Source organism: Myotis daubentonii, chromosome 5 (assembly GCF_963259705.1).
Source record: "Myotis daubentonii chromosome 5, mMyoDau2.1, whole genome shotgun sequence".
Lineage (NCBI taxonomy): Eukaryota > Metazoa > Chordata > Mammalia > Chiroptera > Vespertilionidae > Myotis > Myotis daubentonii.
The window spans coordinates 41,546,866-41,618,954 of record NC_081844.1 but is presented as its reverse complement, the minus strand read 5'-3'; the positions used below and the strand labels follow the sequence as shown (position 1 = coordinate 41,618,954).

General features: G+C 40.8%; 3 protein-coding genes across 6 annotated transcripts; all 3 read left to right on the top strand.

Annotated features, from left to right (window-relative positions):
* Positions 1-36,916: 36,916 nt before the first annotated feature.
* On the top strand, positions 36,917-39,056 carry LOC132235383 (phosphoserine aminotransferase-like). Of its 2 annotated transcripts, XR_009453009.1 has the most exons (2): positions 36,917-38,110; positions 38,780-39,056. XR_009453009.1 is itself a non-coding variant. In XM_059697641.1 (1 exon), the coding sequence occupies exon 1, from the start codon at positions 36,946-36,948 to the stop codon at positions 38,056-38,058; it is 1,113 nt and encodes a 370-aa protein (XP_059553624.1). In that variant the 5' UTR covers positions 36,917-36,945; the 3' UTR covers positions 38,059-38,201. The 2 variants fall into 2 exon arrangements, 1 of the variants encoding a protein (XP_059553624.1); XM_059697641.1 differs by lacking the exon at positions 38,780-39,056 and having other exon boundaries at positions 36,917-38,201.
* A 1,876-nt stretch (positions 39,057-40,932) lies between these two features.
* Positions 40,933-43,073, top strand: LOC132235382 (phosphoserine aminotransferase-like). 2 transcript variants are annotated; one of them, XR_009453008.1, is made up of 2 exons: positions 40,933-42,126; positions 42,796-43,073. XR_009453008.1 is itself a non-coding variant. In XM_059697640.1 (1 exon), the coding sequence occupies exon 1, from the start codon at positions 40,962-40,964 to the stop codon at positions 42,072-42,074; it is 1,113 nt and encodes a 370-aa protein (XP_059553623.1). In that variant the 5' UTR covers positions 40,933-40,961; the 3' UTR covers positions 42,075-42,217. The 2 variants fall into 2 exon arrangements, 1 of the variants encoding a protein (XP_059553623.1); XM_059697640.1 differs by lacking the exon at positions 42,796-43,073 and having other exon boundaries at positions 40,933-42,217.
* Positions 43,074-44,949: 1,876 nt separating this feature from the next.
* LOC132235381 (phosphoserine aminotransferase-like) lies at positions 44,950-47,089 on the top strand. Of its 2 annotated transcripts, XR_009453007.1 has the most exons (2): positions 44,950-46,143; positions 46,813-47,089. XR_009453007.1 is itself a non-coding variant. In XM_059697638.1 (1 exon), the coding sequence occupies exon 1, from the start codon at positions 44,979-44,981 to the stop codon at positions 46,089-46,091; it is 1,113 nt and encodes a 370-aa protein (XP_059553621.1). In that variant the 5' UTR covers positions 44,950-44,978; the 3' UTR covers positions 46,092-46,234. The 2 variants fall into 2 exon arrangements, 1 of the variants encoding a protein (XP_059553621.1); XM_059697638.1 differs by lacking the exon at positions 46,813-47,089 and having other exon boundaries at positions 44,950-46,234.
* The last annotated feature ends 25,000 nt before the right edge of the window (positions 47,090-72,089 follow it).

Below are 72,089 nucleotides of genomic sequence, written 5' to 3'. Positions count from 1 at the left end.
AGTGAAAACTAACAATATATAATATGTCAACTGTAATTTAAAAATAAAAATGTGCCAAAACCGGTTTGGCTCAGTGGATAGAGCGTCGGCCTGAGGACTGAAAGGTCCCAGGTTCCATTCCGGTCAAGGGCATGTACCTGGGTTGCGGGCACATCTCCAGTGGGGGATGTGCAGGAGGCAGCTGATCGATGTTTCTCTCTCATCGATGTTTCTGACTCTCTATCTCTCTCCCTTTCTCTCTGTAAAAAAATCAATAAAATATATTTTAAAAAAATAAAATAAAAAATAAAAATAAAAATGTTATTTACATTTTTAAAATAATCTATTCTCTTTCTACTCTGATCTACCTGATATTTACTGGCCTTGAATAAGGATGAAAGAGTGGTTGAACAATAAGGAGAATGAGGTAAACAATCTGGAAATGCCCCAGACATGCATAAATAAAACTACAGTGAACAGGAACACTGCTCTACCCATCTAAGCATTTAGCTCCATATGGGGAGAATGCATTCTTCAAATATTCATATATCTCAGCTTGCAGTGGTTCTCAACCTTCTGGCCCTTTAAATACAGTTCCTCATGTTGTGACCCCAACCATAAAATTATTTTCATTGCTACTTCATAACTGTAATGATGTTACTGTTATGAATCTTAATGTAAATATCTGATATGCAGGATGGTCTTAGGCGACCCCTGTGTAAGGGTCGTTTGACCCCCAAAAGGGTTGCGACCCACAGGTTGAGAACCGCTGGCTTAGAAGATTTGGAAGGGAGAAAGGGAAGAAGAGTAGAGTGTGAAACATCAAGGGTACTCCATTCTCACACCTAAATCTCTACCCTGATGTCATTTATACTTATAAAATCCTAGCTAATAAAAGAATAATATGCAAATTAACTGTCACTCCTCACTCTGTCAGTCCATCACAAAGATGGCTGCGGCCACGGAGCTGGAGCCAGCAGGACGCTTGCATTGCCCCCAGCGATGGAGGAAGCCAAGCTTCCCGCCTGCACTGCCAGCACTGAGCTCCGCTCAAGGCTACAAAATTTCAATTATAGAAGTTAAATAAATCCCAGATACCTGCTTCCATCCCGTGGGCGTGGCCAGCCTGAAAACGGCCATCAGCCCCTCACCCAGGCTGGCCAGGCACCCCAGTGGGACCCCTCCACCCTGAAGGGGCTGTGACGAGCCTGCAAACAGCCATCAGCCCCTCACCCAGGCTGGCCAGGCATGCCAGTGGGAACCCCTTCCCCCTCCAAAGGGGTTGTGGCCAGCCTGCAAACAGCCATCAGCCCCTCACCAAGGCTGGACAGGCATCCCAGCAGGAAACCCCCACCCTACCCTCAAGAGGGTGTGACCAGCTTACAAACAGCCATTAGCCCCTCACCCAGGCTGGCCAGGCACCCCTGGGGGGACCCCTCACCTGAAGGGGCTGTGGTCAGCCTGCAAACAGCCTTCAGCCCCTCACCCAGGCTGGCCAGGCACCCAAGCGGGACCCCCACCCTGACCCGGGACACCCTTCAGAGCAAACCAGCCGGCCCCCACCCGTGCACCAGGCCTCTATCCTATATAAGAAAAGGGTAATATGCAAATTGACCCTAACAGCAGAACGACTGGGAATGACTGGTCACTATGACACACACTGACCACCAGGGGCACACACAGGGGGAGCTCTGCTCAGCCACAAGCCAGGCTGCCAGCTGCCAGCACTGCGGTGGTGCCAGGAGACTCTCCCGCCTCCTCAGCAGCACTAAGGATGTCTGAATGCAGCTTAGGCCTGCTCCCCACTGGCAAGTGGACATCTCTGAGGGCTCCTGGGCTGCCAGAGGGATGTCTGACTGCCAGCTGAGGCCCGATCCCCCGGGGAGTGGGTGTAAGCCAGCAGGTGGACATCCCCCGAGGGGTCCCAGACTGGGAGAGGGCACAGGCCGGGCTGAGGTACTCCCCTGAGTGCACAAATTTTTGTGCACTGGGCCTCTAGTGAGAGAATAAAATTGGATTAAACTGTGACTTCAAGTTTTCAGTAATCTGATATTTGTAAATATATGAAAATTTTGCTTTAATAAAAAGTATTAACAGCTTAAATATTGAATTTTAAAAATAAAATATCTAATGTAATTGAATTCTTATATTGCCGACATGTCTTTGATGATTCCTTTATATCTACTATTTTTATACCAAGCATATTGAGGTTGTTGACATATAAAAAATTGTGTACTATGAACCAGACTGCATATTAATCTTAGATTTGATTCAAACATCAGAATTTATTGTACAAAATCACTAACAATTTCATAGCAGTTAGGCATTTGCCATTGTCACTGAGGTATAAATTACTAGTCTATCACTACGTTGGGCTGCTTTTTGGCATATTCGAAACAGTTTTTTTTTTAATCTAGCTATATCCTTGGGAAAATTCTGAAGTCCTTAGATTACTCTATTTCTAAGTACAAATCAAAAGTTAGGTTAATTTAGCACATTATAAGGCTGCCATATAACTCATGGTAATATTTTTATCTCTTGGAAACTGCCAAGCTAATCTTAATAAGAAAAATATTTACTTATGGGGCCCTGCTCTGTATGGTGCAGTGGTAGAGGATCAGCCTGCATTACAAAGGGTCCTGGGTTCGAATCCAGTCAAGAGCACCTATCTTGGTTGCATGCATGTTTGTTCTCTGGCCTGTACAGTGGCAACCAATCTATGTGTCTCTCACTTCTCTCTTTCTCTTTCTCTCTCTCTGTTTCTGTCTCTTTCTCTCTTTCTGTCACTCTCTCTCCCCAACTTCCTCACTTTCACTTTCTCAAAAACCAACAACAATCAATGGAAAAAAATATCCTTGGGTAAGGATTAACCAACAAATAAATTAAGGGGAAATTTTTTCAAAGCAATATGATTAGTTTACATGTATTTTATTAGATAACTAGGGGCTCAGTGCATGAATTCATGAACCTTGAAAGAAACTGTGGGCCTCAAGGCTGTGGTGGGCACAGGGGTGGGTCTCAGCCCATCCTCCGTTCTCCTGCCTGGCCCTCCCACCGTGGCCTTTGTCCCCTGTATGCCAGCAGCCCATGCATTGACAGTGCCGGCCCTGCTCGCACCCACTGATGGCACAGAGTGATTGGGGCTGGTGACAGCAGTGGGTGTGAGTGATGGCTGCCAGCCCAGTTCGCCCCTCAGGAGCAGGGAGAGGTGGAGAAGCCCTCAGTGGTGATCTGGGCTGGCAGCTGCCTCTGGCACCCACTGATGGCACTGAGCGATCAGGACTGGCACTGGGTGACAGCAGTGAGAGCGAGTGGAAACTCCGGTGCCAGCTATGGGTACAAGCAGGGCTGGCACTGGCAGTGGGTGTGAGCAGCAGCTGCAGTCTCTGATCACTCCTCAGGAGCAGGGGAAGGTGGAGAAGCCCTGATGGGCCATTGGAGCTGGCAGCTGTCACTCACACCAGCTGACAGCACCAAGCAATCGGAGCTGGTGCTAGGCACTGTCAGCGGGTGCAAGTGGCAGCTCTGGTGCTGGCAGTGGGTGCAAGCAAGGACAGTGCCAGCAGCAGGTGCAAGTGCTGGGCGGGACTGCGACACAAAAGAGCAAAGAATTTTCAGTAACCACCAGAGGCTCACCCTGATGACAGTGACTGGCGCTCCACCTTGGTCTGGCACCCCCGCTCACCTGCTTCACCATACTGCCGTGGCTGAGGCCTGCCATGTTCCGCATGCACTCCCCGGTTGTTCGGTTGTTCAGTTGTTCCACTGTTCAGTCTATTTACATATTAGCCTTTAATTATATAGGATATTTGAAAATGTAATAAGAGTTGTTTTATAAATGTGCTACTATTTACAACTAAATAATGAATTCCTTATATTTAGGGTTTGCATAAGATGTCTATCTAAACTCCAGCATATAGGAAAAAATAATTTATTTAAAATGTAAGCTCTTTATTTTATTTTTTGAATATACTGTATACTAGTTACTGGAACATGTGAGGATATCTCCATGTGCTCTTATGCAATCCTTTAGTTTATTCCAAGGAGAGGAGTAAGAAACTCATGATGTACTATGAAAAGGTGAAGATTTTAGGTGTGTAGACAGAAGCGTCTTAAGAAAACAGAAAGAGAATTCAGTAGGATTATATATATTTGCATATACCTTATATAAAGTAGATAATAAAATTAAAATTAAAACTTCTTTAAAAGATAAGAATTTTTAAGCTGGGTTGAAAATTAAAATGTGATTATAATGTGAAGAAAACATAAATCTAAGAAAGTATTCAGAATATTCTCAGATGGTTATTATAAATAATACTACAAATGTTGATATCTCACCATACTTTTTGGAGGAAATGTGGGAGCACCAAAGGAGTACTATAAAACAGATGTTATAGGAATTTCCAGGAGCACTAAATAGTTTTATTTTATTTTGTATTTAGTTGCAAGCATTTTCCTTAAAGCTTAAAGGTATATAATTAGTATACGATATGAAAAGAACTATAACACAAGAGAATATCTTTATAGCATATGATTGTTGAGAAATTTCACTGTAACAAATATGATAAGGCTATACAAGAGAAATACTGGGCAAAAGTCATCAAAATCTGTCTTTATTTTTAAATTTGGAAGTTTGTACTCCTTCTGCATTAATCTTAAATGTGTCTAATATTATAATATTACATTCTAAATTATAATATTACTAGAGGCCCAGTGCACAGATTCATGCACCAGTGGGGTCCCTTGGCCTGGCCTGTGGAGATTGGGCCCGAACTGGCTCTCCAACACCCCCCAAGGGGTCCCGAATTGTGAGAGGGTGGTTCTTGGGTGATGCATCCCGGAATTGGGCTCCATCCTCTCTGGTTCTGGGTGTGTCACCAGAGAACCGCAGCTGCCAAGTCACTGCAGCTCAACAGCTCCTACATTGAGCGTCTGCCCCCTGGCGGTCAGTGTACATCATAGCTACTGATTAGACATTCAAATAGTCTCTTAGGCTTTTATATACATAGATATTCTAAATTATAAATTTCTTTTGGGGGACTAAAAACTTTTATGTCATGTAATATACTAAATAATACTTCCTTTCACATTTTTTTAATATATATATATTTTATTGATTTTTTTACAGAGAGGAAGGGAGAGAGGGATAGAGAGTTAGAAACATCGATGAGAGAGAAACATCGATCAGCTGCCTCCTGCACCACTACTGGGGATGTGCCTGCAACCAAGGTACATGCTCTTGACTGGAATAGAACCTAGGACCCTTGAGTCCACAGGCTGATGCTCTATCCACTGAGCCAAAGTGGTTAGGGCCTTCCTTTTACATTTAATAATTTTTATTACCTAATTGATAAATAACTAGGCTTGGTATTCAAACTGTGCAATAATATATTTCTTCTGTAGTCAAATTTAAAAAAATTTATTGACTTTATTGGAGTGACATTCTTTAATAAAAACATATAGGTTTCAGATGTTCATTTCTATAATATGTCATCTAAATATTGTATCATGTGTTCTCCACCCCAAGTAAGTCTTCTGGAAGAACTTGACTTGGGGTAGAAAACACACACCTTTACCCTCTTCTATCTCTCCCCACCCCATTTCCTTCTGGTAATTACTATACTTTCATCAGTAATTTGAGTTTTTAAGTATGACTACATAATATAACTATCTTCAAAACATTTAAGCTATTTTTAAATAACAGAGTAAGAAATTATCTTGTAGGGAAATTGTATATAAATCACATAATGTTAATTTCTCCAAAGTCCATCCTACCCTCTTATAGCAATTCTCTGAGTGACTTACCATGGGAATATAATAAATAGATAGATAGATAAATAAATAAATAAATAAATAAATAAATAAATAAATAAATAAATTTAGTATAAGATATTTATAAATTTTGGCTTCATGATTCATACAGTTTCATTAGCATATTTTTTTCATATTCCTTAAAAATCAACCTCATATGGATAGTCATGTCTTAGGAAACAAATTTCATAATATTTATTAGGTACTGAAGTGGATCAGAATATGCCACCCCCAAACATTTCACTTTTGTATAAGGATTGTTTTGAGCTGAAAGCAATTAGTTCTCTCCCCTTCCCCTTTCTGTATAAAAGTAAGACATAAATTTCCCTCTGTAAAGATAATATAAATTTTCATTTTTAAAGTTGTCTTTCTCTCCATTACCAAGAAGTAGAGAATGTTTCAATCACTGGAGACCTATACTCAATGAAGAAAGTCATCAAGATAAGTCTGTGTAAGGAACCTCCTGAAATAAGCCTATATTCCACTAGTTTCTCCCACATATTTACCTTTCCGAACTTACTGCCTCTATAAGCACAACTTCCCCTTCCTTTGTCTAGTTACTTCTCCACAATGTATTGCTCTGTTAAAATGACATATAAGGCCTCAGGTCTAACCACATCTTTGGATTTTTCACTTCTCTTTTGTGAGGATTTCTTTTACTATACTTTCATCAGTAATTACATGCAAAACAAATCTTCATCCTGTCAACCTTTTTTTATCAGTTTAATTCACACACCCCAATTACAAAATTCAAGAGTGTGGAGGAAATGTTATCTTTGTTGTTTACTTCCTCTACAATATTAAGACAGGGTGAACATGCTATCATCAGAGTAGGAAAAAAGTTTGAAAACCTAAGACAAACCTGATTTATGCCTCTCTCTCTTTTCATATCTTGATATGGATATTGAATCTCTCATTTCAAAAGAACAAATTCTCATTTTCTATTTCATCAACATATTAATGGGTCAGAAGAGAGTCATCTGGAATATAGGAATAAGCAGAAGACACACACGAGTTCAAGCAGAAGGCCATGCAAGGAGGCACCAAAATGCATACATGACATACTGAGAGAGAGAGAGAACATGTATATTAACATCATATTGAATAGGTAAAATTGCTAACTAAGCCAATGGAAATATATATGACCTCATTTCTTTTTCTTGACAAATATTACAATTATCAGACATTTATGTGGATGTTATGCATATATTTGTAAACACTTAATTTTCTGTATATTTTGGTCAAGTAAGTGAACTTCTACAAGCTTCAGATAACTCATCAGTAAACATTTTAATAATAGAAAGTAGCACTTAATGTTGCTATAAGGATTAAAATATCATGAATGCAAATATAAAATCTGTATATAAGAACCACAATTCATAATAGATATTAATATTATTATCATTAAGAATATTATTCTCATTATCATTTGGATAGCCCTAACCAGTTTGGCTTAGTGGGTAGAGCGTCAGCCTGTGGACTGAAGGGTCCCAGGTTCAATTCTGGTCAAGGGCATGTACCTTGGTTGAGGGCAGATCCCCACTAGGGAGTATGCAGGAGGCAGCTAATGATGTTTCTCTCTCATTGATGTTTCTAACGCTCTATCCCTCACCCTTACTCTCTGTAAAAAAGATCAATAAATTATAGTAACAAAAAAAAAGAATTTGAGTAAAGATCTAATGTTTTCATAGCACTGGATTGTTCAATTTGAAAGGAGCTGGCGTACTGTGAGCAGTACTGAGATAGTGACCTTGTTGCTAAAACTGATATCTGGAGATTTAAACATGAAGAATAAAGCTGTCATTAATGTATTAATTACTCAGACTAGACTCTTGAACTTCTAATTTATACTTCAGTGCAATTATTAAAAACAAAAGTTTGGAACCAAACTCTTGAATTTAAATCCCAGCTCTCTCATTCTTATTAACATTTTAAGGTTTTTGGAAAACTTTTAATGATGTGAGCCTCATATTTCTTATCCATAAAATGGTAATCATAATAGTAATCTTATGAGTTAAGACATACAAAGGATTGAAAATAGTTCCTTGCACTTAGTATCAACAAATGTTATCATCTTTAGTATTGGCAGTGGTCCATCACTTTTAAAGACTATAGGCCACAATTTCCATTTTTTTAGGGATGCCAAAAATCCATAAAATCTATAAAAATGATATATAGTGAACATTAGCTGACTTCTCCCTTCAATGTAGAATAGGTATTGGTAATAGCTCTGAAGTTCAAGTTCAGATGACCTCAGGTCCCCACCTTAATCATAAATCGACAAACTAAGTTTTTAAAACAATCCCTGACTAGAACCAGGATTGCTCTAAAACTATGAAATGGTACTGAGATTAACCAAAATCTAAGTGACACCAATTGTAGCAATTCTTACAAATTCTGTGAAATAATGTATTGCTATCATTTTAAGAATGAAAAATTTCCATTGTATGCTAAGGATATAAGAAATCACAAATCTATTTTGTCTTATGTGGGCTTGTATTTGTGTGTGTGTGTGTGTGTGTGTGTGTGTGTGTGTGTGTGTGTGTGTGTGTGTTGATCCTCACCCGAGGATGTTTCCATTGCTTTTAGAGAGAGTGGAAGGAAGGGATGGAGGTAGGAGGGAAGAGAGAGAGAAAGAGAGAGAGAGAGAGACTTCAATGCCAGAGAGGCATATCCGCATGCTCCCATACCAAGGCCAGAGATAGAACATGCATCCCAGTTCCGTGCCCCTGACTGGGAATCTAATCAAAGACCTTTCAGTATCTAATCTCATGCTCTATCTACGGAACCACACCAGCCAGGGCTTATATGTGTTTGTCTTATAGTTATAAAGTGTGTGCTGTTATACAGACACATGAGCATTTTCTTTGCTGCCTGACCTTTTCATTTGTTAGTTTTCCCTTTTTAAATGAGAAAAGAAGGGGGACATTTGTAATACTTTAAACAATAAAGATACATTTAAAAAATCCTATCTAATAAAAGAGAAACATGGTAATTAGCGTACGTCCGCTACCCTTCCCTTTGGCTAATCAGCGAGATATGAAAAATTAACTGCCAACGAAGATGGCGGCCAGCAGCCAGGCAGCTTGAAGCTAACATGAGGCTTGCTCGCTTCAGTGACGGAGGAAACCAATGTTCCCCGCCTGCCTTGCCGGCCTCTGAGCTTGCAGTTTGAAACATTGTTACAAATATCAAAGCTAAACAAAACCCCAGAAACCTGCTTTCAGCGAGCCCAGGATCTCAGAGCTGGAGTTGATACAGTGTTTTGATTATAGAATCCAAACAAACCAGATACCTGCTTTCAGCAGCAGATGCCTAAGAGCTGGAGCCTCAGAGCTAAAGCTGGCCCAGAATTAAAAAAGAAAAAAGAAAAAAAAGGAGCAGTTGGGAGCTTCCGTCACCCGCCAACCTGAAAACAGCCCTCAGCCCCTCACCCAGACTGGCCAGGCACCCCAGTGGGGACCCCCACCCTGATCCAGGACACCCCTCAGGGCAAACTAGCCAGCCCCCACCCGTGCACCAGGCCTCTATCCTATATAGTAAAAGGGTAATATGCCTCCCAGCACCAGAATCAGTGGAGCTGAGAGGCCTCCCGGCACCGGGATCAGTGTGCCCGGGGGCAGCGCCCAAACCCCCTGATCTCCGTGCAGCTCTGTGTGTGACAGGGGGCGGGGCCACAACCTCCCTATCCGCCCTGCTCTGTTCGTGACAGGGGAAGGCGCCCCAACCCCCTGATCAGCCCTGCTCTGTGCCTGATAGGAGGGAGCTCCCTAACCCCCTGATCGCCCTATGGCTCTGTGTGTGACAGATGCGGCCCCCAAACCCCCTGATTGGCCCTGCGCTGTGGGTGATAGAGGGCGGCGCTCCAATCCCCTGATCAGCCCTGCTCTGTGTGTGACAGGGTAAGGAGCCCCAACCCCCCTGATGGGCCCTGCTCTGTGCGTGACAGGGGGCAGCGCCCCAATCCCCTGATTGGCCCTGCTTTGTGCGTGACAGGGGGTGGTGCCGAAACCTCCCCATTGACCCTGCCTTGAGTGTGACAGGGGGCGGTGCCCCAACCCCCTAATCGGCCCTACCCTGAGTGTGACTGAGGTGGCATCACAACCTCCCGATCCGCCCTGCTCTGTGCATAACAGGGGGCGGCACCCCAACTCCCCAATTGGCCCTGCTCTGAGCCTGACCAGGGGCTGCACCTATGGATTGGGCCTGCCCTCTGCCACCCGGGAGTGGGCCTAAGCCAGCAGGTTGTTATCTCCTAAGGAGTCCCAGACTGCGAGAGGGCACAGGCCGGGCTGAGGGATCCCCCCCTTCCCCCCAAGTGCACAAATTTTTGTGTACCGGGCCTCTAGTAAGAAATAAAATTACATACTTTTAATTTTCATAACAAAATAAACATTTTGCATTTTATTGTAATTTTATTATTTATAATGAATGGGACATCTAACAAAGGAACAGAGTTACTGACTAAATAAATTTAGACCTTTAAATTATCCAATGTGATCAATTGTAAAGGAAATTTGTCACTTTCACTTTTGGCCAAGTGCCTGCATCCAGCCATAAAGGCTGGGCAGCTGCAAGCAAAACATTTTTCATTATCTGAGTCATCCCACTTACTGTGTCACTTGTCCCACTCCGCCTCAAACTCTAGCTCCCACTCACAATTAGGAGGTAAAATTTTATCAGGTGGACTCTTGACTAAGGTTGCAGGAGCCAAGGGCAGAGGAGGAGGTGGCACAGAGGGGGGAGGTGGTGTTTTTAGAGATTCAAACTCCTCTACTGTATGTTGCAAAGCCCTGGCCACACCCTGCTAAGATATCTTTAATTTTCTTGTGCTGGATCAAGGCAATCATGAATTAAAGACCGTAGGGTGAATGTAGAAATAGGAATTTTCTCTGGACCTTCTGTTGTGTATTGATCACGCAACTGCTTTCCAATCTTTTCCCAGGTTTGGAAGTTGACGATTCCCTCTTCAGGAAACCAAGGGCAAGTTCCATAAAAACATTTAAGAAATCAAGAATTCACTCTAACCAGTTTGGCTCAGTGGATAGAGTGTCAGCCTGCAGACTCAAGGGTCCTAGGTTCGATTCTGGTCAAGGGCATGTACCTTGGTTGCAAGCACATCCCCAGTAGGGTGTGTGCAGGAGGCAGCTGATTGATGTTTCTAACTCTCTATCCCTCTCCCTTCCTCTCTGTAAACAAAATCAATAAAATATATTTAAAAAAATAAAAATCATCATTCTCCCCTTTTTTAAAAAAAAAAAAGAAATCAAGAATTTGACTACAAATAGCAGTGATGGAGAACCTATGACACACCTGTCAGAGGTGACACGCGAACTCATTTTTCGGTTGATTTTTCTTTGTTAAATGGCATCCTATCTAATAATATAGAAAAATGGTAATTAACCGTAACTTTGCTACCCTTCCCATTGGCTGATCGGGCGATATGCAAATTAACTGCCAACAAAGATGGCGGCTAATTTGCATACATAGGTGCAATGCTGGGAGGCAAAAGGGGAAAGACAGAAGAAGCTGCCTGCTGCTGACTGTGATCATAAACCCAGGTGGCAGGTAAAAACCAGGGGCCTTCACCCCACCCCCCAACTATGATTGGAGAACTGAGGGCCTTCGCCCTGCCCTACAGCTGTGATCAGAGAACCGGGGCCTTTGTCCCGGCCCCCAGCTGTGATCTGAGAACCAGGCCGCCTTTGTGCGACCCCCCAGTCGTGATTGAAGGACCAGGCAGCCTTTGCACGACCCCCAGCCGTGATTGGAGGACAGGCAGCCTTTGCGACCCCAGCCGGGATCAGAGAATGGGGCAGCCTTTGCACGACCCCCATCTGTGATCGGGGGACCGGGCAGCCTTTGCCCGACGCCCAGCCGTGATCAGAGGACCAGGCAGCCTTTGTCCTATGCCCAGCCATGATCAGAGGACCAGGCAGCCTTTGCCCGACCCCCAGCCGTTTTCGGTGAATCAGGACCGCTTTTGCCCGACTCCCAGCTGTGATCGGAGAAGCGTGTGGGGCAGGGAAGAAGCGGCGCCGGTGGCCGCCTCTTCCTTGCCCTCCATCCATACCGGTGATCAGTGATCAGAGAAGCCGGAGGGACAGAGAAGAGGCAGCACTAACCCCTAAGTAGATCTCCAGCACCTTTCAAACTGCGCGGGTTAAACCCCCTGAGACCGGGTCCTGGCTGCTACGTAGATCATGAGCCCCTTTCAAACAGCAAACCCCCTGAGACCGGGTCCTGGCTGCCATGTAGATCCCGAGCACCTTTCAAACTTTGAGGGTAAACCCCCCTGAGACCGGGTCCTGGCCACCACGTAGATCGCAGCACCTTCCAAACTGCAAACCCCATGAGACCTGGTCCAGCATATTGGGAGTAAACATGATGCATCCAGGTGGAAATATGATTACAGGGTTGGAAGACAGACAGGGAAAGAAGTCAGAAATAGACACTGAGCTAGTCACTGGCTGGCTGGCTGCAAATACTGACTCTCCAGTAGTGATAGAATAAAAAAGCGGGGGATACCTCTGGAAGATTCAAGAGATAGGGGGCAACTCTTCTATGGTTTTGACTTGTCCAGCAGATTTCCACATGCACACATGTACACACCTATGTTTGCATGCACACACATGTACACATAACTGACTGCCCTCCCTGGAAGCACAGAAGAAGAAGAAGAAGAAGCCGCCCACCTTTGGTCCAGGCGCCAGCGCCTGCGGCTGGCTGCAGCCCAGGAGATGGACAAGCCACCCGCCCGAGGTCCCAGGCTACAGCTACCCAGAGAAGCTGCCAGCCCTGTGGTCCAGGGCACCAGCGCCTGTGGCCAGGGAAATAGGTTCCCTCTTCTCCTACTGCAGTCATTACTTCAGTATTCCCCTTCTGAATTTCTCACCTGTGCTGCAACCCAACTCCACTTTTCATCGGAAGGATACTGAATAGAGGGAGCAGTGTTGAAAGCTTACATTTTTAAGCCAGTAAGGTTGGTACTTAAACATATAAATGGAAAACTAGAGTCCTTAAGGTAACAAAGGCTACAAAGGACAGGGACAGCGCATGACCTATTACATCCAGCAACCCATATGGGGACTGAAAACTTTGCAATGATGAGAATTAGTGAAGATATGAATCAACTAAAATAGTTGACAGGGACAATTCTTCTATCTTTGAAAATACATCAAATCTGTTTAAACAGATTTTCATCTGCATAATATAACACATTCTGACAAGACCACCACCAATGTGCTCAGTGTTGTGCCAATAAATGTTTAATAACTGAGAGACCTGCCCCGCCCCCCCCGAGTGCACAAATTTTTGTGCACCGGGCTACTAGTTTAAATATATAAAATAAATATCAAAAACATGTCTTTGTTTTACTATGGTTGCAAATATAAAAAAATTTCTCTATGTGACACGGCATCAGAGTTAAGTTAGGTTTTTCAAAATGCTGACACGCCGAGCTCAAAAGGTTCGCCATCATTGGAATAGAGCGTCCTCTGGCTTTGAGAATTGTTTTACGCATTTGAGAATTATCTCTTTCCTGAGACCCTGAATTCCCCATCTTTTACACCCAGCTGCTACTAAACTTTGCTCCTTACCTCAGTTTCCCTTTCTGCAATTGCTTCACTCAAGCGTCCTTTCACCTGATAATGGTAGTTGCCCCCCGCTACTCAAGTCCCACATGAACCGTGTCCAGCATGGCCAGTGGTGAACCTGAGGAGAGGGGGGCAGTGAAGGATTAAAGAAAACAGACAAGAGAATATAGTTGGGGCCAGGTGGATCACTGAGCCTAGATGAGGAAACAGTGACATAGCCCCTAAGCCGAATCTTTATTTTATAATCAGATCACACAAAGCAAAACAAGGGAGTAGTCAAGATGTTTACAATGTTCTTGCGAGTTTCAAATCTACTTTCCTGTTGTTGCAATTCTCTGAACTCTATCAAGCTTTGTTTTGGCAGCACTTGCTGTACTTCTTGCATCCCACATCCTTCAGCTACCTAGGACTACAGGGTTGGACTATAAGGTCAATCTTAAAGCCATAGCCTTTGGCTATAATTGTGCTGGGAGGGCTTTGCCCTCCAAGCTGGGACTTATATGTGGCTTTGCCACCAGAGGACCATGCCTTCTCATCAGTCTGAGGCTTGAACCTGTCCAAATGCTGTAGCTGCTGTCCACAGAAGCTGAGGGATTATATTCTAGTTCTGCCCTGTTAAAATTAACCATATGAACAACTCTGAATGACATAATAAAAGTCTCAGTATTCTCATTGATTAAGCAATCCGGCAAGTTAAAGACTTCGCTACTGCGTGCTCAGGAAGAAAGATAGTGAGAGCTATTCCCAGTCTATGAAGACAGTGGGTCTCAGGGCCTTTCCCCAGAAACTATCACTGTCTCTTCCTCTATCTGGGATCATCTGACATTCTGACCTAGACACCTTGTCATATCGCTTCCTATTTACTGAGGATGCCAGTCCCTGAAGATAAAAAGATTGCCTAAGTCCCAGTTACCACAGAACAAAAATGACTCATGTAATTATGCTTCTGATGATCATAGAGTTCTGATTGATTTTTTTTTTTAGAGACGTGACAATCAGAATCTTTTGTTGAGCAAATCACAGCTCAAACATCAACTCAAACAAAACAGTCAAAACAAGAAAGTGTTTTTAGAAAGATAGTCAAGTCATTTATAAAGTCTCAAAACACTAGCTACATTTACATTAGTAGCAGCTTTCAAAAAACAAATAAGAGACTGATCAGAGAATTACTGTAAAAAGATAATATCCATACTTTCGGGAGGATAATTAATCTTCCTTGGAATCTTTCCCCCCATTTTACTGTGAAAGTTTTCGAACACAGAAAAGTTGGGAACATTTTTACTATGAAGACTTCGTATACTCAGCAATCAGATTCTACCATCCCATTTTACCATGTTTGCTTATCACATACGTATCCATCCCTTTATCCACCCATCACTCCACCTTATTTTCTGTTGCGTTTGAGATCTCAGATGTCAGTATATTTTCACCAAATGCTTCAGCATGCATATCAGTACGTAGCTTAATATTTGTTTGACTCAACATTTACCATATTGGTTGTGTTGCTCGCCCATATTTACTGAAGCACCTGTCAGGCTGCCTGCTTCAGGTGGGTCCCAGGACAACAGAATGCTGTTCCTTTCGTACTATGGTGGAAGCTGAATGCCACTTGAACTTCAGTTTCACTTCTCAGCAAATGCAACGGAGGTCAGACCATCGGTGGGATGTTTGTAAGCACGTGAGTGCCTATAATATGCTTCAGCAGAAGAAACACCATGCCGTGTTTTATTGAAAAATAACGTATTTATTCAAGCCTTGAGAAACAGACCCTTGCTGAGTCCTATAAGCAAGGGAGGAAGACCTGACCATAGGACACCAGTGATGATTGAACTGACCAGCCCCAAACAACATAGATATTATCTTTCAACTCATACAGCTGTGTGCATGCAGCAGAATTCTTTCATTACGAGAAAGTGGTAGATTTAAGTGCAGGCTACAGCAGGTTCTGACAACAATATAGCAGCACAGGAAGGATACATTAGCTGCCCATATTTCCAATATACCTATTTCTGCTTATAGACTCAAATGGTGTTTCCTGTGATTGTTGTCCACAAAGAAAATGTTCATGTCTGGTTTATAGATAGTGATGCAAGATATCCTATTATTTGTCAGACATGAACTATTATAAAATTTATATCTAGAATAAGCCCTAAAGAAAAAGAAAAACATCGTGGCAGGTAGAACTTCAAATAACCCATCAAATTATTTACTTTGCTTGGAGATTATATATTATATATATATCACGTTCAAAGGCTGTTAAATCGCGTTGTTTACCCATATCTTCAGGGGGAAAAAAATCACTTCTACTGTTGTGGTGAACAACCTGCTTCCCTATTTATAATGGTCTGGCCCTCTAACAATTTCAGCATGAAATTATAGCTAATTTGCCTACAAACGGCAGGTGGTCATAATAATCTGGCCACTCAGTGTGTGTGTGTGTGTGTGTGTGTGTGTGTGTGTGTGTGTGTATATATTTATGCATATTTACAGGTTTTTCTTAATCAGTTATAAGGTAGGTTGCAAGATGGTGAAAAGCCTAAGAGAAACAAAATTGGAGGGTTGGTCCTTAAATAAAGGTAAGAAAAAGGCCCTCTCAGAATGCACTGAGGCTTTGACAATATTTCTAAGTCATGTGGGATGCTCACAAGATTTCCACTTTTCAAGAAAACTTTAAAAATTAAATAGAATGGGTAGCTTATGCTGTGGATTGACATCAGCCATTTTTTGACACCATCTCAGTGTCACCTCAAAATATTCACAAATGTAATGGCCATGGTTTCAGGGATGGTGCTTATGTATGAGCTCAACAACATGGGATCCTCTTCACCCAACCAGAACTGGCCTCTACTCCTTCTTGCTGCTTGATTTTCCAACAAAATATACACATGCTGAATCTCTGATATAACACTGTGCCCTGGGATGTATCAACTTAGCCTATCTAATTGAATAACTGGATCCTATAAATTACTAAAACAAATATTTATTCTTGATATAGATTCTCTAATCTTTGTGACCTGGCATCCTAGCTAGAGATTTCACTCTTTAATTCAATAGTGCTGGGGTATGCTCAATAATTCTTCCTTCTCCAGCTCTTCCAAATATTTGATAATTATCCAGTGTTCCACATCAAATACTTTTCTGTTTAAAATACCTACAGTGTATTGCTTCCTTCAGTGTCTGACATACTTTAATTTTGAAATGAAGAACTCCTATGCTATAATTATAAAATTTTCCCTTTAAGTCATTCTTCCAAATAAATGCTTCATTTTTACTAGTCTTGTTAATTTACTGTCCCCTAAACAGATCTTAAGTTTACTTCCCTCCATGTTAGTCTGTGAAAGTTGTTGCCATGGAAACCAAATAAAACTACCACCCCTTTGGGAAAGCTATTTCTAACCAATAATATTTATCTTATCAAAATTCCAATATTTTCAGCACATTAGTTGTCTCTGCATGTTATCAAATACATCTTTCATTTTTATACAATATTTAACAGATTTTTCACATTGTCCTAGGAAATTACAAATTCTCTCTTTCGTTTTTGTTTTTTCCTTGTTGACTGTTCAGTATCCTTTTCTTTAACCAATAATGGTACTGTTCATATATTTGTGTATATATGTATGCATATATAAGATAAATATGAGAAAAATACTCATTCTTGTAATATATATACTCATTTTGTAATATGTGTATATTATAAAATCAGTATTTTTCTCTTTTTTTCATATTTATCTTGCTCCAAAAGTAAAATTTTATAAATGAAATTCAAAATTATATTTGCTTCAATTCATATGTCTTATCCTGATGATTTTTCTTTGCCCTCAGAGATATAAATATAATATTTTGCAGGTATGTATATTTCATCTAGAAATGGTAAAAGAGAATTGGAAGTCTTTCTTGGATTTTTCTAACATAATCTTTGACATATTGTATACATATGATCCATATTTTGAAGAACTTCACAATTTAATAAAGAGTAACACAAAGATCATATCAAGCTTTTTGAAATTTAAAAATACCACAGTGGTAGTTCTTTTTGTTATAATCCCATGTGAGTTGCCATGGGAAGGGGGGAAATGGAAGAGGTTAACAGTAACTTGCTTTTACTTAGCAACAAAATTTTAATAAGCACAAATTTTGTTCTTCTTCTTCTTCCTTGAATAAACTGTAAATAATCAGAATCATTTCCATAATAGAGAAAGGAAATGAACATGAATTATATCTCACATCTGAAAAGATTTAGATGCCTTCCAACATTCTGTTAATTTTATAGTCAAGATGAAATCTTTCAATAATTCATGTCATCAGAGAAACAAGAGAGAATTTTCCTGAAAAAACATCAAAGTAATGCAAGTTTTATCAGTTAAAAATCTAATACTAGGGAAAATTACTAAAATTATTATAAAAGTACTTATAATTAAACTTAAAATATAGAAAAAGTAGCTAATGAGAGTTATAACACATATATTCTAATATAAAAATAACTTTCTGGTAACAGAAATTGAAGCTAAGCATGGATTTAATAACGGAAGCTCCCACTCACTGAGGCTGACCTAGTTGATACCATTGTTGAGAATTCAACCTGCCAGCAACCAAGACCAATGTTAATTCTCCAACACAGCCTTCCAGCTTACAGACCAACCAGCCACTTGGTACAAAACTGACTACTTTGCACTCCATGTGCCCTGGTGGGAGCAGTGATTAACAACGACTGGAATCTACATGTATTCTAAGCATGTGTTTGTCTTTCTGCCTCCAGGGCCATGGCCATTGCACCATGTACGAGCTTAAAAGTACCATTTTGTTTGTTTTTCTATCAGCATGGGATCCCATATAAATTACATTAAACTCTGAAACCTACTTTCCAGAAAAGGAAGTATGACTGTGGAACATGGTAAGTGTTTTGTCTCATAACCTAGCACATCATCCAAAAGCTGCTGGCCTACTACTACAGCGGAATGGCCCTTTTGCCAAAAGGGAGAAAGATAAAGCAGGAGTGGGTTACTCCCCATTAATTCCAGTGACCCTCTTAGAGAAGTTGTCCTCATCACCATAACTCGGAGCCCTAAGTTTCTTGAGGTGCTGTTTCCTAGAGCGAAGATGCTCCTAACGAGGGGCAGGGCAAGTGTCCCATTAAACCACTGGGTGAATCACCATCTGATCATTTCAGAGTCCTGTTGCCAAAGTCCAGCTGATATAAAGAGTCATAATCTCAGGCAAAGGTAGGCTTCTTTATACAATGCAGAGGGAAAATGCTTTTAATGATTAGTGGGTTGTGGGGTGGTGTGTGTGGAGTTATCCCCTGATATTTGTTTGCCTTATTTTGACCATAAATGGACAAGTCCAATGCCACAGCTTGAGAAGAGCATGGTGTGAAGGGACTCAGACTTCTTGGGGTTTGGATTTGTGTCACCCAAAGAGAGAAGCAATCTAGACAAGCAAAGCTGTTACCCAAGGGTGAGGGGAAGAAGTGAGTGATGAAGGGGCAGATGATAAGCATCAGCTAAGATCCTAAGAGCTGATTGCATCCTATGAATCACACATCCTATTCATTGTCGTCTTTCAACTTTCCTCCCTAAAAGGACTTTACTAAATGAAACAAATGGACCCTGACTTTCAGGATTAAATTACTTATTCCCCCAGTTTTATATGGCTGGCAGCTGACAGTTCTCAGGTGAGCTCATCTCCCAGGACTTAGGCTTGGTTGAAAAGAACTTATTCCTTTGAGTGCTAATTAGGTGTTAATTCCAAAGAGTACTCCCCAGCCACAATCCAATGTGCAAACCTCCTTTGAGTTAGCTTCCTGGGGAATCTAAACTGTAACAATGGGTGAGGTAAAGTTTCCTACCTCAATGACATACATTTCTACATAAACACGTTTAAATCAGTCAAAAATTTCTACATAATCCCAAGTGCACATACAGATACACAAGCATGAAGTACATGCACACACAACATGCCTCAAATGTACTATTCTTAATTGTCATTAAATACAAATAGGTAATTTTGGTTGCAAGTTTTTTCTAAAGGTAATCCAACTAGCACTGATTTGAAACTTAAATATCATTGAGTAATATCTTATTAATAAAATTTAAGCTTAGTTTTCATTTTTATAAATTAAATCTCAAGATAGTGAAGTGTGTATATTATTATTTTCAAGGATGATTTTATTGCATGGATAGCACTGCAGGGAGGAATATTAAACTATTTAAGATAATTAAAATAAACCAAGAAACAAGTTCAATAAAGTTGAATGAACATAAGTGCACAGAAAATGGGAGAATTCATATTTAGAAATGAGCAAAAATTGAACTAAGACTTACACAAAGATATCAAAGCTTATTTTTCTTTGTTTTATTTTGGCACAAAACATTAACTTTATGAAGTCCAAACAGCTCTAAATACAATCTTCTTTTTTTTGTAACATTTGTGATTCCAAATGTATGGCATTCTAGGTTCATCAATGCAAAATTTATCCTGTAAATATTTAGTTGCCGATCATGACCTAAAGATATGAGGTTATTTGTTATCTGAATGTATGTCACTTAGTTTGAACATTCACATATTTTCCTATGAAAATGGTACGGTGTTTGATTATGGATTGTTCCCCAACCCTCCTGGTCACAATATAAATTATACTGAATATGAGGTTTATTCTCTTTCTATATTCTGAAAATTTTTAAATTCCAAAAATATCTGAGATGTTATTCCTAAGCCAGTTATATTCAAAATGTAATAAAAAATCATAAACATCACATATAAGCAAATATTTCTTACTGAGCACCAATATTGATAGATTGGGTTTCATTAAAATTAATAAGTTTGTCCATCTGAGTTACCACTGAGAGGGATAAGGCAAAAGCAAAAAAATGAAGCAAATATTTGGAATCTAATATTAATCAAGGACTCTTCAAGCATATAAAATAATCTAGAAACATGAATATGCAAATCAAAGAAAATATTTAATGGCTAATAAATTTTAGAAGTAGCACTGAACTCATTGGTTATCAAAGATAAAAAAGTAAAACTATAATGTGACCTTATTATGTACATCATAACCAAAACTTCTCCAGAAAATAATCTGTGAAGCCAACATTCACTTAATACCCAAACTGTACCAAAATATTATCAGGCAAGAAAACTGAAGTTCCATAACACATGAAACTATATGCAAGAATAATTAATAAATCTTTAGCAAACTAAATCCAATAATATGTAACATGACAAATGTGGTTTAATCTATGAAAGTCAAGGCTGTTTTAACATTCAAAAATCTATCAGTGTGGAGAAGAACTATATAATGGAGAGAACTATGTAACAGTCATAGGAAAAAACACAATATTGTCAAGATGTCAGTTCTTCCCAATTTGGTCTATAGATTCAGTAAAATTCCAAACAAAATCCCAGCAAGATATTTTGTGGATATTGACAAACTGATGCTAAAGTTTATATGGAGAGGACAAAAAAAAGAAAGAATCTATAACAGCCACCATATAATTGAAAGAGAAGAACAGAGTTGGAAGACACATCATCGAACCTTAAGACTCACTATAAAGCCACAGTAATTGAGACGGTCATGTATTTATGAAAACATAGACCAGATCAATGTGACAGAATAGAGAACCCAGAAATAGATGCACATAGGACAGTAAACTAATATTTTACAAAGAAGTGAAGGCCATAAAATGGAGCAAAGATACTCCTTTCAGCAAATGATGTTGGGAAAACTGAATATGCAAATGCAAAAAAATGAATCTAGACACAGATCATACATTCTTCACAAAAATTAACTCAAAGTGGATTATAGACCTTAGTTAAAATGTTGGACCATAAAATTATAGAAGATAACACGTGAGAAAACCTAGATAATAAGGGATATGGTCATTTTTTTAAGATACAACACCAAGGGTATGATCCATGAAAGAGATAAATGATAAGTTGACTTCATTAAAATTAAGAATGTCTGCTCTGCAAATTACAATATGAAGAAAATGAGACCACAAGTCAAAAACTAGGAGAAAATATTTGCAAAGATACATTATCCAAAATACACAAGTTACTCTTAAAGCCCAACAATGAGAAAAAAATAACAAAATATAAACAAACAAAAATTCCAGATATAAAAGTGGATCAAGAATGGTATGAGACATCAACCATCTACACTAATAAAAGAGACAAATGGTAATTGGCGTATGGCGATACCCTTTTCATTGGCTAATCAGGGCTATATGCAAATTAACTGCCAACTAAGATTGGCAGTTAACTGCCAACAAGATGGCGGTTAATTTGCATATGTAGGCACAATGCAGGGAGGCGAAAGGGAAAGCAGGAAGAAGCCCCCTGCCACTGACAGTGATCGGAAACCCAGTGGGGAGCTAAGAGCTGGGGGGCAGGGCAAAGGTGGCCCTGGGGCCGCCTTTGCCCTGCCCCCAGCCATGACCTGAGAATCAGGCGCCTTTGCCGCCCTGGCCAGTGATAGCAGGAAGTAGGGGTGGAGCCAGTGATGGGAGCTGGGCACTGTTGAAGCTGGCAGTCCCAGGAGCTAGGGGTCCCTTGCCTGGGCCTAAAGCGGAGCCCACGATCGTGGGGCCGCTGCAGCTGCGGGTCCCCACTGCCCGGGCCGGACGCCTAGGCCAGAGGCGTTAGGCCTTGGCAGGGGCGGAGCCTGCAACCGCGGGGAGCTGGGGGTCCCCTGCCCAGGCCTGACGCCTCTGCCGGAGGCCTCAGGCCTGGTCAAGGGGCCGATCCGGTGATTGGTGATCGGAGGGTGATGAGGGTCAACTCCTCTGGCTGAGGCATCAGGCCTGGGCGGGGAACAGAGCCAGTGATCGGGGGGAGATGGGGGTCCCCTGTCCAAGCCTGACACCTCTGGCGGAGGCGTTAGGCCTGGACAAGGGGCAGAGCCAGCAATCAGAGGGGCCTGGGGGTCCCCTGCCCAGGCCTGACGCCTAGGCCAGAGGAATCAGGCCTGGGCTGGGGGCAGAATCAGTGATGGGGGGAAATGAGGGTCCCCTGCCCAGGCCTGACGCCTCTGGCAGAGGCGTCAGTCCTGGGCAAGGGGCCGATCCTGCGATTGGAGGGTGATGGGGGTCAACGCCTGAGGGATCCCAGTATGTGAGAGGGGGCAGGCTGGGCTGAGGGACACTGCCCCCCACGCACCCAGTGCACGAATTTCGTGCACCGGGCCCCTAGTAGAAAATAAACAAACTGCAAATAAGTATATTAAAATATGCTCCATATCATGTTATTATATTAAGAAAATGCAAATCAAAACAATGAAATACCACTACATTCCTATTACAATGGCTAAAATCTGAAACACTGAAAACACCAAATGCTGGTGAGGATGGAAGCAACAAGAACTCTCACTTATTTTTGATAGGAACACAAAGTGGTACAGCAAGTTTGGATTACAGTTTTAGAGTTATTTATAAAACTATACATACTATTACCATATGACCAAGCAAATATACTCTTTGGTATTTACCAATAAGGTTAAAAATTTCTGTCACAAAAAAACCTCCACTTGGATATTTATAGCAGCTTTAGTCATAATTGCCAAACTTTGAAATAACCAGGATGTCCTTTAGTAGGGGAATGGAGATTATATATACACTAGAGGCCTGGTGCACAAAAATTTGTGCACTCGGGGGTAGGAGGTCCCTCAGACTGGCCTGTGCCCTTTCGCAGTCTGGGATCCCTCAGGGGTGACCACTAGCTGGCTTAGGCCTGCTCCCCAGGGGATTAGGCCTAAGATGGCAATCAGACATCCTTCTGGCAGCCTGGGAGCCCTCGAGGGGTGTCTACTTGCCAGCAAGGAGAGGACCTAAGCTGCAGTCAGACATCCTTAGCGCTGCTGAGGAGGCAAGAGAGGCTCCCACCACCATCGCTGTACTGGCAGCCATCAGCCTGGCTTGTGGCTGAGCAGAGCTCCCCCATGTGAGAGCGCACTGACCACCAGAGGGCAGCTCCTGCATTGAGCGTCTGCCCCCTGGTGGTCACTGAGTGTCATCGTGACCAGTCATTCCCAGTCTTTCTGCTGTTAGGGTCATTTTGCATATTACCCTTTTAATATATTTACCTTCCATAGCTGTCACTGGAGCTGACAGCTGGCTCTGTTGCCAGCTGAAAACAGGTATCTGGGGTTTGTTTAGCTTCTATAATTGCAACATTGTTGCATCCAGAGCTCAGAGCTGGGCCGTGGCAGTCAGGGAACCTTGGTTTCCTCCGTCACTGGAGCAAGCAAACCTCCTGCTCATTTCAACTGCGCGGCTGCTGGCCGCCATCTTTGTTGGCAGTTAATTTGCATATCCTGCTGATTAGCCAAAGGGAAGGGTAACGAAGTTATGGTTAATTACCATGTTTGTCTATTATTAGATAGGATATATAATCTCCATATATATATATATATATATATATATATATATATATATATATATATATATATATATATTATAGGCCCAGTGCATGAAAATTCATGCACTGGGAGGAGTCCCTCAGCCCAGCCTACACCCTCTTGCAGTCTTGGAGCCCTCAGGGGATGTCTGACTGACGGTTTAGGGGAGTGGGCCTAAGCTGCAGTCTGGCCTCCCTCTGCAGGATGCAACTGGCAGGCCAATCAGGAGACAGTGCTAGCGGGTGAACAGCCAGCCCCACCCTCCATTGCCCTGCCCTCCATTGCTCTGCTGGTGGCCTTCCTCTGTGGGAGGCGACAAGGCGGGCCAGTCAGGGGACAGTGCTAGCGGCGAGTGGCCAGTCCCACCCCGCATTGCCCCGCCACTGCAGCCATCAGTGGCCTCCACCTGTGGGAGGCGACCAGGAGGGTCAATAAGGGGACAGTGCTGGCCAGCTAGAGGCCAGCCCCCCCCAATTGCCCCTCCACTGTGGCTGGTCACCACCATCCAACTCCACTGTTGTCCCCTCCCTCTGCCTGCTGGCATGTGCCTTGACTGGCCTGGCACCACCTGCTCACTGGCCCCGTCCTCTGCTGACTGGTTGCTCCGCCATTCGGTTTATTTGCATATTATGCTTTTATTATATAGGATGTATATATATGGCACAATCAGTCAATGTAATCTTATTCAGCACTAAAAAGAAATGAGCGTTCAAGTTATGAAAAGATGTGGAGGAAAATTAAATGCATAGTTAGGAGAAACAAGCTGATATGAAAGGCTACATACTATGTGATTCCAAATGTATGGCATTCTAGAAAAGGCAAAACTATGGAGTTAGTAAAATAATCAGTAGTTTCCAAGGATTAAAAGTTGGGGGAGGAATATTAATTGGTGGAGCATAGCAGAATTTAGAGCAGTGAACATATTCTATATGATAACCATCATGATATTAATATTTTATATTTGCCCAACCTCAGACTATGTGCAACACCCAGAATGAATCACAGTGTAAACTGTGGACTTTGGGTGATTATGACGTGTCAATGTACTAGTAGGTTCATCAATGCAACAAATGCATCATTCTGATGAGGGATATTGATAATGAGGAAGGCAACGCAAGTGTGGGCGTAGCAGATATTTGGGAATACCTCTTCCTCAATTTTACTGTGAACCTAAAACAGCTTTAAAATATAAAGTCTTAATAAAAAATAGTCAATGTCTATTTCTATATTAACATATGAGTTAATATAAAAATATTATCATCCTATGTACAGAAAAATCAACCCAAGCCATTAAGCTCAATTAATGCTTCACAAAGGAGGCAAGAGCATACAGTGGAATAAAGACAGTCTCTTTCAATAAGTGGTGTTGGGAAAATTGGACAGATACATGCAAGAAATGAAACTAGACCACCAACTTATATAATATACAAGAATGGATAAAATGCTTACATGTAAGTCATGAAACCATGAAAATCCTAGAAGAAACCATAGGCAGCAAAATCCCAGACATCTCTGGTAGGAATGTTTGCCGATACATCTCCTAGGACAAGGGAAACAAAGGAAAAAATAAACAAATGGGACTGCACACACAAAAAAAGTGCTTCTGCACAGCAAATGAAACCATCAACAAAATGTAAAGGGAGCCCACTATATCAGATAACATATTTTGCAATGAAAAATCTAATAAAGGGTTAATTTCCAAAATATATAAGGAACTCATACAATTTAACAAAAGGAAGACAATCTAATTTAAAAATGGGCAAAGGACCTAAATAGACACTTCTCCAAAATGGACATGCAGATGGCCAAAATGATGAAAAATGCTCAATGTCATTAATCATCAGAGAGATGCAAATCAAAACGACAATGATGTACCACCGCACACCTGTCAGAATGGCTACCATCAACAAATCAACAAATGACAAGTACTGGTGTGGATGTGGAGAAAAGGGAACCCTAGTACATTGCTAATGAGAATGCAGATTGGTGCAGCCACTATGGAAAACAGTATGCAATTTCCTAAAAAATTTAAAAGTGGAATTACCATTTGACCTGTGATCCCACTTCTAGGAATATATCCTAAGAAACCTGAAACACCGATCAGAAAGAATATAGGCACCCCTATATTCATAGCAGTATAATTTACAATAGCTAAGATCTGGAAATGGCCCAAGTGCTCAGCAGTAGATAAAAAAGCTATAGTACATTTGTACCATGGAATACTATGCATCAGTAAGAAAAAAGGATCTCTTACCCTTTGAGACAGCATAGAGGGACCTGGAGAGTATTATGCTAAGCGAAATAAGCCAGTCAGAGAAAGACAAATATCACCTGAATCTAAAGAACAAAATCAACTAATTATCAAAATATATTCAGAGACATAAAAGCATGGAACAGACTGTGAAATCTCAAAGGAAAGGTGGGGGTGCATGGGTCAGTGGAAAGACATTAACCAAATGACTTATATGCATAACCCATGGACACAGAAAATAGTGGTATGAAGGTCTGGGGTGGGGGGCAGATGCAGGCTAGTAGGGTCCAATGAGGAGAAAGGGGGACATCTGTAATACTTTCAACAGTAAAGATAAACTTTAAAAAAATTGGTTTTGTAACAAGCTTTATATTACAATTATCCATGAAGTCTGTGTTACATGAATCTGTTGCACCTTTTAAAACTTTAGATAATCTCATTTATATTCAGTAAGGATGTTTAAATGAACATGTCTGGTTGACTTTATTCTCAGTGTTCCAAATACCTTTATATTTCTCTTTGAAAATAAAACCTGCTTAGTGTTTTGGGAGTTTGCTTCTGATCATAAATTCTCCCTTTACCTCATAAAAATTAATCTTTGCTTAATCAAGGACAGTTATTAAACACATGAATTAGAGGAGTTCCATCTTGCAGATCATCACACCAATCAAATGTTACTATGAGAACATGAACCTATGATTTATAATAACCATAAATTAATCAGCATGTAAAATGAATAATTCACTCCTGGTAGAGCCCTTGAATTGGGGTCCTTTCATTTTCCCCAGCTCCGTGCTCTGGGAGAATTAGTGGAAAGGCATTTCATCTGACACCAACACACCTTTGTCACTGTGAGAAAGTCAGGGTGATGTTTCGTCAGCAGCATGGCCTCAAGTTGACTCTGTTCTCATTTCACTCTTCTGAATATTAATGGGCATAAAAGTATTTGCAGTGCTTCTTGCAGTCTATGGTACATTGGCCTCTTTTGATCACATACATGTTTAATTCATTTTTAATACATCAAATACATAGACTTTATATTAATTATCAATACCAGTGAAGAGGTTTAACAAGTTACACAGGGGAGAAGAAAAAATCTTCCAACTGAATATAATTAAAATTTGCAGGTTATTTTTCTCCTGACAGATGTCTGTATTGACTATAATTGATACAGGAAATGGGATAACTGAGAACATGGACCATGGCCAAAATTAAGAATTAGGAAGTGACCAGGGAGTACACCAAAATCTGCAAATACATCAGGAATGAGAGCTATGAATTGGGACTAGAAAGAAAGGTACCTACAGATGTTTTAGGTTAGAGCAGAAAAAGACCATGGACACGTATGGGAATGATAAGTGTCCAGAAGAGCAGAGGTAAGGAATGTGTTCAGGGGGCTAGGTATCAGTTGCTGCATACCTGCCGATGAGGAGAATATCAGAAGATCAGAACAGAAGCAGGAGATGGGATTTGAGACTAATTTAAATATAACAGCATCCTTTCCCCTAACAAAGTGTACTTGCCTTTAATGGAACACATTCCAATTCCAGTTAAATAAATTGGTAAGTTTGATAAACTAGAAAGTAGTAAAGTCTACAAGCAATGTCTGCTCTCCCAGTTTTTAGTTTTTGATGTTTTTACTGTGCTACATTTGTCACACTGTAACCATATTTAAATTTTTGTTTTTTCCTTGGGATGGAGATTATCCAGAGAGCATGTACTTCCTAGGTCTTGAAAATAGAAGATGCAAGAGTGTGAGTCTTTTTTGTTATCTACAGAAAAACCTATTAGTCCCAGATGAATTCAAAGGGTAATGTTCTCTCTTTGGTCATTTATTCCATCCTGTGCAGAGATGTGCCCAAGGGATGAGCTAGTTTCTCAAGGAGAATTGTAGATTTTTAAAAATATGTATTTTTATTTATTTCAGAGAAAAGGGGAGAGGGAGAAATAGAAACATCAATGATGAGAGAGAATCATTGATAGACTGCCTCCTGCATGTCCCCTACTGTGGATTGAGCTGCAACCTGGGCATGTGCCCTGACCAGGAATCAAACCATGACCTCTTGTTTCATAGGTCAACCACTGAGCAACCTCAGCTGTGCCGGAAGGGTAGATTTTAACTCCTAATTCTTTAGGGATGAGGAAAGGATTGGATAATGAGTTAGTCTGGCATAAATGGAGGTAATGTTTGACTGAACTGAAGAGAATGCTCATTTCAGGCTAAGGGCTAGACATTTCTTAATATTTTGAGGCAATATATATACCTAATGATAAGCCAGAGATTTTGTGGGTGCCCATTAAAATTAACATATTTGAAACCCATGAATAGGTCTGGTCACTGGTGAATGAGTCAAGAAATAGCCGGTATACAGGTTCACACTCAAGGGGCTTGCAAAATATTGACAACAGTCACATTCTGCATGGTACATGAAAGCTACTGCTCTAAAAAATGTGTCTAGGTAGGAGAGTCCCTTTTTATTTGGCATGGTGGGGAGAAAACAGGATTTTGGTTTTAAAAAAAGCACCTAATGAGAATAATAGAGCTCTAAAAGTTAACAAAATAGACTAAAAGAAAAATCACTACTTAAATATTGTTGAAGGGAAAGACCGAGTTAATAAAAGCATTTGACAATTTCCCACAAAAGAAACATTGATATATCAAAAATTCAAAGACAAAATTCTGTTAACTGAAGTTCAGTTAACATACGAAGAATGCACCAATCCCAAGGGATTAGTACAATGATTTTGACAACTGTACACATCCATGAAGCCATTATCCAAATAAGATACAGAATGTTTCCAACATCCTGGAGAGTTCCCTCACACATCTTCCCAGTATATATTCTGTTGTCTCTATCCAAAGGAGAAACAATTTAGTTACTTCTATCACCACTGACTAGTTTTACATGTTCTTGTGCCATCTATCTATCTATCTATCTATCTATCTATCTATCTATCTATCATCTATCTGTCATCAACTGTCATCTATCCATCCATCCATCTACTCATCTACTAATAGTAAGTATGTATTATTTGTGTTTGGCTTCTTTAGTCAATGACATTTATTCATGGTACTGATTGTATCAGTAGTTTGTTTCTTTTACTGCTGAATAGTATTCGACTGGACCATTATACCACAGGTTGTTTGTCCATATTCCTGTATTGAACATTTGGGCTGTTTCTGGTTTGGGAATATTATGAATTAGCTGCAATGATAATTTTCATGCAAGGATTTTGTGTATATATGTTTTCATTTGTTGTAGAAAAATACTCAGAAATGGAACTGTGGACCATAGGGTTTGATGCGTTTTAACTTTGTAGGAAACTTTACCCTTTCTTTCCTTTAAAAATAGGTTTTGAACTCTTCATACACTTATGTATTTTATTTTCATAAGGAATTTTACTGAGAGAGAAAAGAGTAATGAGTATTAAAAGGAAACCTCCACACCCTACACCACAAGAAAAACGGAGCAATCTAGTTGTTGTCATCAGTTGAAAATAAAATAGAGGAATGTTCCATTTAGCCCACTTCTGGGGACAATAGAGGCAGGGGGAGGTCTTATGTGCTGACAAAGGGCAAGCGAGCTCTATGGGATATGTTTCTAGTGAAGATTATTAAGAGTTGAAAAGGCAACTTCATTCCTTTTGGAGGTGGATCACATTTGAAAAAAGATTGAAGGACAAGATACAGCCACAATGGAATATTATTCAATCATGAGAAAGAAGGAAATGGATGTCTTTCTGGACAAAGCCATGGTGGTGGGGGCAGAGGCAGAGGCGGTTAGAGGTGATCAGGCTGGCAGGGGAGAGCAATTAGGGGGCGATCAGGCTGGCAGGGGAGAGCAGTTAGGGGCGATTGGGCTGGTAGAAGAGGGCAGTTAGGGGGAGATCAGGCTGACAGGGGAGCAGTTAGGGAGCGATCAGGCTGGCAGGCAGAGGTGGTGAGGGGTGATCAGGCAGGTAGGCAGGCGAGCAATTAGGAGCCAGTGGTCCTGGATTGCAAGAGGGATCCCTGTGGTATTGGGCCTGAACCAGCAGTCAGACATCCCCTGAGGGGTCCCAGATTAGAGAGGGTGCAGGCCAGGGCAGAGGGACGCCCCCCCCCCCCCAACCTGTGCACATTTTTGTGCACCAGGCCTCTAGTGTATATATAGTACATAATATGTAAACAATATTCTCTTTATCCCTTTATCTGTTGATGGACACTTAGGCTGTTTCCACGTCTTGACTATTGTGAAGAATGCTGCAATTACCACGAGGGTGCACATATGTCTTTGAAATGGTGATGCAATTTCCTTTAGATGTATACACACAGTGGGATTGCTAGATCATCCTGGTTCTATTCTTAAATTTTCTGGGAACCTCCATACTGTGTTCCACAGTGGCTGTGCCAATTTACATTCCCACCAACTTTGTTCAAGGGATCTCTTTTCTCCACAACCTCACCAGCATTATCTCTTATCTTTTTTATAACAACCATTCCAACAGGTATGAGGAGTTTTATGGTTTCATGTCTCACATTTAAGTCCTTATTTCATTTCAAGTTAATTTTGTGAATGGAGCGGTCCTGGGGAAGATATCTTTGTGTTGAATTGTTTGGGGACCTATGAGCTTCAGGAATCTGAATATCCAAATCTCTCCCCAGTTTTAGTAAATTCTCAGCCATTATTTCCTTAAAGAAACTTTCTATTTCATTCTCCCACTCTTTTCCTTCTGGGACACCAATAATGCATTGTTTATTTTCTTAGTAATCAACACTAATAAAAGAGAAAAATGGTAATTGGAGTACGAGCTACCATTTTCATTGGCTAATCAGGGCTATATGCAAATTAACTGCCAACTAAGATTGGCAGTTAACTGCCAACAAGATGGTGGTTAATTTGCATATGTAGGCACAATGCAGGGAGGCGAAAGGGAAAGCAGGAAGAAGCCCCCTGCCACTGACAGTGATCGGAAACCTAGGGGGGAGCTAAGAGCTGGGGGGCAGGGCAAAGGCAGCCCTGGGGCCGCCTTTGCCCTGCCCCCCCAGCCATGATTGGAGAATCAGGCACCTTTTCCGCCTTGGACAGTGATAGCAGGAAGTAGGGGTGGAGCCAGCGATGGGAGCTGGGCATGGTCGAAGCTGGCAGTCCCAGGAGCTAGGGGTCCCTTGCCTGGGCCTAAAGCGGAGCCCACGATCGCCGGGCCGCTGCCGCTGCGGGTCCCCGCTGCCCGGGCTGGACGCCTAGGCCAGAGGCGTTAGGCCTGGGCAAGGGGCCGATCCTGCGATTGGAGGGTGATGGGGGTCCCCTGCCCAGGCCTGACACCTCTGCCGGAGGCCTCAGGCCTGGTCAAGGGGCCGATCTGGTGATTGGTGATCGGAGGGTGATGAGGGTCAACTCCTCTGGCTGAGGCATCAGGCCTGGGCGGGGGGCAGAGCCAGGGATTGGGGGGATATGATGGTCCCCTTGCCCAGGCCTGAAGCCTGGGTCAGAGGCGTCAGGCTTGGGCGGGGGGTGGAGCAAGCGATCAGAGGGAGATGGGGGTCCCCTGCCCTGGCATGATTCCTGGGCCGGAGGCCTCAGGCCTGGGCGGGGGCCAGAGCCAGTGATCGGGGGGAGATGGGAGTCCCCTGTCCAAGCCTGACACCTCTGGCGGAGGCGTCAGGCCTGGGCAAGGGGCCAATCAGGTGATCGGAGGGTGATGGGGGTCTATGCCTCTGGCTGAGGCATCAGGCCAGGGCAAGGGGCCGATCCTGCGATTGGAGGGTGATGGGGGTCAACGCCTGAGGGCACCCAGTATGTGAGAGGGGGCAGGCTGGGCTGAGGGACACTCCCGCCCCCCACACCCAGTGCACGAATTTCGTGCACCGGGCCCCTAGTGTCTTATAAGTGTTGTAGGCTTCCTTCATTTTATAAAATTCTTTTTCTTTTGTGCTCCTCTAGCTAGATAATTAAAAATGATATGTCTTCAAGTTATTGATGTTTTCTTCTGCTTGGTCCAACTTGCCATTTATGGTCTCTATTGAATTCTTAAGTTCAGTCATTATAGTCTTCAGCTCCAAAATTTGTTTGGTTCTTTTTTATATTTTCATTGCAAACTTTTTTCAACATGAACTTTTCACTTTGTTCTGCTATTTCCCTGATTTTATTAAGTCATTTATTTGTGTTCTAGCTGCTGAGCATCTTTATAACAATTATTCTTAATTCTGTGTCAGGTAATTTATGCATTTCTGTTTCTTTGTGATCAGTTACTATAGGTTTACTATGTTCCTTAGGTATTGTCATTCTTCCTTGATTCCTCAAGATTCCTATAGCCTGGTGTAGATGTCTGCACATTAGAGGAAGTAGTCATTTCTTCCAGACTTTATGGACTGACTTTGGTAAGAAAAGACCTTCAACAGTATGTGGAGGCACACTGTAGCATGCTATGGCCCCTGATCTAGTGATTCAAGGTACCAGAGGTGTGTGCAAGAAAGCTCTGGATTCAGGCAAGGCAAATATTATGTATCATCTGCTTAGACTACTGAGCTTCATAACACCAACCACAAGTGCTTCAGGGGGTCTGCAGTCGTTACAAAGACTGGAGGAGTCCTCAGATATACCTCAAGGTCAAGTGGCTAGGGACCAGGGCAGGTAGTGGTGGTGGTCAGAGTGGGTGATATACATCTCAACTGCAGGGGCTGGCTGCATGTTCCTATATATTTGTAGTAGCTGACTGTACAGACATGTAGAAGCAAGGGTGCAGCCAGCAGCAGGGACTAGAACCAACTGCAGGCACACTAGCAGCAGTGAGGGCCTGAGTTGTTGGGGGGCATGCCTGTGACTGCAGGTTCTCACAACAGGTGTGTACACAGTAGTGGAGGTCAGTGACAGTAGCTAAGCTCATGGTATGCAGGTGCACAGCTGCAGAAAATAGCTATAAGTCAGCTCAGATATATAGGCCAGTCACCAGAAACAGGGCCAGATCCCAGGCCTGCAAGCAGCTGTGGAGACCTTGGCTCTAGTGCAGCTGTGGGCAAACTGCGGCCCGCGGGCCGGATCCGGCCTGTTTGAAATGAATAAAACCTAAAAAAAAAAAAAAAAAGACCGTACCCTTCTATGTAATGATGTTTACTTTGAATTTATATTAGTTCACACAAACACTCCACCCATGCTTTTGTTCCGGCCCTCCGGTCCAGTTTAAGATCCCATTGTGGCCCTCTAGTCAAAAAGTTTGCCCACCCCTGCTAGTGTGTACTTTTGTGACTGAAGAGTCTTGAGATGGGCACGCACATGGCTGTGGAGGCTGCTGATGAGAGTCAGATTGATGGCATGTGAGTGCACAGCTGGAGGGGTTGCCCTGAGCACTCATATGCCTGCGGGTGTCAGCACTAGGGGTCTAAGCTGGCCTCTTGCATATATAGTTCAGAGTCAGGGGTTGGCTGCTGGTATGGACCTCAAGTTCCAGCTGATGTGGGACTTACTAAAATGGCTGGTGTCTCTGAATGCAAAAACATGGAGGCCGAAACATTCGGAGGTGAAACCTGCATGGTTCTGTGGCAGCTGTGCTGGTTGCTGACTAGCTCAGCAGTGAAACCGGCTGCAGTCCTATGCAGAACAAGCCCCTGCAGACCTCTGTCACTCCCGCTGTGCTGTTGGAAGTCTCTGCCCTAATTCCAGGTTCTTCCTTAAATGTCTCAGCTTTGCCTGTATCTGAATGTGGTAAAACTAATGTGAGTCCTTTATGCAGTGCCCCCAAAAGGATGGAGAAGTTGGTGATCACCCCATTCCCTCTCTCCCATTGAGGGGAACATTTGAGCAGGAGGTTTTCCTCTTGGCAATGCAGGCTTGGAGAATGGGATGATACAGGCAAATGCAGCTGTTATTCCTTATCTTTCTGTATGGTTATTCTCAGGTTTCCTATCCCACTGTGTTGCTGACGCTTCTTAAGTGGACATCTGAGCTCTCCCAGAGCTATTTTTGTTCATGGATAACAATCAAATTGTTGATTTTTGTGAGGGTTAATGGCTGGAGTCTTTTATTCCTCCATCTTAGGGTGATTTGAAGATGTTAATACTGAAGAAAACCAGGACTAGAAGTATCCAAATCTGGCACAGCTCAATTTCCCATGCTAAGAGTCTGACAGAAAAAGAAGCAACACCCACATCCAGTTAAAATTTTTTTTCTAATAATTTTTTGATGGAGTCTTTAGGGTTTTCTATGTACAGTAACATGTCATCTGTGAATAATGACATTTTACATCTTCTGTTCTAATTTGGATACCTTTTATTTCTTCTTTTCTAATTGCTATGGCTAGCACTTCTAGTACTATGTCAAACAGGAGTGGTGAAAGTGGGCATCCCTGTCTCATTCCTGTTATTAAGTGAAATGGTTTTAGTTTTTGCCCATTGAATATGATGTTGTCTGTAGGTTTGTCATATAAGGCTTTTAGTATGTTGAGGTATGATCCCTCTATTCCCATTTTGCTGAGGGTTTGTTTGTTTTTGTTTTGTTTTTTTGTTTTTTTTTTAACAAGAAAGGGTGTTGGATTTTGTCAAATGCTTTTTTCTGCATCAATTGATATGGCTATGTCATTTTTATCTCTCAATTTGTTTATGTGATGTAACACGTTTATTGTTTTTCGGATATTGTACCATCCTTGCATCCCCAGGATAAATCCTACTTGGTCATGGTATATGATCTTTTCATGTAATGCTGGATCCCATTTGCTAGAATTTTGTTGAGTATTTTGGTATCTATGTTCATGAGGGATATTGGCCTGAAATTCTCTTTTATTGTGTTGTCTTTATCTGGTTTTGGTATTAGGGTGATGCTGGCTTCATAGAATGAGCATGGAAGTGTGTCTTCCTCTTGAATTTTTTGGAATCATCAATTATTATTTGACAAAGGAGACAAGAACATACAATGGAGTCAAGATAGTCTCTTCAATAAATGATGTTGGGAAAATTGGACAGATACATGCAAAAAAATGAAACTAGACCACCAACTTACACCATATAAAAAATAAACTCAAAATGGATAAAGGACATAAAGATAAAATGGGAAACCATAAAAACATGAGAGGAATCCACAGGGAGCAAAATCTCAGACATATGCCGAAGCAGTATCTTCATCAATACAGGTACTAGGGCAATGGAAACTAAAGAGAAAATAAACAAATGGGACTACATCAAAATAAAAAGCTTCGGTACAGCAAAAGAACCATCAAGAAAACAACAAGCCCACTGCATGGAAGAATATATTTGCCAATGTTATATCTGATAAGGGTTTAATATCCAACATTTACAGAGAACTTATACAACTTAACAAAAGGAAGACAAACAACCCAGTCAATAAATGGGCAATGAAACTAAATAGATACTTTTCAAAAGAGGATATAAGGAAGGCCAAGAGACATATGAAAAAATGCTCAAAGTCACTAATAATCTGAGAGATGCAAATCAAAACAACAATGGGGTACCATCTCACGCCTGTCAGAATGGCAATTATCAATAAATAAACAAATGACAAGTGCTGGAGAGGATGTGGAGAAAAAGGAACCCTCATGCACTGCTGGTAGGAATGCAGACTGGTGCAGCCACTGTGGAGAACAGTATGGAGTTTCCTCAAAAAACTAAAAATAGAACTCCCATTTGATCCAGTGATCCCACTTCTAGGAATATATCCCAAGAAACTAGAAACACCAATCAGGAAGGACATATGAACCCCTATGTTCATAGCAGCACAATTTAACATAGATAAGATTTGGAAGCAGCCTAAGTGCTCATCAGCAGATGAGTGGATTAAAAAACGGTGGTACATCGACACAATGGAATACCAGGCTGCAGTGAAAAAGAAAGAATTCTTACCATTTGCAACAGCATGGATGGAACTGGAGAGCATTATGATAAGTGAAATAAGCCAGTCAGAGAAAGATAAAATATCACATGATCTCACTCATTTATGGAATATAATGAACAACATAAAATAATGAACAAAAAACAGATTCAGAGACAGAGAAGCATCAATCAGACTGTCAAACCTCAGAGAGAAGGGAGTTTGGGGGTATGGGGCAGAGATCAACCAAAGGACTTGTATGCATGCATATAAGCCTAACCAACAGACACAGACACCAGGGGGGTGAGGGCATGAGTGGGGGGTGGGGGAGCAATGGGGGGATGAGGACACATATGTAATACCATAATCAATAAAGATAAATTTTTTATTTTTATTTTCCTCAATCTCTATTTTTCTTGCAAGACTATCTCCAGAATTCAAACAGAAATTTCAAGACATAAAAAAGCAAGAAAAAAATGGTGATTTGTTAAATGATGAGAGAGTCGGTAGAACTAGACCCTAACATGGCCTGGTATTGAAACTAACACACAGATATCGAAATGCTATCAGTAGTATATAAAAAGATTTGATAGAAAATGTGGACATAAAATATAAAAAGAATTAATAGGAAGCATGCTAAATTAGAGGGGATTTGTGCTTGCAAAGTTTTACCCTCTAATATTGGCTACTTCTCCATTTGTTCCTATTTAAACCAGGCATGTACTCCTAATACTCGGCTCACCCAGTTAAATCTGAAGCAATGTATACAGGAATTTGCTATTTTATGTTTCTCAATCATATTTAGAAGTTACTTCTAGCTAAGTAATCTCATACAGTCATGGGACTTTTAATTTCATCTCAATTTGTTACGACTTCCAAATTCTTATCTGTAGTTCTGACCTTGCTCTTGTACTCCAGTTCTAGTATATTTCATTGCTTATTTGGAAATTCCCCTTAATCTAATATATATCAAAATTATCTAGTTCAATTTTCTTAAATAGTCCTTTAACTGCCATTTCCCCAGACATTTTTACCTTGGTAAATAGCATTACTTTCTATCAAGCCATAAAAGTCAAAACCGCTCTTCTGCTGACTCGCCACACGTGCCGCAGCACCATGGATGCCCCGAGACAAGTGGTCAATTTAGGGCCAGGACCCGCCAAGCTGCCGCGCTCGGCACTGTTAGAGATACAAAAAGAATTATTAGACTACAAAGGCGTTGGGATTAGTGTTCTTGAAATGAGCCACAGGTCAGCAGATTTCGCTAAGATCCTTAACAACACAGAGAATCTTGTGCGGGAATTGCTAGCTGTTCCAGACAACTACAAGGTGATTTTTGTGCAAGGAGGTGGGTCTGGCCAGTTCAGTGCTGTCCCCTTAAACCTGATTGGACTGAAAGCAGGCAGATGTGCCGACTACGTGGTGATAGGAGCTTGGTCAGCTAAAGCTGCAGAAGAAGCCAAAAAGTTTGGGACTGTGAACATCGTCCACCCTAAACTTGGGAGTTACACAAAAATCGTAGACCCAAGCACTTGGACCCTCAACCCGGAAGCCTCTTACGTGTATTACTGCGCCAATGAGACTGTGCATGGCGTGGAGTTTGACTTTGTCCCCGACGTCAAGGGAGCAGTGCTGGTCTGCGACATGTCCTCAAACTTCCTATCCAGGCCAGTGGACGTTTCCAAGTTTGGGGTGATTTTTGCAGGTGCGCAGAAGAACGTTGGCTCTGCGGCGGTCATGGTGGTGATCATCCGCGATGACCTGCTGGGGTTCGCCCTCAGGGAGTGCCCCTCGGTCCTGGAGTACAAAGTGCAAGCCGGAAACAACTCCTTGTACAACACTCCTCCCTGCTTCAGCATCTATGTCATGGGCTTGGTCCTGGAGTGGATTAAGAACAACGGCGGTGCAGCAGCCATGGAGAAGCTCAGCTCCATCAAATCGCGGATGATTTATGATATCATTGATAATTCTGAAGGATTTTATGTGTGTCCAGTGGAGCCCCAGAATAGAAGCAAGATGAATATTCCATTCCGCATTGGCAACGCCAAAGGAGATGATGCTTTAGAAAAAAGATTTCTCGATAAATCCCTTGAGCTCAATATGATCTTCTTGAAAGGGCACAGGTCTGTGGGAGGCATCCGGGCCTCTCTGTACAATGCCGTCACGATCGAAGATGCTCAGGAGCTGGCAGCCTTCATGAAGAAATTTTTGGAGATGCATCAGCTGTGAACACATCCTAACCAATCTATATTCTACCCTTGAACAATGTCCCACATTTAAAGTAACTTAATGGCTTCAAAAATTTTACCATGGTAGTTTTCTCAAAGGAACATGCTTATTATAGATTCTTCCCTCCCCACCCCTCCGCCCAAGACCCCCCACAAAACAGCGCAATATGCACTGTTCTTCAAAGCTGGTGGGACGTAACAGACACCTTAATTTTGACTTGAAAGCATTTAAAAAATCTTTCTTTAGCTTTTCTAACAATCCCACTTTTATGTTGTCTTTGCTGCTACGTTTTCTAGCTAGATCTTAGTATTCAGACTTGCCTGTGGACTTACACAAAGTGCAGTTAATGTTCCTGGAGACACACGAACACATAGCATTGAGGGTGGGTGGGGTCTGCTAGGTGCTGAATTTTGATCCTTCCCAAAATGGCAGCTGTAGGGGCTCCTGGGTTCCACAGGGATTAAATCGTGTCGACCTTGACCATGGGTGTGTGTTTAGGAATTCTAGGCTAAAGGGCCAATTGGAGATATTAATACTGTTACTCTCATAAAGAGATAAAAGTGACATACTATATGTTTATATAGCAAAGTCTGTTTTTTAATACCAAATAGTTTATATCTCTATGCATTTATATTTCTAATAATGTGGTTCTTAGTGATATATGTAGAGTCTTTGGGAATTTGTTAAGAGTCCTTGACATTGTGCATTGTTTTTTCAACAGTTGTGTCTTCTCCCTTCCCTCCTACCTTTGGAAGCTGCTTCACAAGATTTAGAAGCTCCCCGATTCACTTTTATTTAGGTGGAAGAGAAGGTTGGTTGGTTATTTTTTCAGTTATGCCGTGAAACTAAAAAAAAATCTTAAACTCCCTTAGCGTTTGTTCACTTGACTATTCTCGTTAATTGTGTTTGACCAGAGTGATGCTATGAGTTCTGGAAGATCCTTGCTGGAGAGTCTTTCCCCTGTTGTTTATCCATTGTCAGTATTTGATGTTGAGTACGTGACGACAGGAAACCATAAAAATTCTAGAAGAAGCCAAAGGTAACAAAATCTCAGACATATGCTGAAGCAATTTCTTCACTGATACAGCTCCTAGGGCACTTGAAACTAAAGAGAAAATGAACAAATGGGACTACATCAAAATAAAAAGCTTCTGCACAGCAAAAGAAAACATCAACAAAACAACGAGAAAACCCACTGCGTGGGAAAACATATTTGCCAATGTCATATCTGATAAGGGCCTAATCTCCAAAATTTATAGGGAACTCATACAACTTAACAAAAGGAAGATAAACAATCCAATCAAAAAATGGGCAAAGGACCTAAATAGACACCTTTTAAAAGAGGACATTCAGAAAGCCAACAGACATATGAAAACATGCTCAAAGTCACTAATCATCCCAGAGATGCAAATCAAAACAACAATGAGGTACCATCTCACACCTGTCAGATTGGCTATCATCAACAAATCAACAAACGACAAGTGCTGGAGAGGATGTGGAGAAAAAGGAACACTCGTGCACTGCTGGTGGGAATGCAGACTGGTGCAGCCACTATGGAAGACAGTATGGAGTTTCCTCAAAAAACTAAAAATAGAACTCCCATTTGATCCAGTGATCCCACTTCTAGGAATATATCCCAAGAAACTAGAAACACCAATCAGGAAGGACATATGAACCCCTATGTTCATAGCAGCACAATTTAACATAGATAAGATTTGGAAGCAGCCTAAGTGCTCATCAGCAGATGAGTGGATTAAAAAACGGTGGTACATCGACACAATGGAATACCAGGCTGCAGTGAAAAAGAAAGAATTCTTACCATTTGCAACAGCATGGATGGAACTGGAGAGCATTATGATAAGTGAAATAAGCCAGTCAGAGAAAGATAAAATATCACATGATCTCACTCATTTATGGAATATAATGAACAACATAAAATAATGAACAAAAAACAGATTCAGAGACAGAGAAGCATCAATCAGACTGTCAAACCTCAGAGAGAAGGGAGTTTGGGGGTATGGGGCAGAGATCAACCAAAGGACTTGTATGCATGCATATAAGCCTAACCAACAGACACAGACACCAGGGGGGTGAGGGCATGAGTGGGGGGTGGGGGAGCAATGGGGGGATGAGGACACATATGTAATACCATAATCAATAAAGATAAATTTTTTATTTTTATTTTCCTCAATCTCTATTTTTCTTGCAAGACTATCTCCAGAATTCAAACAGAAATTTCAAGACATAAAAAAGCAAGAAAAAAATGGTGATTTGTTAAATGATGAGAGAGTCGGTAGAACTAGACCCTAACATGGCCTGGTATTGAAACTAACACACAGATATCGAAATGCTATCAGTAGTATATAAAAAGATTTGATAGAAAATGTGGACATAAAATATAAAAAGAATTAATAGGAAACATGCTAAATTAGAGGGGATTTGTGCTTGCAAAGTTTTACCCTCTAATATTGGCTACTTCTCCATTTGTTCCTATTTAAACCAGGCATGTACTCCTAATACTCGGCTCACCCAGTTAAATCTGAAGCAATGTATACAGGAATTTGCTATTTTATGTTTCTCAATCATATTTAGAAGTTACTTCTAGCTAAGTAATCTCATACAGTCATGGGACTTTTAATTTCATCTCAATTTGTTACGACTTCCAAATTCTTATCTGTAGTTCTGACCTTGCTCTTGTACTCCAGTTCTAGTATATTTCATTGCTTATTTGGAAATTCCCCTTAATCTAATATATATCAAAATTATCTAGTTCAATTTTCTTAAATAGTCCTTTAACTGCCATTTCCCCAGACATTTTTACCTTGGTAAATAGCATTACTTTCTATCAAGCCATAAAAGTCAAAACCGCTCTTCTGCTGACTCGCCACACGTGCCGCAGCACCATGGATGCCCCGAGACAAGTGGTCAATTTAGGGCCAGGACCCGCCAAGCTGCCGCGCTCGGCACTGTTAGAGATACAAAAAGAATTATTAGACTACAAAGGCGTTGGGATTAGTGTTCTTGAAATGAGCCACAGGTCAGCAGATTTCGCTAAGATCCTTAACAACACAGAGAATCTTGTGCGGGAATTGCTAGCTGTTCCAGACAACTACAAGGTGATTTTTGTGCAAGGAGGTGGGTCTGGCCAGTTCAGTGCTGTCCCCTTAAACCTGATTGGACTGAAAGCAGGCAGATGTGCCGACTACGTGGTGATAGGAGCTTGGTCAGCTAAAGCTGCAGAAGAAGCCAAAAAGTTTGGGACTGTGAACATCGTCCACCCTAAACTTGGGAGTTACACAAAAATCGTAGACCCAAGCACTTGGACCCTCAACCCGGAAGCCTCTTACGTGTATTACTGCGCCAATGAGACTGTGCATGGCGTGGAGTTTGACTTTGTCCCCGACGTCAAGGGAGCAGTGCTGGTCTGCGACATGTCCTCAAACTTCCTATCCAGGCCAGTGGACGTTTCCAAGTTTGGGGTGATTTTTGCAGGTGCGCAGAAGAACGTTGGCTCTGCGGCGGTCATGGTGGTGATCATCCGCGATGACCTGCTGGGGTTCGCCCTCAGGGAGTGCCCCTCGGTCCTGGAGTACAAAGTGCAAGCCGGAAACAACTCCTTGTACAACACTCCTCCCTGCTTCAGCATCTATGTCATGGGCTTGGTCCTGGAGTGGATTAAGAACAACGGCGGTGCAGCAGCCATGGAGAAGCTCAGCTCCATCAAATCGCGGATGATTTATGATATCATTGATAATTCTGAAGGATTTTATGTGTGTCCAGTGGAGCCCCAGAATAGAAGCAAGATGAATATTCCATTCCGCATTGGCAACGCCAAAGGAGATGATGCTTTAGAAAAAAGATTTCTCGATAAATCCCTTGAGCTCAATATGATCTTCTTGAAAGGGCACAGGTCTGTGGGAGGCATCCGGGCCTCTCTGTACAATGCCGTCACGATCGAAGATGCTCAGGAGCTGGCAGCCTTCATGAAGAAATTTTTGGAGATGCATCAGCTGTGAACACATCCTAACCAATCTATATTCTACCCTTGAACAATGTCCCACATTTAAAGTAACTTAATGGCTTCAAAAATTTTACCATGGTAGTTTTCTCAAAGGAACATGCTTATTATAGATTCTTCCCTCCCCACCCCTCCGCCCAAGACCCCCCACAAAACAGCGCAATATGCACTGTTCTTCAAAGCTGGTGGGACGTAACAGACACCTTAATTTTGACTTGAAAGCATTTAAAAAATCTTTCTTTAGCTTTTCTAACAATCCCACTTTTATGTTGTCTTTGCTGCTACGTTTTCTAGCTAGATCTTAGTATTCAGACTTGCCTGTGGACTTACACAAAGTGCAGTTAATGTTCCTGGAGACACACGAACACATAGCATTGAGGGTGGGTGGGGTCTGCTAGGTGCTGAATTTTGATCCTTCCCAAAATGGCAGCTGTAGGGGCTCCTGGGTTCCACAGGGATTAAATCGTGTCGACCTTGACCATGGGTGTGTGTTTAGGAATTCTAGGCTAAAGGGCCAATTGGAGATATTAATACTGTTACTCTCATAAAGAGATAAAAGTGACATACTATATGTTTATATAGCAAAGTCTGTTTTTTAATACCAAATAGTTTATATCTCTATGCATTTATATTTCTAATAATGTGGTTCTTAGTGATATATGTAGAGTCTTTGGGAATTTGTTAAGAGTCCTTGACATTGTGCATTGTTTTTTCAACAGTTGTGTCTTCTCCCTTCCCTCCTACCTTTGGAAGCTGCTTCACAAGATTTAGAAGCTCCCCGATTCACTTTTATTTAGGTGGAAGAGAAGGTTGGTTGGTTATTTTTTCAGTTATGCCGTGAAACTAAAAAAAAAATCTTAAACTCCCTTAGCGTTTGTTCACTTGACTATTCTCGTTAATTGTGTTTGACCAGAGTGATGCTATGAGTTCTGGAAGATCCTTGCTGGAGAGTCTTTCCCCTGTTGTTTATCCATTGTCAGTATTTGATGTTGAGTACGTGACGACAGGAAACCATAAAAATTCTAGAAGAAGCCAAAGGTAACAAAATCTCAGACATATGCTGAAGCAATTTCTTCACTGATACAGCTCCTAGGGCACTTGAAACTAAAGAGAAAATGAACAAATGGGACTACATCAAAATAAAAAGCTTCTGCACAGCAAAAGAAAACATCAACAAAACAACGAGAAAACCCACTGCGTGGGAAAACATATTTGCCAATGTCATATCTGATAAGGGCCTAATCTCCAAAATTTATAGGGAACTCATACAACTTAACAAAAGGAAGATAAACAATCCAATCAAAAAATGGGCAAAGGACCTAAATAGACACCTTTTAAAAGAGGACATTCAGAAAGCCAACAGACATATGAAAACATGCTCAAAGTCACTAATCATCCCAGAGATGCAAATCAAAACAACAATGAGGTACCATCTCACACCTGTCAGATTGGCTATCATCAACAAATCAACAAACGACAAGTGCTGGAGAGGATGTGGAGAAAAAGGAACACTCGTGCACTGCTGGTGGGAATGCAGACTGGTGCAGCCACTATGGAAGACAGTATGGAGTTTCCTCAAAAAACTAAAAATAGAACTCCCATTTGATCCAGTGATCCCACTTCTAGGAATATATCCCAAGAAACTAGAAACACCAATCAGGAAGGACATATGAACCCCTATGTTCATAGCAGCACAATTTAACATAGATAAGATTTGGAAGCAGCCTAAGTGCTCATCAGCAGATGAGTGGATTAAAAAACGGTGGTACATCGACACAATGGAATACCAGGCTGCAGTGAAAAAGAAAGAATTCTTACCATTTGCAACAGCATGGATGGAACTGGAGAGCATTATGATAAGTGAAATAAGCCAGTCAGAGAAAGATAAAATATCACATGATCTCACTCATTTATGGAATATAATGAACAACATAAAATAATGAACAAAAAACAGATTCAGAGACAGAGAAGCATCAATCAGACTGTCAAACCTCAGAGAGAAGGGAGTTTGGGGGTATGGGGCAGAGATCAACCAAAGGACTTGTATGCATGCATATAAGCCTAACCAACAGACACAGACACCAGGGGGGTGAGGGCATGAGTGGGGGGTGGGGGAGCAATGGGGGGATGAGGACACATATGTAATACCATAATCAATAAAGATAAATTTTTTATTTTTATTTTCCTCAATCTCTATTTTTCTTGCAAGACTATCTCCAGAATTCAAACAGAAATTTCAAGACATAAAAAAGCAAGAAAAAAATGGTGATTTGTTAAATGATGAGAGAGTCGGTAGAACTAGACCCTAACATGGCCTGGTATTGAAACTAACACACAGATATCGAAATGCTATCAGTAGTATATAAAAAGATTTGATAGAAAATGTGGACATAAAATATAAAAAGAATTAATAGGAAACATGCTAAATTAGAGGGGATTTGTGCTTGCAAAGTTTTACCCTCTAATATTGGCTACTTCTCCATTTGTTCCTATTTAAACCAGGCATGTACTCCTAATACTCGGCTCACCCAGTTAAATCTGAAGCAATGTATACAGGAATTTGCTATTTTATGTTTCTCAATCATATTTAGAAGTTACTTCTAGCTAAGTAATCTCATACAGTCATGGGACTTTTAATTTCATCTCAATTTGTTACGACTTCCAAATTCTTATCTGTAGTTCTGACCTTGCTCTTGTACTCCAGTTCTAGTATATTTCATTGCTTATTTGGAAATTCCCCTTAATCTAATATATATCAAAATTATCTAGTTCAATTTTCTTAAATAGTCCTTTAACTGCCATTTCCCCAGACATTTTTACCTTGGTAAATAGCATTACTTTCTATCAAGCCATAAAAGTCAAAACCGCTCTTCTGCTGACTCGCCACACGTGCCGCAGCACCATGGATGCCCCGAGACAAGTGGTCAATTTAGGGCCAGGACCCGCCAAGCTGCCGCGCTCGGCACTGTTAGAGATACAAAAAGAATTATTAGACTACAAAGGCGTTGGGATTAGTGTTCTTGAAATGAGCCACAGGTCAGCAGATTTCGCTAAGATCCTTAACAACACAGAGAATCTTGTGCGGGAATTGCTAGCTGTTCCAGACAACTACAAGGTGATTTTTGTGCAAGGAGGTGGGTCTGGCCAGTTCAGTGCTGTCCCCTTAAACCTGATTGGACTGAAAGCAGGCAGATGTGCCGACTACGTGGTGATAGGAGCTTGGTCAGCTAAAGCTGCAGAAGAAGCCAAAAAGTTTGGGACTGTGAACATCGTCCACCCTAAACTTGGGAGTTACACAAAAATCGTAGACCCAAGCACTTGGACCCTCAACCCGGAAGCCTCTTACGTGTATTACTGCGCCAATGAGACTGTGCATGGCGTGGAGTTTGACTTTGTCCCCGACGTCAAGGGAGCAGTGCTGGTCTGCGACATGTCCTCAAACTTCCTATCCAGGCCAGTGGACGTTTCCAAGTTTGGGGTGATTTTTGCAGGTGCGCAGAAGAACGTTGGCTCTGCGGCGGTCATGGTGGTGATCATCCGCGATGACCTGCTGGGGTTCGCCCTCAGGGAGTGCCCCTCGGTCCTGGAGTACAAAGTGCAAGCCGGAAACAACTCCTTGTACAACACTCCTCCCTGCTTCAGCATCTATGTCATGGGCTTGGTCCTGGAGTGGATTAAGAACAACGGCGGTGCAGCAGCCATGGAGAAGCTCAGCTCCATCAAATCGCGGATGATTTATGATATCATTGATAATTCTGAAGGATTTTATGTGTGTCCAGTGGAGCCCCAGAATAGAAGCAAGATGAATATTCCATTCCGCATTGGCAACGCCAAAGGAGATGATGCTTTAGAAAAAAGATTTCTCGATAAATCCCTTGAGCTCAATATGATCTTCTTGAAAGGGCACAGGTCTGTGGGAGGCATCCGGGCCTCTCTGTACAATGCCGTCACGATCGAAGATGCTCAGGAGCTGGCAGCCTTCATGAAGAAATTTTTGGAGATGCATCAGCTGTGAACACATCCTAACCAATCTATATTCTACCCTTGAACAATGTCCCACATTTAAAGTAACTTAATGGCTTCAAAAATTTTACCATGGTAGTTTTCTCAAAGGAACATGCTTATTATAGATTCTTCCCTCCCCACCCCTCCGCCCAAGACCCCCCACAAAACAGCGCAATATGCACTGTTCTTCAAAGCTGGTGGGACGTAACAGACACCTTAATTTTGACTTGAAAGCATTTAAAAAATCTTTCTTTAGCTTTTCTAACAATCCCACTTTTATGTTGTCTTTGCTGCTACGTTTTCTAGCTAGATCTTAGTATTCAGACTTGCCTGTGGACTTACACAAAGTGCAGTTAATGTTCCTGGAGACACACGAACACATAGCATTGAGGGTGGGTGGGGTCTGCTAGGTGCTGAATTTTGATCCTTCCCAAAATGGCAGCTGTAGGGGCTCCTGGGTTCCACAGGGATTAAATCGTGTCGACCTTGACCATGGGTGTGTGTTTAGGAATTCTAGGCTAAAGGGCCAATTGGAGATATTAATACTGTTACTCTCATAAAGAGATAAAAGTGACATACTATATGTTTATATAGCAAAGTCTGTTTTTTAATACCAAATAGTTTATATCTCTATGCATTTATATTTCTAATAATGTGGTTCTTAGTGATATATGTAGAGTCTTTGGGAATTTGTTAAGAGTCCTTGACATTGTGCATTGTTTTTTCAACAGTTGTGTCTTCTCCCTTCCCTCCTACCTTTGGAAGCTGCTTCACAAGATTTAGAAGCTCCCCGATTCACTTTTATTTAGGTGGAAGAGAAGGTTGGTTGGTTATTTTTTCAGTTATGCCGTGAAACTAAAAAAAAATCTTAAACTCCCTTAGCGTTTGTTCACTTGACTATTCTCGTTAATTGTGTTTGACCAGAGTGATGCTATGAGTTCTGGAAGATCCTTGCTGGAGAGTCTTTCCCCTGTTGTTTATCCATTGTCAGTATTTGATGTTGAGTACGTGACGACAGGAAACCATAAAAATTCTAGAAGAAGCCAAAGGTAACAAAATCTCAGACATATGCTGAAGCAATTTCTTCACTGATACAGCTCCTAGGGCACTTGAAACTAAAGAGAAAATGAACAAATGGGACTACATCAAAATAAAAAGCTTCTGCACAGCAAAAGAAAACATCAACAAAACAACGAGAAAACCCACTGCGTGGGAAAACATATTTGCCAATGTCATATCTGATAAGGGCCTAATCTCCAAAATTTATAGGGAACTCATACAACTTAACAAAAGGAAGATAAACAATCCAATCAAAAAATGGGCAAAGGACCTAAATAGACACCTTTTAAAAGAGGACATTCAGAAAGCCAACAGACATATGAAAACATGCTCAAAGTCACTAATCATCCCAGAGATGCAAATCAAAACAACAATGAGGTACCATCTCACACCTGTCAGATTGGCTATCATCAACAAATCAACAAACGACAAGTGCTGGAGAGGATGTGGAGAAAAAGGAACACTCGTGCACTGCTGGTGGGAATGCAGACTGGTGCAGCCACTATGGAAGACAGTATGGAGTTTCCTCAAAAAACTGAAAATGGAACTCCCATTTGACCCTGTGATCCCACTTCTAGGAATATATCCCAAGAAACCAGAAACACCAATCAGAAAGGATATATGCACCCCTATGTTCATAGCAGCACAATTCACCACAGCTAAAATCTGGAAACAGCCTAAGTGCCCATCAGTAGATGAATGGATTAGAAAACTGTGGTACATCTACATGATGGAATACTATGCTGCTCTAAAAAGGAAGGAACTCTTACCATTTGCAACGGCATGGATGGAACTGGAGAGCATTATGCTAAGTGAAATAAGCCAGTCAATGAAGGAAAAATACCACATGATCTCACTCATTCATGGATAATAGAGACCATTATAAACTTTTGAACAATAATAGATACAGAGGCAGAGCTGCCTCAAACAGATTGTCAAACTGCAGCGGGAAGGCCAGGGAGAGGTGGGGGGCAGGAGGGAGGGGTGTAAGAGATCAACCAAAGGACTTGTATGCATGCATATAAGCATAACCAATGGACATAAGACACTGGGGGGTAGGGAAGGCCAGGGCATTGTTAAGGGCGGGGGAAAAAAAGGGACACATATGTAATACCCTTTGTAAGACTGTAAGCAATTAAAAAAAAAAAAAAAAGTCAAAACCATAGGGTTCACCTCTAACTCTTCATACCATTTCGTATTCCATCCATCCGAATATATGGTAGATTTCAACTCTAACCATATTGCAAATTCACTTCTGTTTTCATTATTGCTTTCCCCTGGACAGATGCAGAATGAAACGTGTCTTCTTGTTTGTATTTGTGGCCCATTCATCTAGTCTCCAAATACCTGTGAGAATGATTTATGAAACATACGATGAAAGCATATTCTTTCCTGCTTAAAATATTCTCTTTGCTCTTTCTCAAAATTAGAAAAGAAAAAGAAAAAAAAAAGAAAAAATCCAAATTCAATATCCGGGCTTTACAGTGCATGGACTGGGGCGTGTCCTGGGCTCCAACCTGATGTGTTTACTCGCTCCTTTTGATCCAGTCACACGTCTCTGTTTCCCAAAACTATGAAGTCATTTCCAGTTCAGAAGCAGTTCAATAGCTCTTTACTTTCCCACAAGTCTGTTCTCCCTGTTTTTCCTCGGTTTGTTTTTGTGTGCTTAATTTGAGGCTAACTCCTTGTCTGCTGGTTTAAGCTACTGAAAAGTCTACTAACCACTCTTCAAGTAAAGCTATTCTTTAATTACTGCCTATTTTACATTACTAACTACATGACTAATATTTTACTTTTAATAATAGTGCTTAACCCTACTTTACACATTCTCTTAAACTTACTTATCTGATTGTTTACTGTGTGTTACCCTGCTGTTGCAGGTAAAAGTTTAATAAATATCAGGGCCTTCAGGGCATTTTCAAGTCTGTATCTCCAGGAGTAAAAACAGTCCCCAATCCTATATAATAAAAGCCTAGTATGCTAAGTGTCCAGTGGTCTGGCCATCCATTCAACCAATCAAAATGTGATATGCTAATGATATGCTAAGGCTGCTCAACTGCTTGCTATGATGTGCACTGACCACCAGGGGTCAGACACTCCGACAGGTAGGTTAGCTTGCTGCTGGGGTCTGGAGACTGAGTGAGATGGGCCGGACACACCCTGGAGCCCTCCTGCAGTCCCTCCCCGGCTGGCCAACCTCCCACATCCCTCCCTGGCCCCGATAGTGCACTGGTGGGGTCCCTCCGCGTGGCCTGAGCTCTCTTGCAATCCAGGACACCTTGGGGGATGTCGGAGATCCGGTTTTGGCCTGATCCCACTCAGTGCAAGAACTACCCCCTGGTGGTCAGTGTGCTCCCACAGGGGGAGCGCTGCTCAGTCAGAAGCCGGACTCAGAGCTGGTGAGCACAGTGGTGGTGGTGGGAGCCTAACTCATCAGTTGGACATCCGGGACTGTGAGAAGGCGCAGGCCTGGCTGAGGGATCCCCCCCCACCCCAAGTGCACAAATTTTGTCCACTGGGCCTCTAGTAATACCAATAAATGTTTGTTTAAACACTAAAATTAATTATATGAGAATCGCAATATATACTTTGATGTAAGTGTCATTTCATAACATTATCCCTTCATTGCTTTATTTGTTTCTTAAATATCCCCCCAAAGCATCTTTGTTTTCTTAAAATAGTACAGACTTTCAAGTCTTCAGAGAAGACTGTGGGGACAATTTATTCTCCCAGCTTGACAACAATATCGTTCAACACACACACTGTATCACTGGGATAAGCAGAGTAACAAATAATAAAACATAAGGCATTCATATTTTTAAAATTTATTTATTAAGCATTGTGGAGCAGTTACTGACATCAGTAAAAATATTTTGTTGCTGTTATCTGAGTTCACATCAAAGTGACTTTGATTCAATGTGCTTTTATCCTAACAGTTTCAAGTCAAATATCAAGACTCAGACTAACATTACTGGCAAACATTAAATCATACTTATGACAAGATTTTATCCATAAAAATTAGGAAGTAACTTCATGTATTTATAATATTAAAACATTAATTTCTTTTAATAAAATCTGTTCTTCAATTTAGGCAACTGTTCTTATTTCAACTGAAGAAGACATAATTACTATGTTATAATTATATTAGAACTTAATTTTTTACTAGAACTTAAATATTTATTTAAATATGTACTTATTTATGTGTGTTAAGGAATTAATGAAATTAGTTGGCTTATACCAAATACCACAAATAAATCCACAAGTATCCACATTAATCTACAAATAATATTTTTAGGCTATAGAGTTTGCATTGAAATGGGTTATGAATACTTCATATTCAAATTCAGTTATCCTTAAGAGTGTTTTACTTTTTAAAAAGAAAAATGAGAAATGATCCTAAAGGAGGGGACATACCTTTGGTATCTGGGGCCTCCATAAGACATATGTTAGTGTATAAATATTCTCAATGTTAAAATGCCACTAATATTGCTGTAGTACCTCATACAATTTTTCTCTGTTATATAATCCATTTAAAATCTTGAAAAATAATTCCATATATTTAAAATATACTTAGTCTAATTACTTTATATAATCAGTAGACTATGTCAACAATATAAATAATTATAGTTCAGATTTCACTAAGCATATAATTGTAAATTTGAAACAGAACTAAATCTAAAATGTTAATTTTACTGTTCAAAAAAATCTCAAAATGATAAATATCTGAGAGTGCCCTGATCTCTGAGTATAACTGATATTTTGTTTATGCCGTCTGCTTAAATTATAAATATCAAACAATTGGCAATATCAGTTGTTCCCTTCAATATTATTTTCTATTCTTTATACACTTTTAACATTTTCCATTACACTATTTAATTCATTGTTATTCTACTTAATGTCAACACTGTTCTTTTTAGCCATGAAGATCATGCCTATTCATAATCTTTATTTAGTGGAAGAAATTGAGAGCAATTTTAATATTATGAGCAATTATAGCCTAGGAAAGGAAAATTTGTGGAAAAAAGCTCTTAAGAAGAAAATATCTATACTAATAAAAGGGTAATATGCTAATTATACTGGGAGACCTTCTGGACGTCCTTCCAGACAAAGCCATGGTGGTGGGGCCGAGGCAGAGGCAGTTAGGGGTGATCAAGCCAGGAGGGGAGGGCAGTTGGGGGTGAGCAGGCCAGCAGTGGGGGTCAGTTGGGGGTGAGCAGGCTGGTGGGGAGGAGCAGTTGGGGGTGATCAAGCTGGCAAGGGGTGAGAAAACTGGCAGGGGGGGCAGTGGGGACAAGCAGGCTGGCAGGCAGGGTGGTTAGGGGCAATCAGGCATGCAGGCAGGTGAGTGGTTAGGAGCCAGCGGTCCTGGATTGCGAGAGGGATGTCTGACTGCCAGTTTAGGCCCAATCCCACAGTGATCGGGCCTAAAACGGCAGTTGGATATCCCCCAAGGGGTCCCAGATTGGAAAGCGTGCAGGCAGGGCTGAGGGACACCCTCCCTCCACCCCCCGTACATGAATTTTGTGCACCGGGCCACTAGTAAATATATTGTTAATGTCTTATTTTTTAGTAATGATCCTTCCCAATGGGCTTTAGAGCCTTAGAATACCAATAATACCTAATGTGTTTTTCACATTTCCTATATTTGTCCTCAACATTTTTCAAATATTTGAATCAATAAGAAATTGAATATGTCTATAAATCACTTCTCACCCTAGCATCATACTGTTTGCTATGTCATGAAACTATGGGCCCTTTCTCTGTTTTACTACTTGAGAAATTACTCAGGTATGATTATAGACAGCTTTTCCTCTCTTCATACAGTAACACACTTTATTTAGTTATTAATGCATATGAAGGTGCGTCTTTATTTTAGGAGAATATCCCAATGAGAAAACTTTATACTGTGAACAAATTTGCCCGTGTTTTACTAAAAACATTTGGAAGAGATAGTATACCAAAGGATAAAAAGACAAGAATAGAGAAATGAGGTGGGGAAGAGTTTAAATCAATTCGCACTTTAGGTTCAAGTGTTTTCCAAATATGGGTTTTAAATATAACAAAGTAATGTTTGATTCTAATCTTTAACCACAGAATTTTTATAATGAATAATAATGATGATTTTAATAGTTATTTCCTAAGTGGCTTTTTACTAAATAAACTCTATTCAGTTGTAAGGATTTTATGCTTTCAACAAATTGGTTCTGTTTAAATGCCCAGCAAGACTTAAAGTGACATTAATGTAACACTGCTAGTGGACTAGTGAAATGATTTAGTTCATTTAATATAAATTAAATTGTACCTGCCAAGTAAATTATAAACCCAAGATATGAAACTGGTTCATATAAAAATGTTTCAGTGCAGTCAATACGGCAGTGTTCTGATGAACTCCTATCTACACTACTGAGGAATGTTTAATCAAGAAAACATGCTTTATCATTTTAAAACAGTTTTATTTTTAGAAATTGCATTGCTTTCTTATTGTTATATTTTTCACATGTAATTTTAGCACCCTTCCCTTTCTTAATGCACACAACAGAGTTCTGAATGTTCTTTAGAACAGAACCAAAATTAACATCACTTTTTAAAGACCCTAATCATACCTATGTACTCTTAGTTTTATTGTTTTGTTTATTCTAACTTATTGCTCCCTTTTTTACCCAGGCAGATTTTTTTTTTTTACATATATTTGTATTCTGTCCCTATGCCCATCTTAGATGCTGAGGTGTTCTCACTAATGTCACTTTACATTTATTATTGATCTACCTTTTGAGATTCAGCAAAAAGAAAAATTCTTCCACTGAGCAAAAGAGATCACAATATTTTATTTGGTGAAATAGAATGCAGAATGCAGGGATTTATCCCTATAATCATATAAAATAATCTTTCATTGCATTAATATGCTTGTCATTTATTTGTATATACACACATTTATGTTTCACTAGATTGTAGTTTAATTGTATAGTTATATATTAAAATAAGATGACGCCGAAGCCGGTTTGGCTCAGTGGATAGAGCATCGGCCTGCGGACTGAAAGTTCCCGGGTTCGATTCCGGTCAAGGGCATGTACCTGGGTTGTGGGCACATCCCCGGTGGGGGGTGTACAGGAGGCAGCTGATCGATGTTTCTCTCTCATCGATGTTTCTAACTCTCTATCTCTCTCCCTTTCTCTCTGTAAAAAAATCAATAAAATATATTTTTTAAAAAATAAGATGAACATTGAACAGAATTTGTAAAATCATGGAGAAAAAAGGGCTTTGAAATATCTATAAAAATTACATATTAGAATTATCTCCAAACATTTAAAAATGATAATTTTTCCATTATTTTGTTTTATCAGTTTCCTTTAAAAATCAGAAATGATCATATTTTTGTGTATGTATATATGTGTTCTTATCACTAGTTTTCAATGAACATTTTAAATATATTACATTCATTTCAGTTACTTCCTGTTTTTGTGATTGTTTAAATTTGTAATCCTCGATTTAAGCAATGGTGGAAATGTTTTTGCAAGCAGTAGTTAGAAAAAGTGTTTTGTAGAATATATTAAAGATTTCTCAATAAATTAATATCAGATGGAAAAAAGTAGAATGAATTTTTACCATTCTTTTCATTTGATTTATTTGTTTATTTTTTAAAGTGAATCTTTTTTTTAAAATATATTTTATTGATTTTTTACAGTAAGGGAGAGAGCTAGAGAGTTAGAAACATTGATGAGAGAGAAACATCTATCAGTTGCCTCCTGCACATCTCCCACTGGGGATATGCCCGCAACCAAGGTACATGCCCTTGACTGGAATCAAACCTGGGACCCTTGAATCCGCAGGCCAATGCTCTATCCACTGAGCCAAACCGGTTTCGGCTTGATTTATTTTTAACTATACATTTCCTTAGTTCTTAGAAACTGAAATTAATCCTGTTATCATAAGGGCATTTTGAGTTTGTTTTATAGGAAATAATAATGATCTGTAGCTTTTTCAAGTGTTCAAATGTATATAAATAATTACTATTTTAATAATTTTGCTTCATTATAAAATTTCCAAATATCAGAGTGTCAGTGTTTTTATAGTGTGGATGTCTGCTAATGTTTTAGGAGGGGTGAGGAGGTTTCTCTTCTGCCTAATTTCCTCAACTTCAATGCAGCCTCAAGCCTTTCCAAACAGAATTTTTAATTCTTTGGTCATCTTAACTATTTTAAGTCCATTTGAACTGAGGCAAATTTTCCTTATGGAAGCTTTTTTTTTTTACTCTGGTGCTATTAAGTAGGGTGTTTTTCTTGGGTTATTAGCCATTAAGCTGATGTTAGCGGAGAGGTTCTAGTCACCATTTACTTACACATAAAGCCAACACAGATGAAGGCAGAACATAGTTCTGTGTGCCTTGGCCCATCTGAGCCTGATCCAATTGAAATCTGCTTATTCCATAGATGGGCTATATTCGTTTCTTAGGGTTGCCACACAAATGGCCATAAATGGGTAGCTTAAAACAACAGAAATTTATTATTTCATTATTCTGGAGGTTAGAGAGATCTGAAATCATGGTGTCAGAAGAGTTTTTTCCTTCTAGGTTCTCAGAGAGAATCCATCCTATGCCTCTCTCCTAGCTTCTCATGGCTGGACCTTGGTGTTCTTTGGCTTATTGATGTATCACATCAATGTTGGTCTGTGTCTACATGGCATTCTCCCTGAATGTGTCTCGGTATCTGTCTTCTCTCGTCTTCTTAAGGACACCAGTCATATTGAATTTAGGCTCATCTTAATCAAGTATGACCTCATCATAACTAATTATAACTGCAAAGACTTATTTCAAAATAAGGTCACATTCACAGGTTCCAGGTGAACATAATTTTTTTTTTTGCGGGGCGGGGGGGCGGGGGGCTATTCAACCTACCTCATGGACCATTACATTTCACTCCACTATTTTTTATGTAGTTTGTTTTGACTTTCTGAAATTTAAAACAGAAAATGTATTAACCTATATTCACAACTCATCTCAAGTTTTTTTAAAAAAAAAACCAGCCATATTGCCTAGCTTTTCTTTCTCTATGTACATTAAACATACACTTTTGATCATTCTTTGAAGTTTTCTAATGGTTTGTTTATTATAAATCATTAAAGCACTGTTACATAACTCACACAGATTATGACTTATTAAATAATTCATTTATGCACTATATTGGATTCAGTTGCACATATAAGAGGTTAGATGAACTTAGAAATAAAACACTTTCCATGTTATATATAACTGCTCTTTATTTTTCAAGTAGATCTTTCACTCATGCTGATATAATACCAACACAAAATGTTATTGTATCATAATTCCTATTAAATCACATTCCTATTGTGCAGTTGGAGAATTTCATTCTCCAGTAGTATCACTCTTAATTTCTTTGTATTTATCTAAAATACCCAAAATGAACAGGTTACAAATGTTTGAAATGTTTTGAGTCTCATTTTTCCCAAATGCTTTAAATCTTTACTAGTTGATTCTGAGGCTATTTCCATTTTTACTTTATATATTTTAAAAAGTCACCATTTGTAATATTGAAAAATTTTTAAATTTACTTATAAAATCTTGTTTTATGATAAACATGAATAAAGGTAAAAATTAATAATCACTATAACTGGATGTAAAGATAAGTTATTGTTTTCCTTTGCTACCTCATATAATATAAATAAAGCATTAAAAATATAAGTTTCTAAGGATTCAAAATTAGCTGTATTTAAGAGAACATTAATCAATTAATGATAGTGGGAGCACCATTATTGAAAAAATGTATTTCACTTAAATCTGTTTTATAATAAAACTTTCATTTTAATCATGCTTAGACAAGCAACTGTTCAGAAATTTTACTTGTATTTCCTATTATTAAATTGTATTCATTAGAAGGAAGCAAGCATCAGAATTTTATTTATTCTATTTTGTTTTCTCAACAAGATTGGGCATGAAACAACAACGATATAAGGTATTTGCTTTTTAAGAAGTGAAAACATAGCATTGCAGGAAAACTCAAGCCAAATAATATATGCTTTGTTAGAGAAAAAAAATACTTGATGAGGTCTGTAACATGTGGGATTAGAAAAAGAAATGTTTTTTGGGTGGAGGGAGGACCAGGCATTTATTTTTTTCAGTGCAATGGTATCAAGGACTGAACACCTATTAGACCAATAGCAAGTGAACATGATTTAATCATTTCTAGACATTAAAATCTACCTATTTAATTTACATTAAAATCATTCTCTTTTGGCAATTTCCTCATTTCACTATCTTAGTATCACCATCTGACATTCCTGAGATAAGTTTTCACCTGTGCTTTGAACGATACATACAAACTGTCAGTATAGATTCTTTAGCATTTAAGAGCAGCTACAATTAAGTTTCTTGGGGAAAAATGAGACAATCTCTTCCAACAGGACTAATCAGAAGCACAATTAATGCAACTGATACCTTCTATAAAATAGCATTCTATTGGATAACAAATAGAAAACATAGATTTATACTGTCTTAGAGAAAATTTTAATTCTCATGTGCATTGAAAGCCACAGACAGAATTTTCTGCTACTCTTTGAAATTACGAAAGCATATTCACTAATGCTAGAAGTTTTAATATTTTAATACTTTGAGAACAAACTTGAATAATTTTTAGAATGGAATATACTATTTCAGATGTATTAAGTTGGGTAATTTTTTCAAAGAAAAAAAATGGCCATTTATCCTAATCATTTATCATTGCTGATTAATTCATGCCTGAGGTTTACTTCTAGCTGCATTTTTGAGCAACAAACATTCTTTCAGGCATGTCTTGTTAATCACTTAATTAGTTTATAAAACACTTTAATTTCCTATCACAGTCAGTATGAAATTAAAGAGTCTTTGAATGGATGACAGGAGAAATTTTTTTAAGTTAATTTAAAAAGAAGGGAAGTGAGATTAAGAATGAAAAAAATTCAAAAAATCAAAAGACATGGAGATGAAAAAACTAAATTAGGTGTTAATAAGATTAAGATTTCAGAGCTTTGATATTTTTCTAAGAAAAAGTCTTCAGTTTTCATTTTAGTACTGAAAGTAGTTCATGATAAAGAAGCAGAAGGTAATTTTATGTAAAGTCAGAATTTTAATGCTTGGTATTGCTAAGATAAAAAAAAATATTAAACTGAAATTTGAGAGGTATATTTCTCACATGAATTTAACTACTTTTTCTTGTTGCTGGGGCTTTCAAAATTATCGTTGAAATTAGGAAAACCTCTATGAAATATGATATCAAGCTAAGTCTCAACATCATGTCTTGATTTTATGTCATAATTCATAGGATCTTTACATTTTAATTCAATGTGAAGCTTTTTGTATTCATGAAGTCTGATAGTACTAAATTTGTATTCAACTTTGGGAAAGTTATTTAAAATTTGTAAGTCACTGTCTCACCATCTGCAATATGGGGATAATCACCGTTCCACCTCACAAAATTGTGGTAAATATTGCTAAAAGTGAAATGATGACATAATGCATGGGATTATGTCATCACAGATGTTATGCTGTCTAACCTGACTGTACTCTATAGAAATGAAGCTCTCCCCAACCATGCTCCTCACCACACTTCTGAGTGAAAAGGAATCTGAAGCTTAGAGAATTTTTAGTAAAAAGATAAAGATAAGAGAAGCTATGTTATATAAACATGATATTTGTTTAATTTTTCTTGAGTCAATCCTATCTAATAAAAGAGAAACATGGTATTTAGCGTACGACCGCTGGCCCATTGGCTAATCAGGGAGATATGCAAATTAACTGCCAGCCAAGATGGCGGCGGGCAGCCAGGCAGCTGACACGAACAGGGAAGCTTGCTTGCTTCAATGACGGAGGACTCCAATGTTCCCCGCCTGCCTTGTCGGCCTCTCAGCTGGACTCTAAGCAACACTGTAACAAATATAGAAGCTAAACAAAACCCCGGGCTTCAGCCAGCAGGACCGCAACATTGTTTCAAATACAGAAGGCAAAAAAAGGCCAGAAACCTGCTTTCAGCAGCGGAGGTCTCATAGCTGGAGCCGAGCCCCAGAGATAAAGCTGGCCCAGAATTAAAAAAAAAGGAAAAAAGGAGCGGTTGGGAACTTCTGTCACAGGCCAGCCTGAAAATGGCCCTCAGCCCCTCACCCAGGCTGGCCAGGCACCCCAGTGGGAACCCCCCACCCTGAAGGGTGTGTGACCAGATGCAAACAGCCATCATCCCCTCACCCAGGCTGGCCAGGCACCCAAGCGGGACCCCACCCTGAAGGGGGTGTGACCAGATGCAAACAGCCATCATCCCCTCACCCAGGCTGGCCAGGCACCCAAGCGGGACCCCCACCCTGATCCAGGACACCCTTCAGGGCAAACCAGCCAGCCCCCACCCATGCACCAGGCTTCTATCCTATATAGTAAAAGTGTAATATGCCTCCCAGCACCGGGATCAGCAGAGCTGCGAGGCCTCCCAGCACCGGGATCAGCATGACAGGGGGCAGCGCCCAAACCCCCTGATCGCCCTGCAGCTCTGTGTGTGACAGGGTGTGGCGCCCCAACCCCCCCTCCCATCTGCCCTGCCCTGAGTGTGACAGTGGCGGCACTCCAACCCCCTGATCGGCCCTGCTCTGTGCATGACAGGGGGGAGCTCCCCAACCCCTTGATGGGCCCTGCTCTGTGCGTGACAGGGGGGAGCTCCCCAACCCCCTGATCGCCCTGCGGCTCTGTGTGTGACAGGGGGCGGGGCTACAACCTCCTTATCCGCCCTGCTCTATTCCTGACAGGGGGGAGCTCCTCAACCCCCTGATCAGCCCTGCTCTCTGCATGACAGGGGGCAGCTCCCCAACCCCCTGATCGCCCTGCGGCTCTGTGTGTGACAGGGTGCGGCGCCCCAACCCCCTGCCCATTGGCCCTGCCCTGAGTGTGACAGTGGCGGCACCCCAACCCCCTGATCTGCCCTGCTCTGTGTGTGACAGGGGGCGGTGCCCCAACTCCCCTATCGGCCCTGCTCTGTGAGTGACAGGGGGGAGCTCCTCAACCCCCTGATGAGCCCTGCTCTGTGCGTGATGGAGGGAGCTCCCCAACCCCCTGATGGGCCCTGCTTTGTGCATGACAGGGTATGGAGCCCCAACCCCCCTTATGGGCCTTGCTCTGTGCGTGATAGGGGGCAGCGCCCCAATCCCCTGATCAGCCCTGCTCTGTGTGTGACTGGCGGGGGCGCCGCAACCTCCCTATCGACCCTGCCTTGAGTATGACAGGGGGCGGTGCCCCAACCCCCCAACCGGCCCTTACCTGAGCGTGACTGAGGGTGGCATTGCAACCTCCCGATCCGCCCTGCTCTGTGTATGACAGGGGGCGGCGCCCCAACTCCCCAATTGGCCCTGCTCTGAGCCCGACCAGGGGCTGCACCTAGGGATTGGGCCTGTCTTCTGCCACCCGGGAGCAGGCCTAAGCCAGCAGGTCGTTATCTTCCGAGGGGTCCCAGACTGCAAGAGGGCACAGGCCGGGCTGAGGGACCCCCTCTCCCTCCCCACACCCCGAGTGCACAAATTTTTGTGCACCGGGCCTCTAGTATTTTATAAAGCAAGTGATACAACTGGGAGAATGAGAAGATGAGCTAAGGGTACAAAATTAACGTCTAGAAACTATAAAATGTTAGAAAGCAACCAGGGTTTGGACTGGAACACTGAGGAACAACATCTTGTGCTATGGACTGAACTGTGTTCCCCGCCCCAAATTCTTAAGCCCTAACTCCCAATGTGGTATCTGTTGTTCAGACATGGGTCTTGTAGGGGGGTATTTAGTTTAAATGAGGTGCTATGGATGGTGCCCTCATGATGGAATTAGTGCTATTATAATAAGAGGAAGAGATACCAGAGCGTGCTCTCTTTCTCTCTCTCTTCAAGCACATCAAGAAGAGGTCATGTGAACATGCAGTGATATTGTAACCATCTACAGACCAGGAAGGAGGCCCTCACCAGGAACTGAATTGGGACTTAGGGCTTCAATATATGCATTGGTGGAAAGGAGAGACACAATAATTCAATCTATATGATTGTCAGGTCAGATTGGTGTGATCAATCCATTATTGAAGCTTTATAATTGAATTCCAGGAGGCAAGCACTGGATAGGCTCACATGAAGCATAATGTGATCTGAGACAAGTTGGGCAAGTTTCAGATTCTTCATTCCCACAATGGAAATGGCTTTCTTACCCCCAAATAGATACTATTTCTAATAAGGTACATAGCATATCACTTCCCCTCACCTAGTGGAGAATGATAACCCTATGGATATCTTCATTTTATTGGAGCATATGTGACATGTTTTCAAGGAGTTAAGACTAATAGATTATAAATTCTGAGTTTATGTACTCTCTACAATTCTTAATCAGAAATTCCATGTTAAGAGCCTCTAGTTAAGGACTCTCCTCCTAGCAAATAACTTAAGTCTAATAATCTTTGGGATTATTTACAATGTTGTCAGTGAGGATAAAGTGAATTACTTTCCTTACTTTTTTACTCTGAAAATATTCCTCCTGTAATAATCCTATCTAATAGAAGGATAATATGCAAATTAACCATCACACATCACAAAGATGGCAGTGCCCATAGCCACAGGATGGTGGCACCCAGTCCACTCAGCCCCGCTGGAGTCCCTCAGTGTTCAGAGCGATGGCCGCTGACAGCGGGCAGCGTGAGTGGCCTGGCGGAATGCTTGTGATGTCGCCTTGGCGATAAGGCAAGCGTTCCGCACCTGGCTGCAGATGGGCCTCTAGGCCGCAGAAAGCCTCTGGGCAGTGGGTGCGGAGTGTCCAGGCCCTGCAGAGAGCTACTGGCACATGAATTCGTGTGCGGGGCTACTAGTCTATCCTATTTAATAAAAGAGTAATATGCAAATTGACCATCACTCCAACACACAAGATGGCTGCCCCCACGTGGTCAAAGATGGCCATCACAAGATGGCCGGCAGGGGAAGGCAGTTGGGGGGGACCAGGCCAGCGGGGGAGGGCAGTTAGGGGCAATCAGGCTGGTAGGGGAGCAGTTAGGCATCGATCAGGCTGGCAGGGGAGCAGTTAGGGGGTGATCAGGCTGGCAGGCAGAAGTGGTTAGGTACAATCAGGCAGGCAGGCAATCAATTGGGAGCAAGCAGTCCTGGATTGTGAGAGGGATGTCCAACTGCCCGTTTAGGCCCGGTTCCACCAGGGGGTCCCAGATTGGAGAGGGTGCAGTCTGGGCTGTGGAACACCACGCCTGTGCACGAAATGCATGCACCAGGCCTCTAGTATGTATCTAAAAGCCTAAGCGACCAAATGACTGAATGACCAGACAACTGGTCGACCGGTTGCTATGATGCACACTGACCACCAGGGGGCAGACACTCAATGCAGGAGCTGCCCCCTGGTGATCAGTGTGTTCCCACAGCCAACCTCCTGTGACTGGTTGGCCAACCTCCCACGGTCCTTCCCCTTGGCTGGCTGTCCCCCCCATTGGCCCTGATCAGGGCAGGGGATTGGATGGTCAACCTCCCATGGTCCCTCTTCCTGGCCAGCCAGCCAATCTCCCGCAGTCCCTCCCCCTGGCTGGCCGGCCCTGATCAGCCTCAATTGCCGGCCAGGCCAAGGGACCCCACCCATGCACAAATTCTTGCACCAGGCCTTTAGGAGTAAATAATAGTATGACCATTAATACTCTGGTAATTACCAGATTTTGTTTTTCAAAGATGAGCAAGAATTTCTTCTATGAAACATGTCAATTGTTATTTATATCTCTTCATAGATGTACTGATATTTTTTAATTACTGTTTAGTCTCATTCAAAATAATTGAATATATATATATATATATGTATATATATATGGCATTTCATTGTATAATCTTCTTAAAGTAAAATTAACTTTAATTGGTTGCTATATGTATTATTTAAATTCTCAGCTTCCCAAAATACTTTCTTATAGTGGCATCATAGTATGTGTAAATAAAGTTTTTAGGTAAAATAGCTAAAAACTATTTACTACCAGGTTGCTATGACAAAAAGATTAAAGTCCCTTTTTTTTCTCAATGTCTGTAAATTAGGATTGCAATAGCATTTCATTGTTTTTCAACCACAGTAAATTTTTCCATATTAGAAAAAACTGGAGTGATGACTAGGGGCAATTTTTCTGTCAATTCTATATTCTATCTGGTTTGTAGATATAACTATCTTCCAGATAACACTGTATGGGTTTTAATGGATACTTCTTTCTATATATCATTATATAGCATTGCCCATCTAGCTCCCATAAAAATAACTCTATTATTCCCTCTTATTTTATTCCTTACCTACTGCACCACAGGGCCCAGGATATACATAATAGAGAGGCTCAAATGAACAAGAAAGGGAAGAAGGAAATAATTTTTATCTGTGGCACTTGTGGCATTAGAAAAATATAAAAGCCACACTCTTCAATGATGATATACTATAATTCAACTTGACCAAAGTTTTCCCATAGTTATAAGTCTGAATTGGCTCTCTAGGACCTGGACAATAGACCTTTGCAAACATCATATTTCACTGTGATTCAAGTATATAATAGTTCTACCTGAGAGAGGATAGGAACTACTCCCAGAATTGCTGACAACTTATGAATACAGTCATTATTGATCATTCCATTCAATCAGAATTGTGTTGTCTCTTAATACTGAAAGAAAGCTCCTCTGATGACACTGTTAATAAAAGCAAATACCTTTGTAAAAACAAAAAACATGAAGAAAAACAACTATAACTGGAACTGTTTTTTATAATATATTGTTATAGTTATTCTAAAAATATGCATATTTTATGTGTATAAGCTATCAAAAACCATTGAAATTGTGTCAAACATATTCAAAAGTCAGAAGAGGCTCCCATTAAACACAGTGTCACAATTTTAACACTGATAACCAATATTTCAAAAATTAAAACATATAAATAGATTAAAATCATAAGATCATAAAGATATTTTTAAAGAGTGACCTTTGGAAGATGTTAAGGAACAAACTCTTTAACATTCTATAAACAAAGTAAAAAAATAAAGCATTTAACCTATTATTCTTATTCACCTCAGAGTAAATAAAGAGACTAATTTTTTATGATTATCTAATACATATCTATAAAATAATAATTAGACTTTGCAAACTCCTAATGAAATACCAAATATAGGTAATAATTATTAATGGCTTCTAAAACCACAACAGGATGTTATGACCCTCACATACATACAAAACCATCTATAAATATTGACAAATGCTTGAGCTTGTGCTAGATAAAGCCTCTATATCTAAAAACCATTTTATAGGAAGGAACAACAGAGAGAGAGAGGGAGAGGGAGAGGGAGAGGGAGAGGGAGAGGGAGAGGGAGAGGGAGAGGGAGAGGGAGAGAGGGAGAGGGAGTGTGTCTTTGGATGCTGATATAAGATAACAGGGTAGAACATATTGGGAAGCAGTAGGCAAAACAATTCACATGGAGCTGGAAGTTAGTTTGTCAATAGCAAAATTGGAGGCCTGTATCACACAGGGATGAAACCTTATAAAGGACATATCTTTGTGGACAGACCAAAGTAGCCATAGATTAAAGGCTGCTCTGGATCTGTCATAGAGAAAGCTTCTAAGGGGACAAAGTGATCCTCACACTGTATAACAGCATACCAATCAAAATTAAAAAGTAGTTTATAAAATCCAACCAAATGCAGCATTCAATATGAAACATCTATCAAAATTGCACCTCATAATCAATTATATTTCAATTAAGATGATAATAAAAAACATACTTAATTATACCTCTTGTAGAAACTATGATAGCAAACCTAGCTAGTAACACATCAATGGCTCAGCAAATTGAAAAATAAACTTTTAAGTAACCTAGGGTACACTGTTAATAAAATGAGCAATGAAAATAAGTAATTTTTATGTAAATGGGGACTTAACTAAATAAGGTATCAGTTTGAGTAAAATATAAATTGGAAAATATAAAATATTATTTGATCTGCGATATAACTCTATAAAATAATCTACCTTGGAACCACTTTTGATCGCATTTGTATTTTTGAAAAATGAAAAACACTTTTGTTGCAAGTCTCTTATCCCTAGGAGGTAGTCTGAGGGCACAGTTTATAAAGATATCATGTTAACTTTGCAATGACAGTGAAACAAAAAACAACACTATTTCTAGCAGTTCATTTGTGACTGCCAACCTAGACAATGGCATGCCAGGTATCACAAGAGCAACCATCAGTTTGAAAGTATGAATGGAGCAATTCAAATTCAGCACACTCTTGAGAATAGCTTGAATGTTTTTCTGTTGATAATTCAGGAGTAGCACATTTGATAAAGGTAGAATAATTTTGTATTTGAGATTTAATTAGTGTTCTGTAACTTTAATCTCTTAAGACTATTAGTAGGAGAGGGGAATTATTTAGATACGAGGTTGAAAACTTTAAGTAATAGAGATTAGAGCAGTGTGGGAAGCCATCCATTGTCAACATTATCATGAAAGTGCAACAAGGAACTCGGAAGGCTAATGAACCTTGAGCTTTAGCAGGGTTAAAGCTATGCACTGATAGTTTTGTGTTGAGATAATGATGGCTTGAAGCAATTTCCTGACCTAATAGCCTCAAAGCAAATATTTACTGATCTTTTACTGACTTTACTATCTTTACTGACTTTACTGATCTTTACTATCTTGTTTTGAGATAGTCTGTCTGCTACTGGTTTGCTGTGCTTAACTAAGGGCAAAGATGTGTACTAGAATTGAATAAAAGCTAAGAGGTCTAGGGCTTCAGGGAGCTTCTCCTCTAGAGGGAAGTTTCCGCCTGGCCCCCATGCCTTCTAAATTCTTATTTCTTGTCTAGTGTTTTCACTTGTGTGCAGCCCCTTCTTCAGATCCTGAACCCTAGCCGTGCTGGATGTGGCTTCACAGAGCAGGAAATGCCAACAGTGAAAAGATCCAAATTTAGTGGTATGTGTATTGGCTGAGGTAAGGGCCTGCTGATATATGGATCATATACTCACATTCAATGGCTCAATCAAGCCCAGGTTGAAAATCAGTTCTGGAAAAGTGATAGGGCAGAACTCTCTATATCACTTAGTATAGTCAAAAATGGCAGTTCTGCATAAATAGAAAACTGTTTTTAGGTAATGGGGGTTTTGAATGGAGAGAACTGAGTTGACACAAAGAGTAAAGAGGAATTATATTCTCCTGGTCAAAGCATTGACTCAAGGCCTTTGAGAACTTATTGACCTTGGCCTCATGTCAGCCAGCGTGAACTGCCACAAGGGACCGTGTGGCAGGATATTATGTTCCCCCTGGTTACTTCTAGTTATCCCATGATACTTCCTCCATAGGAGCAGCTTGACTATAAGCTCTTCCTGGCTTCGGAGAAGGATTTTTACTCCCGGAAGAACAAAAATGGCTCTAGAGCCTCAAGTCTAGACTTATGGCAAAAGGCAAAAGAATGACTAAGAGTTGGCTGGCCTGTGGGCTCAGTGGTTGAGCATCAACTTATGAACCAGGAGGTCATGGTTCCATTCCAGATTAGGCCATATGCCATGGTTGTGGGCTCAATCCCCAGTATAGACAGCCAATCAATGGTTCTCTTTCATCATTGATTTTTCTATCTCTCTCTCCCTCTCCCTTTCTCTCTGAAATGAATATATATGAATATATATATATATATATTATACTTAAATGATTAAGAGCAAGGGCTTCATGACCCTGAGACTGAGTAAATATCTTGCTTTTTGGAGTATGGATATGAGATATGAGAAGAGGGGTGAAGTGAGGAGACTTTAAATTCTGGTGGACCTCTAAAAAGAACTTCAATGATTATCCTTGGTAGCTTGCAAGATTTTTGTCTTGTTTCAATAACTGCCGTATTCCTAGTGTCCAGTCTAGTACCTGACCTAGACTAAGATCTTAGTAAATATGTGTTGACTGACTGAAAGAAAAATTTATATGTATTTATCAAGGATGTTCTTTAATAAAAACCCAAAAAACAAGGAGACAATACTCTGATCTTCTTTCTGAATATTTTAATTTAGTTGATAATATTTGACAGCTGAGAAAGTTAACAAAGAAATGTGTAATTAAAAAGTATGCTAGGCTAACACTGAAAAGCTAAATAGACATTTTTTCCCCCAAACTTTCAGAACCAATAGTTAAAATGATCCCTGACAATCCCTAAACTATGTAAATAATGAAAGTTTCCGAGGCCAGCTATATTGTACTTAAATAAATGAAAACTACTATAATGGATAATAATTCTCAATTATTAGCTTGGTAATATTTAAAACATTGATTCTAGCCAGTGTTGGTAGTAATCTGAGAACCTGGTCTTTATCATTGTTAATATGAATGTTCATGAGTACAAATTCTATAATATCAGTTTGGCAATAATTTTATATGTATATATACTATTATGTATTATACTAGGGGCCCGGTGCATGAAATTTGTGCACTGGGTGTGTGTGTGGGGGAGTGTCCCTCAGCCCAGCCTGCCCCCTCTCACATACTGGGAGCCCTCAGGTGTTGACCCCCATCACCCTCCAATCGCAGGATCGGCCCCTTGCCCAGGCCTGACGCCTCTGGCTGAGGCGTCCGGCCCGGGCAGCGGGGACCCGCAGCTGCAGCGGCCCCACGATCGTGGGCTTCGCTTTAGGCCCAGGCAAGGGACCCCTAGCTCCTGGGACTGCCAGTTTCGACCGTGCCCAGCTCCCGTCGCTGGCTCCACCCCTACTTCCTGCTATCACTGGCCAGGGTGGAAAAGGCACCTGATTCTCCGATCATGGCTGGGGGGCAGGGCAAAGGCGGCCACAGGGTCGCCTTTGCCCTGCCCCCCAGCTCTTAGCTCCCCCCTGGGTTTCTGATCACTGTCAGTGGCAGGGGGCTTCTTCCTGCTTTCCCTTTCGCCTCCCTGCATTGTGCCTACATATGCAAATTAACCGCCATCTTGTTGGCAGTTAACTGCCAATCTTAGTTGGCAGTTAACTGCCAATCTTAGTTGTCAGTTAACTGCCAATCTTAGTTGGCAGTTAACTGCCAATCTTAGTTGGCAGTTAATTTGCATATAGCCCTGATTAGCCAATGAAAAGGGTAGCTCGTACGCCAATTACCATTTTTCTCTTTTATTAGTGTTGATATGTATATATAAGCATATGTACATATATACACACATATATATATACATATATATGCTTATATATATAAATTCCTAACCTAGAAACATCATGCAATTTATTCTATAAGATATATTTATGATTTTTGTTTCTTTATTTTTGTTTTTTTAATATTATTTTATTGTTTAAAATATTACAGATAGTAGTACATATGTCTAGATATATTTACATTTGTAATGCTATCATTACATATATGTTACTATATACTAAGTATACACATACTAAGATAATGATTGAAGCATATCCGTTACATTAAAATTTGTAACACATCCAGTTATGAATTCAAGTATACTGTTTAATATGTAAAACAAAGTTTTAAACATTTGGAGAAACTGGTATGAGAAATGTGTATATAATTACCTGTTAAGTAAAAGCAGCAAGTTTTTAAAAAATTATCCAATATAATCCTTTTTGGGAAAATATATGTGTGTATGCATACACTATATATGCATGAATGTGTATATATATATATATATATATATATATATATATATATATATAATGTTTACATTCATGTATACTTACATTATAAATATACTTGTGTATATGAATATATGTGTGAGCTACATATATATATCTATCTCTATATCTACACATATAGTAGGTATAGATATCTGTTTAATTATATAGGTACTCCTTAGAATGTGGTTATAACTAGAAAATTAAATTAGGTAAGATACATAAGTTATTTATACAAAACAAATGCCAGTTATAAATTAAATACTTAAATTATTTTTAGTGACTTGAGAGAGACAGAGAGAGAGAGAGAGACAGAGAGACAGAGAGAGAGAGAGATCAATCAGTTGTCTTTAGCATGGGATCCAACCCACAACCTGGTTCAGTGTCTTGACAGAGACTGGAACTTGCCCCTGCCACTTTTTCATGTATGGGACTATGTTCCAACCGACTAGCCACACGAGCTGGCCAAGGATGAAATACTTTAAATTTTTTAAAATGACTTGAATATGAAGTGAGTTTAGCAAAATGAGAGCAAAGTCAACATCAATTTATCAAATACTCCAATATTTTATGGAGGTTGGACACACCTTCCCAGGATAGAAAAAGATTGAAAATATGTCACATAAATGAGTTTGTACTTTGTATTTTTTTTTCATTTGAATTTCCACAAATTCAATTATAACAGTACTAGTTTTACTTAAGAATTGAAGGGGAAGTCTTTGCTGTCCATCTTTTTTTAATATTTATCATTTAAACTTACAATCTCAAGATTACAGAATAACAGTCCATTCTGTGCCACTTGAGAGTAATTTGCTGACTGGATGTCTCATCTTTCCTCTTCAGTATATATTTCTTACAAACAGGGACATTTTCCTATGTGACTAAAAAACACTGTCAAAATAAGTTGTTATAAATACTATCTGATCCTAGGCTGAATTCATGTCTTGGCGATGCCTTTTAGAGCAAAGGTTCCAGCTCAAGAGAGCTGTTGCCTTATCTCTTGGGTTTTATTCAGTCTGGGTGAGTTCCTCAGGCACTTCCTGATTTTTATGACCTTGATATTTTGAAGATTACAAGCTAGTTATTTTGTAAAATGTCCCTCAAGCCGCATTTGCCTGATGTTTCATCAAGTCTAGATTCTAACTGTGTATCTTAGGTAGGAATATCAGAGAAATGTCATTCTATCTGTTGTTGTATACTTCTTGCATCTTATCGGTTGGCTCGATATTTCAATTTGCTTTGTTACTGATTAAGTTCACCTTGCTCACTTTATTAAGGTACTTGAGGTCTGCCAGACTTCACTATAAAGTTATGCTTCCCTATCACAATTAATAAGCATTTTTTCTGGTAGATATATCATAATCATAGAACTCCCTATACCTCATTAAAAATTTCAATTTATTCAACACTTTATTTATATCTATATGTGGTTTTGATTTCCTATTTTATGTAATGGGTTATTTTTTATTGCCATCATTATTTATTTTAATGTTCAAATTGCATACTGACCTTATTAAGCAGGTATTTTTATTGTCACATTTATCAGATAGAAAAACTGAAGTGTTGAGGGTAAATTATTTTTCTAAGCTCACTAATCTTATAAGTGATGGGGCATGGAATTAAACCTGAGTTATAGTTACTTACTTGAAATGATTAATCTTAATTTTTCATGTTCTCACACCCAATCCAGTACTCACCAGAAATCCTGTTCATCACTTTTCTTTATTCTAACCTCAAGCACGCAAGACTGTACCCAAAAGAACAGTTCCATTGCCCTAATATACTTTTGGGCAACTGCTTTTTACTCACACAGCTATTGTAAAGTTCAAAGCAAGAGAGCAATATGCAGCCTTTTGGATCTTAGAAAATGCGTTCAAAATTCAATTGTGTGAAACAACAGTTTACTTCTTTCTATTCCTGTGTAATATTATTTGCATGGATAGACAAAGGCTATATATTCCCCATTGAACGACATACGGGGGTGTGGTTGGCCATGCCCCTGAGGTCTACCCGCTGGCCTTCCCTGTCCTTACTAACTCCTGTCCTAGGTCCAGGTGGCTGAGACAGACAGAAGGACCATGCTTCTCCTTCCTTGTGTTGGGGCTCAGTCCTGTGGGCAGAGCTGGCTCAGTCAGGGCTGCGGACAGGCACAGTGCCAGCGCTCGGTGCTGGAGGAATGTATCTGGGCTTGGGCTGCAGCTGCAAGGGGCAGCCGGTGTTGGCCTGGGCAGGCTGGGGAATTTTTATTTCTTTTTTAATTGATGAGAGAGGGAGGAGAAGAGAGAAAGAGACATAGATTTGTTGCTCCACGTATTTATGCATTCATTGGTTGATTCTTGTGTGTGCCCTGACCTGGATGGGACCTGCAACCCTGGTGCCTGGAAAGGACACACTATGCACCGAGCACCCAGCCTGTGGTTCTGAAATCCTCCGGGGCTGGGAGCGACAGACAGGACCAAACAGAGATGGGGGTCCTGGGTCTCCGCGCTTTGGGGGGTTCACCTACTTGCAGGCCTCCTGGTAGAGGAAGCTCCCTCTTTTCCTCAGCTTGTCAGCCTCCGCTGCCATAAAGTAGGCCAGGGGCGCGCCTCCCCGCCTCGTGCAGCAGTGGCGTAAAGACCTGCCAGGTGGTCCGGAGCGCCTCACGGCACACAGGCACACACCGTGGCTTCTGTTACATTAGTCCAGCACGAGGCGCTCAAACGGTCAGGGGAGCTTCATTTCGTGTTACTGTTGCGGCGTGTCAGGTGCGGCTCTGAATCCTCAGGTCGGAAGAACCCGCCGGGCTTCCTGGCCCTCGTGTGGCTGTGCAGGCCCTTGCACTGCCCACGGCCCTGCAGCTCACTGCCCTTGCCCGCTGCTGGGAGCTGTCAGCAGCGTCGTGGAACTGCAGCCACGGCTCAGTCTTGCACGTATGCAGGGCTTTGCAGCGGAGCGGGATGAAGGGCAGCTCTGTACCCTTCGGTGGCTTCGTCCTCTCTGTTAGAGTCCCCCTGCACGGGCCAGGGCAGCGTTGTTCTCCTACACCTCTGAGGTACATTTCAACACTTTGGCCTTCTTTTGAGTCAGTGGAGATGGGCTTTTCCATGGCCACCAGACACAGCATCTGCAGGAGGCGGTTCTGCATCACGTGTAGGATGAGCCCAAATTCATCGAAGTGGCTTCCGCAGCTCTCAGTACCGAAACGCTCCTTGCAGGTAAGGTGCTGTTGACGATGTTGTCCTGGCTCCAGATAGGGCCAAGATCCTGTTGGCAAACCTCGGCACCATGAGATTGTGGACCATCTTCTTGCCCAGGTAGCGGTTGATGCGGTAGATCTAATCCTCGCAGAATAGGGGAGAGATATGGGTGGGAAGCTGGTTGGAGTGCTTTTCGGTTCCTCCTGAAGGGCTACTCCATGATGATGCCGTTCTAGCCTGTCTGATTCATGGATGTCTGCTACATGTTCCTGGTGACGACCTCATAGATGGTGCAGGGCAAAGCCGGGTAGAAAGTTGGCCTGTGGCTCTTGGTGGTAGGTCTGCATGTGGCTGTTGAGCTGCCCTTGGGAGGCCATAATCCTAATGGCCAGCCATGTAGGATTTAGGGGAAAGAATTCCTCCAGCTTGGGTTACCTCTTCTGGTGTGGCTCTGGAGAAGGCACACTCTCAGGCTGATTCTTTATGCAAACTTAATATTTGAAAATCACACAGCCATGGCAATATATTTTGGGTTCCCTAATATTTTCTTTGTGACCTCAGTTCCCTAATAGATTTTGTAAAAAGTTGTTAATTTTCCTATCTCTAGCTTTTTCCTTCTTGTAATGCTGGAAGCAATGTGCATTCCTTCTTTACACCAATGAGCTGAAACAAGAAGTACTACATTTTTATCTCTCATAAGTTTCAAAGGATTTTTTTAGGTACTATCTGTTGTGTAATCAGATTATTAATGAAATTCTCAAGTATTTATGCAAATACTTATAATTATGGAAGTTGGCATTTGCAATAGTTATCTTTCTATAGTGTTCAGTTAATATTTGTAATGGAGATTTATGCCATTTTTCTTCTCTTAATGCCATGAAGGATTTGAGCTCAAAATTATTTCAGATATTACTGGTGTATCACGTTTAGTGTTAAATTATGTTTGACATATGAGAGAAAGCTTGCCTTTAAAAGTCTTGTGACATCAATTAAAAAAAAAAGAGAAGAAATATGTGTGGTGATAAAGAGAGACGTTGCAGAAGTGGAAAATATAATAGGCAAGCAGGGACTGAAATTGTGAAAGTGGAGGTGGCTGCAGTTGTCAAAAGTAAGTTTCAAATCTAGCTTGGAT

Coding starts and splice junctions, on each gene's coding strand:
- LOC132235383 (XM_059697641.1), top strand. CDS start 36,946: ATGGATGCCCCGAGACAAGTGGTCAATTTAGGGCCAGGACCCGCCAAG.
- LOC132235382 (XM_059697640.1), top strand. CDS start 40,962: ATGGATGCCCCGAGACAAGTGGTCAATTTAGGGCCAGGACCCGCCAAG.
- LOC132235381 (XM_059697638.1), top strand. CDS start 44,979: ATGGATGCCCCGAGACAAGTGGTCAATTTAGGGCCAGGACCCGCCAAG.